Source organism: Phyllostomus hastatus, unplaced genomic scaffold, assembly GCF_019186645.2.
Source record: "Phyllostomus hastatus isolate PE091 unplaced genomic scaffold, TTU_PhHast_1.1 phas_contig_196, whole genome shotgun sequence".
Classification (NCBI taxonomy): Eukaryota; Metazoa; Chordata; class Mammalia; order Chiroptera; family Phyllostomidae; genus Phyllostomus; species Phyllostomus hastatus.
In genome coordinates, this window is record NW_025333709.1 from 38,786,411 (window position 1) to 38,858,499 (window position 72,089).

Sequence of the window (72,089 nt, forward strand, 5' to 3'; positions counted from 1 at the left end):
GGGTTTTTCTGGTCTTTTGCCTCAATATTTCCCTACCCACTCCACACCTTCCCCCCACCCCAACAGCTGTCAGCCTGCTCTCTATGGATCTATCTCTATATTGTCTGTTAGTTTATTCTGTTCCTTAGATTCCATGTATGAGTCAAATCACATAGTACTGGTCTTTCTCTGACCAGTGACCCATTTGCTGTGTCACAAAGGTCTAGAGAATGATGTGACAGTGTCAGCATTCTGTCATGCTCTGTTAAAGATGAAAAAAAAAAGCCCTAATCAAAATGTTCTTAGACAATTCTGCAAGTAGACCATCCAGTTACCTGGGGCTATATGTCCATGATGTCAAAGCAAAGGAACAAAAAATTAATTACTTAACATTGTAAAATATTGTATTTATTGTTCTTAGTTATTTTCATATGAGAACTTCTATAAATAAATATTGATTTAAAAGACTTTAATGTATTTAATCAAGTAACATCTAAATTCTTTTTCTGACACTGTAGCTTTTTTGCCTTTAGCAGATCAAATTGACTTTTCATTTGTGAACTAGCAACTTACTGGTACATTTAATTGCTTACATCCTTAGATAAATTTTAAACCTTGGTCCATCCATAATTATTTTATAAATTTTTAAATAATGATGGTACTCATTTATTCTAACCAATGTTGAATTATCATGTTCATATATAAAGTGATGTGTCATAACTGACATTTAAAATATTGCCACTAAAGATGTGAGTGTTTGATGAAGTCTCCAGTTTATGTTGTAGACATGTGCACAACTGAGGACCAAGTTTAGGAAATCCCTGTCTTATCAAAGATCTGCTAACAGATTTGTCCAGTCTGTGTCCCTCAGGAGAACATTATCTTTATTGTCCTTGTTAGCAAATCAACCTGTACCTTGGACTTGTAATGAGACATTTTCTTTATTTTCTAAGGCTGTTTGCTATATAAATATCTTTGAATTAGAAAAGCTAATTCCAGACAAAACTTTCAAAAATGTTTAGAAATGCCATTGAGAACCTTTCTATCCCAACATGCCAAAATTTAAAAATAGAGAGCTGGTTTTAAGGTCAATAAGCAATTTGTTTTCTTTTATGCTACTCTACAATTAAATAAGGAATTATTTAATTGTGATGTGACAGACAGACATTGTGTCACAGTAACATTTAAAATACATATGAAAGTACTATGATTTAATTGACTAATTTAAATTTTTAATCAATTTAAAACATTTCTGTACTCATTAAGAGATGATTAATATCTGCAAGCTAAATTAAATTTTCCTCCCAAAATCCTTTTTACAATTGGAAATTTTATAAGTTCAGTATTAATTAATGTGACCATAAACTTCTTTTGGTCTTTTTATTAATCTTAACTGTATTCAAAGATATAAAATACACACACATGCACACACCAACAAAAAGAGGAAATTTTATTATACTAAAATATATGTTAAAACTGCTTTTGTACTTGTTATTCAAGTGAGAAAATTGTTTTTTTCTAAATGATTCACATACACAGAAAATCAACCAACTTCATCTCTTTATTGAGACATTTAATACCTCTAGGGGTCACTCTTTTCCAACAATATTCTCTTCCTCAAGCTATGCTCGTCAATCAAGCACTAGGCACTTTCTCCAAAGGTCTCCATTAATCAATAAATAACTTAGGTGAAATAATGATGGAAAATATGTTCTAATAGACTTGTAAAAGGAAATTAGCTTAATTTTCACATAAAGTAATTAAGTAACAGCCTAGAATAATAGTTGACTCTTCAGAGTAAGAAACAAATTTTTATGTTAAGCCTTTATTTAGTTTTTATAAAAAAAATTATAGTTTTTAATGATTTTCATTAGTGTAATACACTGAGAAGTATAAAACAACAGTTTTGTTCCAATAAATAAAAAAATTAAAAGTAAATATAAAAATTATTCTCAGGAGTCATCAACATTTTTACTTCAGTTTGAGGAAAGAAAACAGATTATAATTTTTGTTCTCTTTGTGTATATAACCTTTTTTCATTTGTGTTCAAAATTTATCAAATCAAATAATTCTCCAACTAGATCATGTTCTCCCTTCCAATCAGCTTTTGATTTATAGTAATAAATAATAACATTTAGAAATGCACAATAGTTAGTCTTAAAATGCTACCAATAGTTAACGTGACACAGGTATTTCTTATCTGATTTTAGTTCATTAATATTAAGACAAAACAAAAGACAAAGCAGGCAAAAGAGAAGTTGAGGAAGAAAAGATAGAAGAAAAGATAGACAAAGACTAGAAGAGGGCAAAAAGGAGAAAGTGAAAACTGAAAAGAAGGGGTAAGTAAAGGAAGAGGAGCAGATGGTATAAAAAGGAAGAGGGAAAAAAGAGTCAGGGAAGAGAAACAGGAGAATGAAGAGAAGGGACTGGAGGAAGAGAGATGAAGGAGGAGGAAGAGGAGCAGTGAAACAAATAAAGGACAGAGAAAAAGAAGGGTGGGAGGAGAAAAAGAGGAAGGGAAGGATTGTTAAAAGAAGTTTCACAAAATGAAATAAAGATATTTCATAATATATGTTATGAAATAATATATATTCCCATAAGAATGAGAAAGCTAAAAATGCTCATAATATTCTTTATTAAATAGAATGGAATCAAAACTTTAAAATATTGCTTGGAGATATTTGATCTTTGTCCTATTACTAACCTTTTTCTCTTTCTTTTTAATTCTTTTAATGTTAATTAATTAACAAATTAATCAAAATAAATTGTTACATAACAGTGTTGTATGTTTTTTAATTTATCCTTTTAATCATGCATGTTTTTGTCTACATATAATGTACTTTGATTTTTTTCATTGTCTGTGCCAAAATGTGTTTTTCCCTTTACAAAGAACCAGGTTTGTTTTAGTTAACTATTCTGTTTTTTTTTCTAAAAAACTGAAAGAAAAAAACTTTCAAAATAACTTTAAACTTAAAGGAGTTGCAAAGATACTACAGAGAGTTTCTGTGCATGCCTCACTCAGCTTTCCCTAAAGTTAACATTTTACATAAGCATCGTGTAATTACCAAATGTAAGACAATATAGTTACAATACAATTAAATAAAGATTTGATTCACTGTTGAATCAAATATCCACAACTGTATTTTTTGTTCTCTAAAATCCAATTCAGGATATCTTATTGCCAGGATATCATATTGTATTCAACTATTATGTCTTCTTCATCTCCTCCTAGCTCTGAAAATTTTCTACTTTCCTTTTCTGTATTCATTATTTGACACTTTTAAAAAATACTGGTCAGATAAGTACCCATAAGACAAATCCATGTGAGGGTAGATGATGCTGTGATTATGTCATGTGTGAAGAAGACCACAGAGGAAGAGATGTAGCACAAACTAAACAGGAGTAGAGAGAATAATGAGAATTAAGTATATTGACAGTTTATTCCATTAAACAACAACAACAACATGTAATTTAAGGTGTTCAGATTACAAAAATCAAGAGAGCTGGTGGTGAAAAATCAGTTTGAAATAAAGAGAAGCCAGATCATTAAGCGCCTTTAGTTCTATAACGAAGAATTGAGAATTTTAGCTGGAAGATACTGGGTGGCAGATGAATAGTATACTTATCTGTTTGCTTGTTTATTTCAGGATGAAGACATCTTTGGTATCATGTAAAACATAATTTAGAGTTAGATAAACTAGAAAACAGGGAGAATAGCCAAGTTTCTGGGCAGTTCAATAAAAAAAAAAGATGGAAGCTGCTAAATTACAAAGTTAGATATTATACCTAAGTTGGAAAAACTAGTATGAAGCAGACAGAGGAGAGGTGTTGGCTAAAAGCATTTATTTTAAGTGATAGGGCAGTGTTACCAAACAAAAAAAAGGAAGGGAGGTTTGACTGCGTGTTGCCACACATCCAAGCTAGTGAGGTAGATGCTGCTGTACAAGGAAGAAGTTTCTTCAGATGCTGGGAGAATGGCAGACACTTGATTCAAAGCTCATCTCCTTAGCAAGACTAAGATCCTGCTCCATTTTAAAGTACAGCCTTTTGGAGCTGCTAGGCAGTCATTAGTCCCCATCCAGGTAGCTTAGCTTGTCCCTGGATGCTGTTCATTTCAGACTCCCTTCCAGAGGCTGCACGTGGAGCTGTGCGGCCATGGGCCATTCAGCTGCCAGGGTCATAAGGTTACGAAATCCTGAGAGAGAGAGAGCATTCACAGGCACTGGACAGCTCATCACTAGACAGGCAAGAGAGAGAGAGAAACTCTCTTCTGCAGGTCATGGGCCACATGGGCCACATGCTAGGCTACATGGCCCATGAAGAGAACAGGCAAACAGAGCATGCCAATGCAGGTCCCAAGCAAGCAAACTATGAGCCAGAGAGAGAGAGAGTCTTCTGTGTCCCCCTGGGTTTATATTAGCTTGGGTGTGGGATGGACCAGGTTCTTTTTCAAAAATGACCTATCAACTTCCAAAACTTTCATGTACTTTAAGTGGGTCTACCTCCTCTTCAATCACTTTATTCCCCAGGCTAAACTGACAGGCCTCTTGAGTCCAGCACCACCTTCGGCCACCATTTTGACTTCCATGGTGCATGTACCTACTTTCCTCTTGTCCCACCCCTAATCTGGTATTGGAGGGGTGGGAGAAGGGCTTTTTGGTGGCTCAGTGCAAGAAACGCCCTGTGCCTTTATCCCAGCAAACGGGGGAGACTCCTCATTGCCCCAACTGACTACCCCATCATAATCATAGGTATATGCTTAATCAGTACTGTGTTTAAAAAAAAAAACAGCTTTGTTTTTTTCTTTATTTTTTCTCTATGCAGCCTTCTACAGAGTGTCCTGTGCATCTCAGAGTCTTTATTTATGTACAGAGTTTTGGGCTCTCCACCATTCTGGGTTCAGGCAGACATATAAAACCACGATGAGTATTTCAATAAGAAAGTAGTTAAATCCTGAGAATTAGAGATGTGCTCAACCTTTTGAAGGACTATTACAGTCAAATTCAGCTAGATCTTTTACTGTTCTTTTAAAAAATCTGAAGAGCAGAAATTGTAGCTGCTTTCCACTCCAAAATGGGTAAGATACTAGAGCTCTTCCAGAAGCCATCACAAAACTCTTGTCTTCACTATATCCACAGGTCTGCCTGCCAACAGATAGTGTAATGCCTTATTTTCTTATATCTCTCATTAATTGTGCAAGTGCTGCCTATTGGTGGTCAGTCTAACCTAGTTTCCTCATAGCAAGAAACCTTGGATAACTAGGAACTAAGTTCCTAGAATTCTTACCCATTTCCAGGGTAGTATGTGTGTTAATGCTGCCCTGATAACCAACCATCTAGCATAGCCCTATAACTCTTTCTAATTTTCTATTCCGGTGACATTTGGTGAACCACTGGAAACCATTTATGCTAATAATAGAAGCAGGCCTATCTATATAATTTGTCCATATTTAATTTTATTCCTTTCTAAAAGATAAAGACATCTAAGGCAAGCCACATATATAAGAATACATCAGATAAAATAAGGTAAATCTAAGGTACTCAAAATGAGCAGTTAAAATTTTATCATCATTTTTGGATGCCTGATTTATAGTATTTATGGCTATATATTATTCAATAATGTAGTAAATAAATATCAGTCTTAAAAATAAGAATTATCGGCCCTGGCTGACATAGCTCAGTGGATTGAGGGCGGGCTGTGAACCAGGCATCGCAGGTTTGATTCCCAGTCAGGGCACATGCCTGTGTTGCAGGCCACAGCCTCCAGCAACCACACATTGATATTTCTCTCTCCCTCTCTTCCCTCTCTAAAAATAAATAAGTAAAATCTTAAAAAAAATACTATGTATTATAAAAAAATAAGAATTATCGATTGACATTTAGAGCTGTATTGCATTTTATTCAATAATCTCAGCATTACAAATTTAAACCTTCTCTGTCACAGGCACTGTGTCTGGCAAAAATAGCTTTTTTAATCTAATGTGCCTCCTGGTAATAGCTTGTGAAAGTAAAACCAAGGATTTTGGAAAGGAAACAAAGACATCTTTATTTCAAAACAACAGGGATACCACAGCCTATATCTTTAAACTTACAGATATTAAAATTCCTGTTCTGGAATTATAATAATGGTACACATGCTGAATTTAAAAATAAATGGGATAAACTGGTACCCCAGAAGAAGTCTTCAGTACTTTTAAAATTCATTCTTAATTGTAATTTTATGAAATGATACTGGCAAACTTGTGTATACAATATCACATGGAAATTTAGTTTTAAGAGTTGTCAGCAAAGTCATAAAGCAAATATTGTATTTTTTAGTTGAAATCTCAATGCAAGATGCCCTAGTAGGCAGTTTCCTGTCATGTGAAAAGAAAACTTAAGTCACTCATTTACCATTTAGAAATTTGGCTGGTTTTACCCAGACTGAGCAACTGGACAGAAAAATATGCCATAGGCAGCAATGGGAGCCTATAATTCTGTACATTTATTTTCCCCAGAGAACTTGATCATGAGTAAGCAGGCCAGACATTTCCCTTTATCTTGCATTCTGTTCTCACACACTATGCCAGCCCATCTTCTGAACACATCATCTCACTGTGCAGCCAAGTTATAATACCATCTGGTGCCCTTAGCATTTCCAGAAAACTGAGATTCTGGGAAGCTGTGGTCTCTAAGTGCCTGAACAAAACACTCTCACCTAAGCTAATAATTTGACAATTTTATGTTCATTTAAATATGGACCATTATATTTAAAATTTTACTTCAATGTCTGTGTATACATGTATGAACATGTCTGTGTGCCTGTGTGTCTATCTGTGTATTTGAGAGCTGAGACTCTCATACACCAACTTTGTGGAAATTGTTACAAGATTTGAATCTTAACTATCTAGCGCACAAACATATACAATATTATTATAAATTTCAGGAAGGTCATTTTATCTTAGGACACTTCAAAATAGGTGATGTGGCTGGGCCCAATCCTCACAAAACACTTTGTAGTGGTCAGCTACTGCTGCATTGCAAAGAACAAAAAAATCTTAGTGACAAACGACAATGGAGTCACTTGATAACGTCACCATCTGGGGGATGGAGTGAAGATGACACCGGCCAGGAGTATCCATCTCGGCTGCGGATGCTCATTGAAACATGCTAAAAACATACACAAAGACAACCAGGTCCTCTGGGGGAATAGGAACAGCAGGACCACTCCTCACGTGGGGAGCGCCTTGGCCACCCTCTCTCTGGTGGAGAGAGCACCTTGTTCCCCCTCCAGAGAGGCTTTTTATTGGTCTCGTGTGCATAAGAATTCAGGTAAAAGCTCATTACTCATTGCTAGGAAGTAAGGATCAAACAATAGACATAACAAGGAAGTCTGAGGGCCTATTTTGAGTCAGGGTCAAACAGCTGTAAAACTTTAAAGAACAAACTTACTTCTTCCTTGGACCCTTATCATTCAACTGAGAGCATTCTAAACAAAACAGGTTTCACGGGATTTTACATATTCTTTCTTAGGCCTGTTCACCCAGGGAACTCGCCCTTTTCAGCACAGACCTGCACCACCCTGTCATTGTTTCAAGCTTAGGTGGAGCAAGGGAACTAAGGCAACCAAAAGATACGGAGATTTTCTCCCAGACGATGAGGACTCAGGCTCTGTCAAAGCCGAGGAGAGAGGGTCCATCACCCCCTTTTGCTGTAGCCCCCAAAGTCCTTTTTTGGGGTCCTCCCATGTGATTGTGCCTGTCTTAGGTCGTTCCCCCCTTGGGGAATCTTACCCGTCATGGCTAACCGACCAAGCATTGGGATTCAGTTATGGGTGAAGCAGCAGAAGCAATGTTCCTGCCTGGGAGATAAGCTTTTGTCTCCTTGCTGGCTTATGGTCCAAGGCCACTCCCTCAGCCTTAGCCTTGGCGGGGGTTACAGCTTCTGATACCAGGCAGGGCAGTTCCCAACAATATAGAAGTGTGCTCTTCTCATAGAGGGCAGAATTTGTGACAGGTGCCTAAAATGCCAATGATACAGGGATTATTAATTACTGAACAACAATTATACTTACATATAATGGTGGTATTTTTAGGGTCTTTCTCTTGCTTTGGTCACATTCTCCAGTAAATGTTCCTCTAGTCTTCTTGTTAAAGGGTAAAGTCCTGGCTGTTAGAATTTGAGAGATAAATGCATAAATTTGCTCCAGTTTAATATATCACTTTTGCTTATTTACCATGTTGAAGTATGATCCTTGTGTTGTTGATTATGCCTGGTGTTCCTGGATTCAAAGGTCCTCTCAGCCACTCTGGAGAATAAAACCCCAGACTACTGTCCAGCTGGGTGAAGTGACTTAGATCTGTGCGTCTGATTGTTTATTACATAACTTTCACACAATCTTCGTGTTTGTACCTTTTGCTTCATCACAACTTCCAGTTAAACCTAATTGAATCACTTAACTTGTAGTGACTTAAAATGGCAAGCATTTATTTGCTCATGATTCTGAGCTTAATCATTTAGGCATAGCTTCATTGGGACGACTCACTTCTGATTCGTGTGCTACCAGCAGACCTTCCTTGTGTTTGTGCCTCAGCTGGAACATCTTCCATGTGGTCTTTCATTCTCGAGCATAGGCTTGGTTCACTTGTGGGAGCATTTCAAGAGGGCATGAGCAGAAGGTACATAGTTCCTGTGCCCAGGATCAGGTTTTAAACAAGGCCACTCTTGCCACACTTTGGGTAAAAGCAACTCGCAAGGCTCACCCTCATTCAAGGAGTGGGAAAAGCAACCAAGAGCTAAATGTGTGTGTGGCCATTGGCCATCTACTCTACCAGTGCATCCCATCCTGAACTTTAGGAGGCTTGTGTGAAAAAAACCAGGTGTTCATCAGATTGCCTCACCAAAATATTCAGTTTCTTAAATCTACTAACACAGCTCCCACTTATCCACTAGAGTTTTCCCACTCTTTTCAGTTTGTTTCTGCTGTCTTTTCTGCTATTGTGCCAGTCTTTCTGGGTTTGTACCACCTCCTGTGCCTCAAATTAGCAAAGAAAAAAAAGAGCCTTTGAGTATCTCATTTACTTTAACAGACTATTAAAGGGAGGAAACACTATTAAAATTTTGGTTAAATTCAACATCCTTAATTTGAAACACTACCTCTTCTCCATCTGGAAAATTCCTGTTTGGTCTTCAAAATACTATCTTAAGTCCCTCACCTCAGTGAAATCTCCTTTAAAAATCTCACAGATAGATGAGATCACTTCTCTTTTGTAAATTTATGTGTGCCTTTATGAGACTATCACTTTATTTACAGACTCCATTAGAACTGCATTTTAAAAAAGCATGGTGTTTAAAAGGGCAGGCTTTAGAGCTAGACTCTCTGTGTTTAAATCTCAACTCCACACTTACTACCTGTGTGATTGCAGCACATTTCCTAAGCTCTTAGTACCCACTTCCATTTCTTATGCAGTCATTTTCAAAGTCAAAGGAATTCATCCATAAATTACTTAGAAAAGCCTGGCACATACTGAGGGATCAGTGAGTGCTACTTATTATTACTATATTTGTGTTTGACACTAGAAGATTAGCTAATTAAGGATTGGAATCACACATTACTCACCTTTGCCAGCCTAGTGGGATGCAGTGTCATCACTCAGTATTTGCTGCACAGGTGAGGGAGACAGCATACTACCCCATGCATCTCACGAAGCCTCCTGTGTGACCCCAGCCCAGCCTGTTCTTTCACCTTCTAACTGCCCTGCGTTCCTTTACCAGGGAGAGCAAACGTGGCGTCCAGTTTCTCCTCGATTTCCATATCATATTATCCTATCAATATCCTAAATGATACATTTCCAAACGTATTTGCATACTTGATTTCTGGTAGGTCCTGAGCTGCAAAGTCGATGTAGATGTTAATGAGACCAACCCCTCTCCTATATTTACAAGTAATTGTATGTATAATAATTAAAATTTATGCTGTCTCTGTACCAAGCCCTGAGGATGAAAAATATGTTTTTCTTTGTCCCTTCCTATCACCTAATTATTAGCAACTCAAACTCAAAGATGAGGAGATACCTTCTGGTTTCCCCTATTAAACATTTTATTCAAGAGGCAACAGACATAATTCACTCTCAAACTGACAATTTGCTCATGTCATTTAGCTGATAAATAGCATTGAAATAGAGTTCCATGACATTGTCCATCATCGCAGATTCACATTTTTATAATTTTTGAATATTGCTCAGGCATATAATATTTTATTTAATCCAGACTACTATCTTGTGAGGTGTATTTATCCCTCTCATTCTACAGAGGAGGGGATGGAGGCTCAAAGAGTAAGAGACCTACCAAAACTGACAAGAATTAAAGTGCTGATTTTAATTCTTAGCTCTCTTTGAGCACTTGGGAAGTATTTTACTTGGAGCACTGAGGGAATTGCAGATCCTTTAGGAGAGGGAAACTGTATACCCATGGAATGTGACATTAAAGTGTTGACTTATGTGGGCTGGGTGGGTATCTTGTTATCTGTCCTTAGAATAGTGTTTATACAGCAAATGGCTTGTTAAGTATTGAGTAAATAGATAATGTACAGAATATTTTTGTTTCTTTTAAATTATATTTTATTGACTATGCTATTAGTGTTGTCCCAATTTTTTTCCAGTTTGTCCACCTCAACCCAGCAACCCCCAGTCCCTCATGCAATTCCCACACCATTGTTCATGTCCATGGGTCATGCGTAAGTTCTTTGGATACTCCATTTCCTATACTGTACTTTATATCCCCTTAGCTGTTCTGTAACTATCTATTTGTACTTCTTAATACCCTCACCTCTTCACCCATTCCCCCATACCCATCTTCCATCTGGTAACCATCAAAATGCTCTCTGTATCCATGATTCTGTCTCTGTTCTTGTTTACTTAATTTTTTTTAGATCCAGTTGTTGATAGATATATATTTATTGCCATTTTATTGTTCATAGATTTGATCTTCTTCTTGTTCTTAAATAAGTCATTTTAACATTTCATATAATAATGCTTTGTTGATGATGATCTCCTTTAGTTTTTTCTTATCTGGGAAGCTCTTTATCTGTCCTTTGATTCAAAAATTATATCTTTGCTGGGTAGAGCAATGTTGACTGTAGGTCCCTGTTTTTCATGACTCTGACAATTTCTTACCAATCCTTCTAGCTTGCAAAGTTTCTTTTGAGAAATCAGCTGACAGTTAGTTGTATGGGAGTTCCTATGTAGGTAACTAAGTGCTTTTCTCTTCATGCTTTTAAGGTTCTCTCTTTATCTTTAACTTTTAGCATTTTAATTATGATGTGTCTTGGAGTGGGCCTCTTTACAATCCACCTTGTCTGGGACTCCCTGTGCTTCCTGGACTTACATATTTCCTGCACCAAATTTGAGAAGTTTTCTTTCATTATTTTTTCAAATAATGAGTTCCAATTTCTTGCTCTTTTTCTTCTCTTTCTGGCACCCCTAACAGGTGAATGTTGGACCACTTAAAGTTGTCCTGGAGGCTATTTACACTACCTTTTTTTTAGATTCTTTTTTCTACTTGTTATGATTGTTCTTGTTTTTGTTTTGTTTTGTTGCTTTCTTATGTTCCAAATCATTTATTTGATTCTTGATTTCATCTACTCTACTGTTGATTCCCTGTAAACAGTTCTTTATTTTAATTAGTGTATTCTTTGTTTCTGACTGGTTCTTTTTTATGCTGTTGAGGTTCTCATTAAGTTCCTTGACCAACCTTATAAGCAGTGTTTTGAACTCTGCATCTGACAAATTGCTTATCTCCATGGAGTTTAGTTATTTTTCTGGAGTTTTGATCTGTTCTTTCATTTGGGCCATGTTTCTTTGTGTCTTCATTTTGACAGCCTCCTTGTTTTTGTTTCTATGTATTAGGTGGAACTGTGATGACTCCCTGTCTTGGTAGCGTGCCCTAATATAGTAGGTGTCCTGTAGGGCCCAGTGGCACAGCTTCCCCTATTACCCAAGATGGGTACTTGAGTGTGTTCTTTGTGTGGGCTGAGCATACCATCCTGGTTTATTTAAGACTTGATTGCTATTGTCAGGTCAATGGGGGGGATTTGCCCAGGCCAATCAGCTTCAAGGACTGGCTGTAACTACTGACCACTAACCTCCATCTTTTGTGGAGGTTCAGCTATGCAGAGGCATGGTGGTAGTGCTCTGACATATTCTGTAGCTGTCCATTGGGTGTGTAGGCTTTGGGGTTTCCCAGGTTGTGTAGGCCAAGGTCAGCTCCACCTATGTTTTGCCTGGGGCCACCCTGCCTGAGGGATAAAGCAATATGTAGATGACTGCTACTTGTGCAGGGCTTGGATGGAGATTCGAGGTGAAACCAAGCTGTGAATATAAACTGCTTGCTGCTGATAGGAAGCCTGTGGACACTTAACAAGAAGTAGGGGCTGGGGGCTCACTGAGACCAGTTATTGTTTTTTTTTTTTTAGAGGATTTAAGAGTTGTGAAACAAAAGCCATTCATATGCAAAAGCCATTGGGATGGGCATATGAAAGGGATAGAATCTATGGGGATTTCCATGGTAGGGTAAACAATGTTAACCTTGTTGATGGAGTCTCAGATACAGTATCAGGCTCTTTGGCTCTTTGGGAGGAGGGTTCAGAAAAGGGACAATAAGACTGTTTAAGATAACCACTAACTCTATTCCTCTCATTGTTTATATCAAAATCCTTAGTTAAAGTATTCATTGTCTCAAGGACCCTGTTGTGTGAGCTTTCTCCCGAATACTTCTGTTAGCGTTTACCCACAATACCTCAGAATAAAAGCTTATCTGGAGAGAAGGTCATTGAAGAAGTAATCAAGTTAAAATGACCTCAAAAAGGTAAGTTTTATTCCAATTGTTATCCTAAAGAAAAGGAAAAAAATTGGGGACAGACACATGAACATAATGTGAAGACAATGTGAGTAGACTTAAGGAAAGAATGCCCAAATGCAAGCCAAGGTAAGAGGCCTAAAGCTGATCTTTCCCAGAGAGCCCTCTGAAGGAACCAACCCTGCTAACACTTCAATTTTAAACTTTTAGCCTCCACCTCTATTAAAGATACATTTATTTTGTTTAAACCACCCATTCTTGGTACTTTATTATGGTAGCCCTGGTAAATTAATACAGACCCTAATTCCCATTGTTACTACCTTTAAATACATCAATTATCTATTTCTTACCACTCTGCCTCTTTTACTCTTATATAAGCCACAATCAGCTCTTGTCAATATCAGTCAACAGTCTCCTAACTGTCTTTACCCTTCTGTCCTTACCCTTCCAATTTTACCTTTCGTAGAACAGCCATACTCTTCATTTGAATGTAAGTCAGGTTCACATTATTCCTCAAAACTTTTAGAAGTTCCCTGTCTTTACCATGAGAAAAAAAAAATCAAAGTCCTTATTATGGCTGATAAAATCACACACAGTTGAGTCCTCTGTGTTTTCTCTGACCTTATCACCTATTCTTCTCCATTTCTTCACCCATCTCTAAGATCTGCCCATCCATATTGGTCTCCTTGGCCTTCTTTGACTATGCAAATCATGTGCTTGCCTATGGCTTTTGTACTTATTGTTCCTTCTCCTGGATGCTCACCCCTGGGACAGCTGAAAGGCCCTTCAAGTTTATTCTATTCAAATATCATTTTGTCAGTCAAATCTCTACTGACAATACTTTCTAAAATAGCATCTTGGTTCTCATAATTCTTCATTTCTCTCACTTATATTTATTTTTTCTCCATAGCATTTATCATTCTCTCATATAGTATATAAAGATTTAAACAATTTATAAAGAAATAAAGCAATAATTGAAAGTAATTTATGGTATTTTTTCACATGTTAAATACACAGTTGGATTTCAATTAGAAAATTAATGTATGCTGTCTCCTGTAATAAGCAGTGGTAACCCCTAGTTTCTAGGATGATGGAACAAAACTCAGCTACTGCCATCGGATTGCTTACAGTCCAGTCAGAAAAGTTGTAAAGGTCTGATGGCAACTTTATATCTTACAGAACAATTGGAGGATTTCATAGAGTAAGTGATCTGAATAAGACTTGAAGAAAGTGTAAAAGGTCAGGAAGGAAAAAAGAGAAAAGATATTCTAATCAGGGAACCAGCATGAACAAAAAACACAGAATTGTGTAAAGGTGATTATAAGCCAAATAGTTGATTGGCTAGGACACAAAAAAGCCAGGATGCTTCCCACTGATTTCATTTTATGCATATCTTTTGATTTAAACTGAAAAAAAAGTTTGAAAATACATTTTATCTTTCCAAATAATTACTGTAGCACAGTATAACTACTTAAAAACATCTGCCACCATACAATCTGTTTTAAATAGGTTATATTTTATAACACTAATTGGAGTGTGTTTGTAGAATTTCTTCACACCTCCTCATCTGCATTTGAGTAGAGCAGCCATGTTTCAGGTCTCTTATTATCCAAAGAATGTCAGTTTTTAAAGAATATAAAGCATTAAAAAGAAATAAAAATCATATTATTATGTGGACTTTACTTTATTTATGTTTTACTGCTTTATTTTTGCCAAGTGCATGGAATAAGCCAGTCCAAAGAAACTTCTTTTATTTTTTTCTAAAACTCTGTGTTTTTATTCTGTGTTTGAATCATGTGGCCTCTCCCTCTTTTTTTTTTTTTTTACTTCTATTACCTGTTATGTTAAAATAATTGCATTTTGAGTATGTGATTTCAGTATATACATACTTATTTCCTGCAATGCTAGATAAATAATTAAAAATACAATGGATTTATGCTGAATTAAGTAACCTAAAAAATACAAACATTTTCTGAGGAAATTGCTTGTCAAGAATATTTTTAAAATACAATACATTAGAAATTATTTAATTGCAATGACTTTTTCAATGTAATACTGCCTAATGAAAATTAAGTTAGCTTGTTTTCATTCTCCATTTTATCTAAAAACAAAAGGCTGAAGTTATCTGAAACAGATCTGTTCACTAAAGCATAACAAACAAGTGTAAATTAAATTTTGTTTTTGTTTAGTTTAAAGGATTGGCACCCATTTACAATTTGTAGTATTTGCATCTCAACATGTATCTAATTTTACCTAACTACTGAGGGTTTTATGCGTTTGACTCTGACAAAACTCTCTAGAATTGTAATTGACCTGATCTTATGAAGAAAGTAAATTTATAAAACTTCATTTTTTAGTTATAAAGATTTGAAACACCTGCATATATTAAAAGAACATGCTATTCTGTCCATTGTGTGATGCACTGTAAGAAACTGTGCTTCTATTACCTTATTTCATTACACGGATCTTTAAAATGAATTAGTATAATCCACAATGATGTCATACAACAATGCTATTTTGTGCTGATTTGGTCTCCTGGTTGTTTTAAGGGATATACCAAGTCCAAGTGCAAAAACAATGCTAGGTGTATAGTTGGTTAGCTTTCAATGCTCTAGGAAATAAATGAAAACATCCCCCACACAGTACTTCCAAAAGTCAAAGGATATTCAACCTCTTTACAGGATACTTAGCCAAACACTGCTCTGGTAATATCTTTTAAAAATTCTTACTTTTACATTATGCCATTTAAGCTATGTTGCCATTTTATGGTTCTGTTTTACACTGAAGATAAAACTTTTTGCATGCATTTGAAATAAAATAAAATAAATTATTTTTAAAATGTCTACCAGTATCATAGGAAATAAAATCAGTCACTCTTCCAATAAAAAGACATTATTCAAGATGGACATTATACAACTCTAAATATGAGATTGTTGTAATTTTCTAGGCAATTTGGTTTCAATTTAAGAAATCAAATTTCCTGACTGCTGTTGAAAAGAGTTTCTAGGCCCAAGCTAGAGCCCCTCCTGCTGGGGTTACATGTCGGCAAACCAAACTAAAATAACATCCATATCCCTGTAAATACTCCACTTGACCAGAATGACAGTATATCCAGTGAGCTAATTCTCAAATGCCAAGCTAACTCTGGGCCTTCTCATCCCAAATAAGGTTGGCTTCCATTAGGTGTTTTTGGCCTGACATGAGAAGAACTGGTGCAATGATACAATTTTTATTAGAGATTAATGTTTTTACATCCTCACCAATCATTGCAATGGCCTCAGGTTGCCACAATTCAAATGAGGGATGTATGGGTGGGTCAGATAGGGAAAGCATCAAACAAAGAAAAGTTATCCAGCCTCAAGTGCTATGTCCAGAAGAGATCTGGCAATATGGTTATTTGACTATGGAAATGATAGAAAACAGATAGATTAGAAACTTACTATTTTATTGAGGAAATTCTATTATCAAAGAAAGCAAAAATCTATTGTATAATATCCTTTGTGCCGTCCCTGAATTCAGCAACACTTTTTCTCAATTGGGAATCAGCAGAAAGCAGCCTGAGGAAGTCATTTGGCAAACAAGGAAGCAAGCAAACAACTTTAGATACAGCTGTTGAGGATATCAAACAATGAGGAATCTCCCACAGATCAAACCCAGGAGCCTCAGAAACAAGATATAAAGGAGTACCAGCAGAGAATCAGAGACAGTTAATGAGATAAACAAGAAACTGTCTTTACATTTAATATTTCTATTATCTAAGTTTAAATTGAATGTGTTTTTATAATAATGGGAAAATGTGCGTATTTATTAGTACTTTGACTATAAAATACTGAAAACATCGAGAGAGGACAATTTTATTTTATTAGGCCTCAAATTGTTCCTTAACATTATATAAATTCACTTTTCTTGAAATTCCCAAGTAGAAAATGCAAGAATGGTTCCATAATGGTGGCATTCTTATACAAATTTTAATATTTGTGGAATAAAAATTCATTTAGAATGTCCAGAGTAGGGTTTCTTAACCTTCATACTATTGTCATTTTGCACTGACTCATTCTTTGCTGTGGTAGGCTGTACTGTTCATTGCAGGCAATTTAGAAGTACCCCTTGCTTCTACACACTAGATAAAGTAATAAGATGCAGCCAAGGAGGGGCCCAAATGGAGATTTGTAATGGGGTCCAGAACTCAGGATGTCCAGGAAATATTAGAAAAAATATATATATAGGATGTCCTTATCCCCACAAGTCTGAGCAGGATGGGGGATGGGGTACAAGGAGCAGGGCCATTGAGAGTTGTTTTGAATAGCAACAGTTTTACAGATAACCTCTAGAATGGTCATTTAACATATCTATAACATTTAACAGGTTTCATAGATAAGTTAAATAGCTGTGTCCATGCTTTGAGTCAGGGGGATGGGAGTGACATCAACCCATGATGTAATTGGGAGGCAACTTCCTCTGGGTAAGTACCTGCATAAAGGCTTGCAGATGATTGGCTCCACACCATCAGGCCATGCTTTCCCAGACTTTGGAAGCCCAGGAAAGCTAGAAGAATACAGGAATGCTGGCAGGTGTCACTGATTGTGGGAGGAGTGGGAAATGGGGCTGCAGAGGAAGATTGGCGCTGGGATTTAAACCCAGGCATGGCAGCCATGCAGGCTTTTTGGGGCTACATGGCTTTTGGTGAAAGTTGGGACTGTGCAGCTTTAGGGTGCTCCCTTTTTACCATGTGGCTTAGGAAGCAGGAGAGATTTTGCCTGAAAGAAAAGAGGTGAAAGGACTCTTGCTGGTGGGCTATGACAAGGTGCCACATGGTTTTGGATTAAATGGAGATCGCAGCAGCAACACAGCTGATGGTGCTGGAACCAAGGGGCTGCCTGAACCATGGACTTCTACTTCTTTTCCTGAGATATGGTACCCCAGACTGGGCAATGGGGAGAAGGAAGGACTGTGCGTTTTGGGGTATTCTGAGGGACTTTAGTATTTTTAATGAAGACATTAAGTCATTACTCCAAGTCTGCATAACTTTTTAAATAAATAATCCCTTTCCTTTTCACCAGTCTCTGGCATTGAGAGACATCTTTCTGTGACATCAGGCAAAGTGAATGTAGTACATCGGGGGGACCCTGGAGCACAAGGGTGTGTCCATTCAGTAATAGTATGTCATTCGCACCACCCCCCAACCCGGGTCTGTTCTGTAACAATAACAGTAAGAACTTTTTGGCAAGCAAGCCTGCTCCTAGGCATTATCAAATGTCTTGCTGAGGTTAAGTTCTCTCCTCCTGAAAGCCCCTGCTCTAGAACTCTTTAAACCCTTTCCAAAGAATTCTTCCAGAAAGGTTCTCTTCTTGCTGAGAGTCTTAAGAATCTTGTACATATCTCATATTCTTGTTTCCACTACAGGGCTTTCTAACTGTATTCTATGAACTCTTCACTTTTTTACCTGCCTGGTGAGAAAAATGAAAGATCTTAAAATTTTATGACATTTTTCTTCACCATGTTTGAAATAGGCACCTCTGAAATACAGGCATCAATGACCAAACATTTCCCTGTACCGCCATCAGTTCTTGCTTCAGTGTCTGTTCAAAGTCATGAGAAAGAATGGGATAAAAAGAAGAAAATGAAAGAAAAAAAGAAAAAAGTGTAAAACTTCTATATGTGAGTTCTGCTATTTGTAGTTATCAATTATATAACAACATTCTAGATGCCTATATCTAAATATCTGGACATTTATATCAAGATGTCTATATCTAAAGTTGATATGTCTATATCATCTTTGTTTTTTTCCCTAAGTAATGTAAAAACAGAAAATTGCCCTTGAAAAACAAAGTAATCTGTACCTAATGACTCACCTTCACTGATACTAGAGTACTGAAGAACTTTCACATTTCAGAATTCATATGTTAATAGAAAATAAATAAATTGGATTTTTGCCTTCAAACTCTCATTAAATAAAATATGTAAAATCATAATTTTAATGTGGCAGGTTTGTAAATTCCTTCATGTGGAGATAGAGTCTTAGAGAGTGAGGCTCAAGTGTATTTTCTTATTCTGGATTTAAAAATGAATCTTGATATCAATGGTTGTGCCTGAAATGTTGTCTATGAGAAAACAAAGAGACTGTAGTTTTTATGTTGTTGTTTTTATATATGCATAGAGAACACAAAGTGTCAGATTAGTTATTTTTATAATATTAGTGAAGAAGAAATTATCAAGGCCAAAAGAAGAGAGAATTAGTTAGAACAACTGTTTTTAATGAACTATAATTAACAATATCCAAATAACCTGTGAGCTTTAGGGAGCCAACTTGAACTTACTCTGATTCTTTGAACTGATGTAGAATGGTCTCCAGAAATCAGTCAATGACACTTTTGACTTTTAACTCTGTTCTTGGATGGTGCCTTACTCAGATTTTTATTCCATCTGTAAAGTGCAAAACGCTATAAAACAAGTAGTAGCTCCCCTCGTTTGATAACTTTTATTCTCTCTAGTTCTTAATGGCAGTTAATCTTCCAGGTTTAACAATAAAAATGAAATCTATGTAAGGATTTTTTATCAACAGTAAGGTAGTCACTAGAAAATGGTATTCTCCCTGGTTTTAAAAATTTATCAGTGACATATGCTACCCACCAACCTATTCAGGTGATAGTATTTTTAAATGTATTTTTGGAGAAGTTGTGTAAGGAACTGATTTGAAAGAGTCATAGAAGTTTAGAAAAGCATGTCCTGTTTCTTTAATTTATTAAACATATTAATTTAGCACCTAGTGTGTGCCAGATATTGTTCCACGCTGATAAGATTCACAGGGTGGTCAGAGAATTCAAAACAAATGAGATTGCATTTAGACTGAAACCTAGTTTACAAGCAGTTTACAGGCACAGAATATTTGCCAATAAGCAAGACAATCAAAAATAAATGAAAAAAATGTAAGAGTGGATTAAGCTTTGACCTTCAGAAATACAAACAGGTCCATGCTTCTGGCATGCAGTGGGTAATAAGAGAAACAATAAAAAAAGGACAACACTTAAAAATGACAATTTTCCAAATGATGGAGAGAAAAAATCATAAATATTACTATTAAAAAGTATTAATGAAAGATATACCTATGTTTTGCTAAGATAATATTTTTTAAGCAAGGTAATTTATGTTTAATGCAATTCTTAGAAATATCCAAAGAGGTTTGTTCTAAAATATGAAAAGTTACTTCCAGAAGTGTTTCAAATTATTAATAATTAGAAAATTTTAAAACTAAGTAACTATGAATTTATACTGTGCAATGAAATATTTAAATTTCACTTAAAATGTTTTGGTTTTTTATTTATTCAATGCATTTGTTATCCTCAATTTTTTGTCATTTCTGAACCCTCACTGTCATAAACTGGTCATCAGTTTGAGAGGGCCATATGAAGTTGAGGCACAATCTGAGAAAAACAATTTCTGTCCTCAAGAAAATAGTGAAATCAAAAAGTCTGTGGGAACACTGGTCAGACCATGAATCAGAGTTAGCAAGATAGAGTTCTGAGCAAAGGCAGTATCAGAAAAAGAGGAACTATGTGGCAGATAAGAGGGAACCTCTTGGAAATTAAGAAGTTCATGATGTAAATTATTCTATCTCTCCTACAGAACTTTAATAAAATGTACATTGGTGATTAAAATTTCTGCTATTTGATGGAATAAATATGTTGAAATTCTTTTGCAACTATACATGAAGATTCAGGTTTAATAAGTCTTTAATAAATAAATTCATGACTAAACTTATAAGATTGGAAAGAAAATTGTCAGAGACCAAGAAAGGAGCAAGTGAGAACATTTAGGGAGAAATGCTAGTGCTATCCTATTTAAAGCTTTTAACCAAATGGCTACAGAGGGAGCTACAAACAGTTTATGCAAATGGTGAATTGGTTGAAATGACCATACCCGAAATGAAATTCATGAATTAAGCAGCATGGTAAGGGAGATGGAACAAACAACACTGAAGATATTACTCATTACAGTAGGCAGTAAAGAAATTTGGTTGGATTGAATTAAATCTGCATAAAATGGAGAAAAACACCTCTCCTGTGAGGTGGCTGGCCTTCAGGTAAATTTGAAGCCTGAGTTCACACTCTTTACATAGTAGTTTACAAAGCAACAAACAACATGTTTAAATTATCCCTTCATTTTAACTGTCTGAGGTATATAGCAAAGGCAAAAGCAAACCTTTCCTGGAAGAAAATGCCCTAAATTAGATGTTAAATAGTGACAAATTCTATTGAACAGACAATCAAGTACCAGACATCACAAAACATAAGATCATAAAATTTGTGTTTTATGAGAGTAGACAAAACATTCATACCATACATGGTATCAGACTTGGAAAGACTTCACATACTTATATCATGTATCATAAATTGTTATAGTTGATATTTAAAAAAAATTAAGGATCATTAAAAATGACCAGGCATGTGTGAAAATAACAAACAAAACCTAAACTGAGATAATTTGTCAAGAATGATAATATTTAAAATCAAAATGAACAGATTTAAGTAGCAGAGTTGCCACAGCTGAAAAAGAAATATTCTTCAGGTGTCAAACTCATTTTCATCGGGGGCCACATCCGCCTTGCGGTTGTCTTCAAAGGGCTGAATGTAATTTTAGGACAGTATAAATGTAACTACTCCTTAACTAGGGGCAAGGAGCTCAGTGCTGCCGCCGGGTAGGAACAAGATGCTGAGCAAATAGAACAAGGTGGAGGGCCAAATTCAGCCCTCGGGCCTGTGTTTGCTGTCTGGGCTCCAGTACAAATCTTTGACGAACTCCATTTATAGGATGGGCAAAAGTAGGTTTACAATTGTTTATATAGAAAATGATACAATAATTAGCAAATAATAATAGAAGAATAAACTCCATGTTTCATGTACTCACATTTGTAAGACTACTTTTACCCACCCTTGTATTTCTTCTAAAGTTGGATCAAATTAGACTAGGTGAGACTAATTGCTACTTACTCTAATTACGGTTTACTGCACCTGCATATGTACTTTTCTCATTACAAGGTCATTACCATTAGATAGATGTCCTGTTGTTAGGGCCAGCAACTGATGCATGCACATTTTTGAAACATTAGCCTCACTTGATTAAATTCAGCAGTGTTCATGTTTTTGCTCTTTGTGTGTGTGTGTGTGTGTGTGTGTGTGTGTGTGTTTGGTTCCAAGAATGTGAACATTCCAGAATTGCCATCTTCTTTTCCCCTGATTTGCCTCCCTGTCCTTTTTTCTACTCTGTCTCTTTCCCCTCTCCATCTGTCTATCCCTCCCCCCTCTCCTGTTCTTACTTTCAATATCTCCCCTACACTTTGCAAATACTTTTTTCTCATAAATGTAAATACTTAACACCTTATATTTTTACAAACAAAACTTGATACTCCTTTCTTCCTTGTAAAAGGAAGGAAACTGTTAGCAAATACAATTAGGATACCATCTAAGATTCCGCAATGGAAGAGAGTAATGCTGAGTTTTTGTCTTATGTTTGCATCTCTAGATTCTAACAATTTCTAGATTTTTATATACAGTTCCTACTCATAAACTATACTAACTATGCTTTAGGATATAGAAAATGAAATTTAATTTTAAAGAAGTAATAAAATATTTTAGATGTAGAGCAATAGAACTAGAAACACTTTATAAAGAGTATTAAAATATTTATATAAGTATCAATCTATCCTAAAATAATATGCACATTTCATTTTACCTCTTCAGTATTTTATGATAAGTCTGATCTTGCAAAGTACTTTGCACAGCTGCTCTTTTTAATATGGTGATGTTGAATTAGCCAGTTAGCTCTTACAGTTTTCAAAAGACAAATACCATATGATCTCACCCATAAGTGGGACCTAATTAACAAAACAAACAAACAAGCAAAATATAACCAAGGATTTTGAAATAAAAGACAAACCATCAGTGGCCAGAGAGGAGGGGGGTAAGGGGAAAGAAGGGGAACAGTCATCACGGAACATGTATAAAAGACCCATAAACAAAACCAAAGGGGGGCTAGGATTGAGGGTGGGGGTGGGTTGGGTGGGGTGGGGGAAAATGGTGTTGGGAAAATGGAAACAACTGTACTTGAACAAAAATTTTAAAAAAGTGAAAAAAAAGTTATTAAAAAAGTTTGGATGTTAAACCTATCTTTATCTCCTTAACGGCATTGAAGTTATCTGGCTAGTAAATCAGATATAATCCCACACTTTACTAGAGGAGTTGATGTACAGATCTGTGCTGGTATCTTTTGAAGGATAATCAAAGGGATGTTGGAACTAAAATGGGAAATAATTGTAAAAATAACAGCAATTTAAAAGAAAACATATTTGTGTTCACAAAAATCTTTCTCGCCATGGCTGGTGTGGATTGAGCACTGGTCTCAGAACCAAAGGGTCGCTGGTTCGATTCCCAGTCAGGGCACATACCTGGGTGGCAGTCCAGGTCCCCAGTGGGAAGCATGTGAGAGGCAACCACACACTGAGGTTTCTCTCCCTCTCTTTCTCCCTTCCCCTCTATCTAAAAATAAATAAGTTTAAAAATAAAAACTTTCTCTAAATATTAGGAACTTCAATATGTTCTGCTGAGGGGAGAAAAAAAATATTGGTTTCTTCTAAGTTCTTGTGACTGAGATGTCAACAAGTGATACTTGTCTTCAGTGAGGTTGCAAATTCAAATGTCTATGTTAGCATCGTCATTAGTGCATAGCAAAGATGGTCTGCTGGTATCTCTGGTGAAAATGAGCAGAAAAGTACATATTCCTTCAATTTATTCTCCTCAGCAAATCTTAAGAATATTATGTGTTCATATAAATCTACAAAAGATTAAGTATTAGACAATGACTTATTTATTTAAAAATACTAAAAATAGTATTTTAGTACTGGCAGAGTGCTTCAGTGGATTGAGCGATGGCCTATGAAACAAAGGGTGGCCAGTTCAATTCCCAGTCAGGGCACATGCCTGAGCTGTGGGCCAGGTCCCCAGTAGGAGGTACACAAGAAGCAACTGTGCAATGATGTTTCTCTCCCTCTCTTTCTCCTTCCTAAAAATAAATAAATAAAATCTTAATGACGTTTCTCTCCCTCTCTTTCTCCTCTCTCTAAAAATAAATAAATAAAATCTTAAAAATGATAAAAGTATATGAAAATTAAAAATATACTCACTGTACTCATTTATTTACTTAACATATATATATTAAATCCTTACTGTAAACCATGCATCATATTATTCACTTTATTTAACATCCCTAGTAACCATACCTTCTGTGAAATAACAAATAAAATATGATCACACTTGATTAAAATGACAATGTTTTTCAAAAATGTTATATAAGTCAGTGTTTCCTAAAGCGTGATACTCATATGCAAAAGAGGTATATATGAGATACTGTACTTTTAGGAAGTACACTGAAGGAGGCAATAGCCAGGGGTATATATGACCCCATCTTGGCGTGGCATATAAAGGAAAAAGAATCTAAAGAAGACTAAGAAGCTAAGAAGACTGTCGAGATAAGAAGAGGATGATAAGCAAATACTAGGCTATATTTTGCAGGTTCTGTGATATTGCTATGATTGTAGAGTGCACATTACATAGCCTGCACAGGATATATCCTGCACAGGATATCCTTTATATCCTGCACAGGATATAAAATTATTAATCACTGTTATACTAGCAAGGATGAGGATCCCAAGGGTAAAGCATGTGGATTCTGAGAATCCATAAGCCCAGCTTGACTCATTGAGGAAGTGTAGTTCATGAAGTTAAGGACCAGGTGTGAGAAGGTTAAGATATACTTTAGATTTTGACTGAGAATCAGTTTCTTCTCATGGATTAGAATGTTTACAACTGCATGTACAGGGTACCCTTTCAACGAATGTTTTTGATGCATGTAAGATTCCACCAATGAGACATAAACAGATGATATTAAGTAGGTGGCAGTGTAACACAGGCTTAATATTTTTTCAGTAACTGCTAACATAACATTTAGTAGAGACCTGAGTGTCTATTGCTGCTGGACTCTGTATTCCAGTGGTCAGTCACTGGCTATTTGGTTGGGAGAGCCAGTTTTTAAGGCAGAGTCCAAGCTTTCCAACATCTGGTTTGCAGCTACAGTAGGGTGATGTCTTCCTGGCTTCTACTCCTTTAGTCCTTCTAACAATTTTGTAAGTACCAATACCACGGGTTAAATAGTTTATCCGTGGTATATTCAGAATGACTATTTTCTTCCTTGAACACTAATACAGATGAGGACTGAGCAACAGCTCAGGGTACAGACATGATTAAGATTTATGGGTTATATGACAGCTGCTTTTTAGTTATTTATTTTTAGGGAGAACATAAGGGAAGGAGAAAGAGGGGGAGAGACACATCAATGTGCGGTTGCCTCTCATTCACCCCATACTGGGGACTTGGCCCTCAACCCAGCCATGTGCCATGATGGGACTCAAACTGGTGACCCTTTGGTTCAAAGGGTCAAGCTCATCCACTGAGCCAGGGCATGACCGCTATTTCTAATAGGAGCTTCTTATCTGACACCCTATGGATAAAAGTTACACTGCAGGTTTTCACCCTGAAAATACCTATTTCTTCTGTTCAACTCTAGATAACCTTCATGTGCCAACTCTTGTTCTAGAAACACTGAGTCTAGGATCTGGTTTGGGTACATGTCTGATTGCTGACTTTGCTATTTTCCTATGTTTCCTCCAGTTCTGTTTATGTGGGTTTTTCTTTTTTTTTTAATTCTTGGAGACTGTCAACATGTCCCCCGCCCCCCATTAACTCTTCCTCCCCAAATCTGCTTAACCTATTTAATTTCTTGGAAAAATCAGATTGTTTTCATCTATTTTTCATAATCAATCCATTGTTAAAAACATAAACTTAATGCTCTGAAAACACCAAACAGAAAATTCAGAATTCTTCTTTATGAATTTTTGGTTTCTAATGTGTATGAATGATTCCTGACTGGGGTTTAAGGACAATTGGATAAGCATCACACACCTCTTGATTCACTTAAGATTATATGAATAAATTGGCAAGAGAATAGCATTTTGCTACAGAAATATTCTAAATCTTTTATAAGGTGCTAAAAATGTTCCTGATGGCAAAAACAACATTATTTAGACTCAAACATTTTATCAGGATGACTGTAATATTCACATTAGCTGTCATATTTATATTGTAAGTTACATTAAAAAAAAAACTTTGACAAGCTTGACAGTTGCAAAATTATCATTAGCATTACTAGTTTAGATTCATTTAGTTTCAGTACTTGGATTACTCATTATTCCTACAGCAGGATTTTGCAGAATTTTGTTCAAACCTAAATAATTTCATCTTTCTAATTTCTTATAAGAATGAAATTCTATATATTATGTTCAATTTAATCAAGCACTGATTTGGGGGATACTTTATTTTAGTTTGAGACATTTTTAGCTTTATTTGGCAGGCAGGCACATCCATTGAATAGACCCATCTGTTGTCCCAGCAATTAGTTGGCTTCCAGATAGATGAACCAGGCGTGGATCCAATGTGAGAAGAGTCCTCTGTGGGAGGTCTTGATTATGAAAATAAGATGTGGCTTCCAAGAGGAATGCCAAGTGAATCTAGACCATAAGCCTGTGCATTCATTCATGTCATTTGGGGTTTTTTCTAAAACACAACGTTTATTGAAAATATTAATTGAAAAAAAGTTTATTTGTCAGGATGAAATTGGCTTAAACTTCGATGTGGGTAATTTCATGATGTTTTAAAACACTCAGATCATAATTGATAAAGTGGGCATTATTTATTGTTATATTTACTTAAGAGTTCTACCAAAACTTAACATATTGATATGTGTATATTTTTCAAGTATTTTAGCAGAATATTTTTATATGATTCAGCTTTAAAAAAATTTCTTGTTTGAAACATAAGGTAAGAATTGAAAACCAGTGTATTGCAAGTGGTGAGCTCTGTCCACTGCAGGGATTTTCCACCTTTTCATCTTGTGACACACATAACTAACTGCTAAAGTTCTGTGGCACACAAGAAGAATATATTAAATTTTTTTCTAATCTAATAAAAATAAATATAATTCTGACTCATTCACACCAGATAACTATTGTTATGTTATCATTATTTTTATCTGACCATATAAAGGAAAAGAGGTCAATGCCCCTGACTAAATAGGTATTAAATGTTTTAAAAATTCTGGCAGCACACTGGTTGAAAATTACTGATGTACTATCATATGAAAAACAGCAGAAGAAAATCAATTTTTTACAAGCATCTTCCCCCTTAATTAATTATGGTATTGCCACTGTTCCTTCCTGGAAAATACCTGAAATTATATGGATTTGATATGTCTCAATAAATTCACACATTCATTCATATAAAAAATACTCAGAGAACTAGTTTTGTGCTAATATCTTAGACCCAGATAACAAAGCAGTAAAGGAAACATTAAAAATTTAATGAATAAAGAAACATTGCCCTTACTCAATTTAGATTCTAGTGTAGAAAAATAATAAGTAATGGAAGTAATTAATTAAAATAACTGATTATAAATAAGTGCTCTGAAGACAAAAATAAGAATGTTAGAGTTGTGTCCCAATTTTAGACAGAGTGGACAGAGTTGTAACTGTGAAAATGATATCTGAGTCAATACTAGAATGACATGAAAAAATGAACCCTGTCAGTTTATGGGGTAGAGCGCACCAGGCAGAGAGATTAGCCAATGCACATGTCCTGGTGAGGTAGGAGATTAGCCAGAAGTCAGTTTGGTTGGAGTGGTGCTTTGGCATAGAGCAACTGAAGATCAGGAAGGAAGGTAATAGCCATGTGTAATTACTGTAGTCTTTAAATAGAGTGGCATAAGGATCATTGGGAGGTTTTGAACATAAAAATATATAATCTGGATTTAAAAAATATAACTATGTTTGATTTGGAGAGAATTAAGGACAGAGGCATGTTGGTGGAAGAGGGAAGCCTAATTAGTAAGCAATAGCAATTTATTTGACAGATGATGGTGATTTTGCCCAGAGTGGTAACAGTGGAAATAGTAATAAATGTTCAGAGTCCAGATTTTTTTGTAGGTAGTGCACCCCAAATTTTCTAAAAATTGGATGGGTGTCAAAGAGAGGACTTAATAATGATTTTGAGGTTTTTCACTTCAGTTACTAAAAGGCTACAGATTGACATATCTGAAAGGAATATTGTGAAATATTAATTTCCATGTGTGCTCCTTAATTATTTTGATAGCAGAAGTATAGGCCATTTGCATCTTTCTTCCTATCCCAACACAAAACCCTCAACTGCCTGTATTGCACCTTTTGCAATTTCACGGATACATCCTAAATGAAAGACATGCTACTTTCTGTCTTGTTAACAAGAATCTCACTATTCAAACTGTACTTCTCTTCCCCCGGCTTTTATTCAAATACTTCATTGCACAAATTTTTCAACCTCATTAATATTCCAACCTGTAGACCTGTGCAGCTATTTTCACTTCTGTTGTTTTGCTCAACAGAAGTTCCATGACATCATTTTTAACCACTTCTTTACAGCCTTAATATCAATATATTTCTTTTCATCTCACCTTACTTATCTAATAAAATCATAATGTTTCAACTCAAATATTAATTTTCTTAATTCTTAATGCAATCAATTGCAGGTTTCTTAAAAAAATGTACACCACCAAGTGGATTGGACTTATTTAAAAGTCATATTGAATAGAGTTATTATTACTTCTAAGCTCATAGTGGTTCTATCACATGGTTGTTTTCCTCCTATCTAGAAAGAATTATTATTAGCAACACTTACACATCTATATCATACTCTCTGCAACAACTTAGTAGATATACCTTATTTCTCTAGATGAGCTTTCTGTTTAAATTATTCATTTATCCCCATAGTTTAAATACTATCTATATTGTAGTCATTTCCAAACCTTATCTATGCTCTAGACTTCTCTCTTAGCTCCTAATGAATATATCCGGTTACCTAAATGACTCCACATAATCACAAAATATGATGTAGTGTTTCCAGCTCAACATGAAATCTAAATTCCTTTCCCCACGGAAGCAGTGTTTTTCAAATAATCAGGATAGATATTGGGGATATCTATCCAGCTCAACATGAAATCTAAATTCCTTTCCCCACAGAAGCAGTGTTTTTCAAATAATCAGGATAGATATTGGGGATTCTATACTGATTTCGGGTTCATATAGCTTAATCGGCTTAAACATTTGCATAGGATTTATAGCTTCAGAAAGTGAGACTATAAAAACATGTATTGTATATAGTGAATACATTAAAATGACATGTGCCCATCAAATGTCTTTTTAATCTCTTCTTTAGTAGTTCCTTATGTGTTTCACTATTGTTCCATTATTAAGATATCCAGATGTTTCTTTATCATTTATAAAATTTTATCATCATTAACATAATATCTTCATGCTTTAAGTTCCTTTATGTCATTATATAGTAAGTACCCAAGCTTGAAAATAGCACTATTTGAATTACTATATTTAGAACCATAATTATGAAATATGAATGTTATTACTACAGTTGTTTAAATAAAATAAATGTAACATATAATCTAACACAGTGCACCAAAATTTTTCATACAACTGTCTAAGATGCTTTAACCTTCAGGACTTCAGTCAAATTATTTTTTATCTTAACAGGTTAAGTTTTGAAGAATATATAAATTTCTACAAAATGCAAAAGAGCTTTTCAGGGAAATGTCTAACGTGTCTTTCCATAATTAAATACATTTCAATAAAAGTTAGCACTAATATTCTACAATTGAAGTAATGAACTTGTAAAAAGAATGAAATAATCAATTTATATTGTACTAATTGTAGTTTTGTTTATTTCAGAAATAAATCATTCTACGAAGTAGTCTAACAGTCCATCAAAAACTAACACTTGCTCACATAATTTGTATACAATTAGTTTTTATTATCTGTGATGGTTAGTTTTAAGTGTCAACTTGGTTAGGCTATGTTACCCAGTTACTCAATTTAACACTAATCTAGGTTTCTGTGAGAGTGTGGTTAACATATACAATCAGATGACTTTAAGAAAACATCTTTGATAATCTGAGCGGGCCACATACAATCAGTTGAAAGGTCATAAGAGCAAAAGTGAGGCTTCCTTGTGGAAGAAGAAATTCAGCCTCAAGACTACATCATAAACCCTTACTAGAGTCTCCAGCCTGCTGCCCTGTACTACAGTTTTAGATTTTCCAGTCCTGACAATCAGGTAAGCATATAAACCAATGCCTTGAGATAAGTCTGTGTGTGTGAATATAATATTTTTATTACAACATTTTGGTTATTTAATTTTGTGTACAAATTGACCTAAAGAAATTACAGTTTTGGCCCTGGCTGGCGTAGCTCAGTGGATTAAGTGCAGGCTGCGAACCAAAGTGCCGGAGGTTCGATTCCCAGTCAGGGTACATGCCTGGGTTTCAGGCCATGACCCCCAGCAACCGCACATTGATGTTTCTCTCTCTCTCTCTATCTCCTTCCCTTCCCTCTGTAAAAAATAAATAAATAAAATCTTTAAAAAAAAGAAATTACAGTTTTGAAATAATCTTTAATCTAATTTTTAACTTTGAATATGTCTGTGTGTATTGAGATATGTTTAGCTCTGGATTGAAAAACATAAAAGTGAAAACAAGGAATACTTCATATAATATTTTATATTAAATATCAGTGTCATTTTTTAAAAATTATATTTTTGTTTATAGCACAATACTGAATAAACATTATAGGATGTTATCTATGCCTTATTAGTTTGCTATATGGGCCATATTTATTTCTGTTAAAGCAAGTCATGCAATGTCATTTAGCCACTTCGCCTCTTGAGTGATGAGTTTAGTGAATCCAAATTAGATATGCCTAGGTCACAAAATATGTAACATAACAGTTGCCTGATCTGTAGATTGGTAATATCATAGATAAGAAATAAAATAATTTAGCTCTGACTGGCATGACTCAGTGAAGTGAGCCCTGGGCTGTGAAGTAAAGGGTTGCTTGTTCGATTCCCGGTCAGGTCACACACCTGGGTTGTGGGCCAGGCCCCAGTTGGAGGCATGTGACAGGCAACCACTCATTGATGTTTCTCTCTCTCTCTTTCTCCCTCCCTCTCTCTATAAAAAATAAATAAATAATATCTTAAAAAAAGAATCTTTAAAAAAAGAAATAAAGTGATTTAAATAATAAAATATAACAAAAGAGAAGAGGAGTCTTACACTAACAAATGAGAATAGTGTGCTATGAACTGAAGAATTCAACTAACCTAATTCTGTGTGACTAAACACAATGACTTACAAACAAGAAAAGCATTATATGTTTGGAGTAATATCGTGACCCAAATTACTGTGAAATCAGAGATCCTTATGAAACAAAAATTTATCTATTATTTTATAAAATACATATGGCTAGGTTTCCCTTTTAAAAAGTTAAAATAACATTTTTATCATTTTATAAATATTCAAATGGCAACCCTGGCTGGTGTGGCTCAGTGGCTTGAGCACCAGTCTGCACACAGAAGCACTGAAGGGTCACCAGTTCTATTCCCAGTCAGTGCACATGCCTGAGGTGCAGGCTGGGTCTCTGGGTGGGGGTGAGCAAGAGGTAACCAAATGATGTTTCTCACCCTCTCTTTCTCCCTCCCTTCCCCTCTTTCTAAAAATAAATAAAATATTTTAAAATATTCAAATGACAACCAGATTTATTAAAATTAAGAAGCTATGAATCATATTAAAGAAAAAAATTACAAATGCCAGCTACAAAAGTTTTACTAGATTACAGAAAAATCCAAAGTATTCATGCAATGTCCAGAATGTAGTAAGTTAAATGGAAAAAGGTTTTCCTCTTTTAATATAAAGAAAAACAAATACTAGAAGTTATGTATATTCACACAATCAACATTTGAAATTTGTGTGTATAACAAGGGCATTGAACTAAAATATCCGTGTTTGAAATTAAAAATTACCCCTATTATTGGATATAAATACATTCAGTGATTAAAATTAAATTATCAAAACAAAACTATGATACATTTACACAATGGAATATGACACAACAGAAAGAAAGAAGGAGCTCCTACCCTTTGCAACAGCATGGATGGAACTGGAAAGCATTATGCTAAGTGAAATAAGCCAGGCAGTGAAAGACAAATACCATGTGATCTCACCTATAAGTGGAGCCTAATCAACAAAGCAAACAAGCAGGCAAAATATAACCAGAAACATTGAAATAAAGAACAAGCTGACAATAACCAAGGGGAGGACGGAGGGAAATAAAGGGGGAAAAGAGGGAAAGGGTCATCAAAGGAACATGTATAAAGAACCCATGGACAAAGCCAAAAGGGGTGGGAGGCGGGGAGGGTGGAGGTGGGGGCAGTGGTAGGGGAAAATGGAGACAATTGTACTTGAAAAACAATAAAAAATTTTAAAAAATACTGAGATACTACAACAAATGAAAAATGTTCATTGGATCTTCCCAAAACAAACACATACAAAACTAAAAAAAAATAAAATAAAAATAAATGATCAAAACAATCCCTACTAAATACAATTGCTTAAAACTTTCCCTCAGACTATATGGTTCTAGAACAAGTTATATTCCTGACATCATCAAAAAGCAACAGAGTAAAAAATGAGTACCAACACCGCAATAATCTATTCTTGACTTAAATTCTATCACTTAAATACTACTATTAAGCTAAGTGATTTTCCTCTATGTACCCAGTTCTTGCTGCTGGTAGCAAGAAAAATCTTTTGATATAATAAGCATTCAAATGGACATTTTATAAAACCCTTTCTTATTGTAATGCAACATTTTCACACTCAGTATTCCAAATTAAATTCAGTATACATAATATTATAATAAAAACTCTATGTATGTTAGAATTCCATTTCTGAGCTTTCTATCTTTTTCCTCCTCAATATATCACACTTTCATTAAAAAAATAAACCCAACCTTATTAAACACAAACACAACACAAAAACACATATGCACAAATACTCCTTGAGTGAAACGCCTTAACATGTTTACATATTACCATAGTAGATATGCTTAAACTGTGGAATAATAAATACTTTTCTTTATTCTTCCTTTATTATTTGTGTGTATTTGCTACTATGATCATGTACAGTTCATGGCAAAGAGAATGCATTTAAATGACTGATATTTCATTTTTTTTTCAAGTCCTTCAGGGGGAAAAGAAAAAGTATTGACTTGATTTTAACTAAGTCTTTAATAAACAAAGCAGTGATTGACAAAGGTTTTGCCTCACAGAACATTAGGTTAAATATGGCTGTTTGAAGCCCACAGCGGTCAGCCTAGTTGCCTGACATCCTAATTACTGAGTTCATCATTACCTTGGCACATTAGTAACTCATACTGTATACCCATTTGCCACACTTTGGTGGAGAGCTCTGGGTTAGTTTAAGACATACTATTATATAAACATTTCAATTACTCCTCAAAGTACGGCAACTGAATTTTTGATAGTACAATTTCCATTATTGATGTTCTTATTTGTTTGATGATTAGGTTTTCAGAGTCAGCTAATGAAATGTGAAATAATGGTAAAAAATTTGTTTATTAATGTGATTTATCAAGGGTAAATATACCCTTTCTTAGCTTTTTTTTTTTTTTACTTTTTGTGTGTAAGTATATTTTCAACAAAATAAATTAGTGTTCAATTCTTGGGATGATTATAAAAGAAATCCTTGGCTGGCGTAGCTCAGTGGATTGAGTGCGGCCTGCGAACCAAAGTGTCGCAGGTTCGATTCCCAGTCAGGGCACATGCCTGGGTTGCAGGTCACGGCCCCCAGCAACCACACACTGATGTCTTTCTCTCTCTCTCTCTTTCTCCCTCCCTTCCCTCTCTAAAAATAAATAAATAAAATCTTAAAAAAAAAGAAATCTTATGTTCTTGGCATCTGGTAAAGTGAAATTTTAAACCTTATTCTATTTTAATTGATTACCTTTCTGATTAATATATTTATTTTGCAGTGCGCTTGTGTACAAACATTTGCCTCAAATTCAGGACTATTCTATACATATATTACTCTAAGCCATTGTTATATATTTGGTATGGCTAAACATAAGTATTTAACATTTTGATCATCACCAACATTAAATTATTCTAACTGAGCAAGCAATAAATATATGAGTTGTTAAGTGGTGCATAATTCAAACAATTAAATTAGTCTATTTAATAAAATAAGCAAATCACTGCTGTTTGAACTATGCACTATTTATATCAAAGAATATGTATAAAGGACCCATGGACAAAACCAAAGGAGTGTAGATTGAGGGTGGGAGGTGGGGGTGAGTGGGATGGGGGAAAGTGGTGGTAGGAAAATGGAGACAACTGTATTTGAACAATAAAAATGATTAAACCAATAAAACAAAATAAGTAAATATCATTGGACTGAATTGGTGTATTAATTTTATATATCATAATAGTATTATTTTATGGTTATATTTTAAATTATTCTTTCTTCATTATCCCCCCTTTAAAGAAAGTATACTGCTTATAGTTCCCCATTGTGACAAATATCTTTGAACAAAGTTTTTCAATCTTCATGACTTCAAATTTGTTCCTTAATCTTTTTAAGATGATTTCTCCTTGCCACTGAAGAAACTTCTAAACTTCTCTGTCCAGTGTATCAGTGACTATCTACTATGCAAAACTGTAGCAATTTTTTCATTTCTCTATTTTTTTATTTCAAACCCATATAAGCAAGCTGCCTTCCCACTAATTCTTATAAGTCTATTTTCTTGGCTTCCATCAAAATACTCACTTTGGGTTTTCTTTTCTTTTCTTTTTTAACTGGTTTATCTTTCTATATGGAGCCCTGATGTATAAGTGCATGGTGACTCAAAACTATGCCTACAAACTCTAGCCTGATATTTTGCAATTCTTCAATATTCAATTTATTTCAAGTATGGCAGGTCCAAAACTGAATTATCTTTCATTAGTACCCCAAACCCAGTTAGCCAATCCAAAAACCTTTAAGATATCTCTGGCTACCTTCTCTCAATTATCTGTCATTCTAGTAAGTTACTAAACTCTCCCAATGTTACTTCCAAATAATTATTACATTAATTCTTTATTTTGTATTCTCCTCAACCCCACCACCATTTTGCTGGACAAGACACTTATTTGTTTTCAAGAATATTATGAGTCATTTGAATTCTCTGCCTAGAGGCTCACAAAGCTGCAATATTGTCATCCACATCGATACTACAGTTATTTTTCAGATGTAATTTTCACAAGATCAATTATTCTGCTTAAGATACAGTTATGGATTTTTATTGCCTACAAGCAAAAGTTGAAGGTTTCTGTATGGTGTAAATCTTTCTAATTGTCACAAGCAATCTCAGAATGGCCTCTGGCTCCTGGAAGTAGGTAGAATGGCTGATTCATGCCCAGTGGTGGCAAGAAACAAGTTGAGAGCTGCAAGAGCTGTTGCTCAAACTCAGTTTTTTTTATTAAATGCACATTCACACGAGATAGAACATCATTACATTAATATCCTATTCTCTGTAACATAACACAGTGTCACTACACAACAATCAATTGAGGATTAATGAATCGAGTCCCATAATCTCAGTCCCAGGTGTGGGAGGCAGTTTCAGTGAGCAGGTGTTTTGGTCTGACTGGAGCAGTGCCTCAGGTGCCTTGAAAGTTCTGGAGCTCCGTGGGGTGAAGCTCAGCGGGGCACAGACTCTGGAGACACGTGGCCCAGAGTACCGATGGAGCAGTGTCTCATGGTGGGAAAGTTGCTGTTTTCCGTGGTGGCTCTAAAGTCCACATCAACTATACCCACATTTCTGGCAACTGAGTGAGCTGGGCTCAGGGCCAAGGGCTCCCAGTGTTCTAATAGCAGGTGTGCCTTCTCTGCATACACATCTGTGTGTTGATATCTTGTGTGTGCCACCCTAGCAGGCATTTGGCGGGATTCCTGCCATGACCTAGGTAGCTTCCTTCTTGAACCAAAGTGTCATGGCTGACTGGCAGCCTCTTGGTGTTCATGAGTGATACCATTTTGTTTTATATACTTTATGCTATCTTGACCGGACCAACATTATTTTATCAACACTGCTCTCCACACTAACCAATACTATATCAGTCTATTATTTAAAAAACAACTTACTCTTTCTCCTCATAGCAGATGTTTTGTTTGTGTTGGTCACCCTTATCACTCTGAGAACCTAATGGGGCTCAGAAATTTCTTTCTTCCAGTTTTAGATTTTTGCATCTCACAATTTTTTAAGCAAGTGCTACTACCCAGAGTCTGAATATTAAAGAAATTATGAAAAGTGGAGCAATGGTGGCAGTGATGGCAGAATGAAGTGCCCAGGTATAGAGGTGCCCCTGGCAGGATCAGACTAGTCAATTTCCTGGGGTACATACTGCCATTTTTCTAGCTTTCTCTGTGAAACTGATTCTCCAACCTTTCCTTGACTCTGTGAGATAGCAAATATCATCCTAGTTAATTTATTTCTTTTTAAGTTAACCAAAACCTGTTTCTAATATTTTCAACTACAAGTCGAAGAGCTGCAATATATTAAAAACCCTATCACATGTAATCACAAAGTACATAAAGGTACATTGTGAAATATCACACCAAACTCTTACCCTGTTCTTATTTCTAAGAATTATTTCCCTGATCCTATTTTATCTACTCTTTATCCAAGAAATTCTTGTCTCTTTTATTTTTTATGCTGTAATAATCTGCATAACACCAAAGCTGAGTTAATCACTTACTTATTGTCATCCCTTTCCTATGTTTTATATTTCTATGGAACTGTACACTTCATCATGATAATTTGTGACTTTCATTTTCCCACCCTTTTAAATGTACACTTTTGTTGGCAAGAACTATGTGTCATTGGTGTGCACACGTGTGTTTCTGAAGATAAACCAGGGCACCCATCTGGATTTAGGGGTTTGGTGAATTACATATTGAATCATTGTATATGTGTATGTTGCCCAATAAATAACATTATAAGACTAAACACATTTTTTAAGAAATTTCAAAATTTAGATATTTTGGAAAATTCTTATAACAAAAACATTATCATATATTCCCTCTCGTTACATAAGCTTAAAAATAGTGAAAATGTAATAAATGAAGTGAGTTTTATAATTTCAAATGACCTAAATGTTAATAAAAACACAGATATGATTAAATTTAAGCAAATTGCTTTATGGAATTTGAAAGTTAAATTTTTAATCATAGACATTGAATGTACAGTCAGCATAAAATAATGTGGAAATATTCATAATTATCATATTATAATACCCTGGATTCCTATTCCACATCTAGTCTGTTGGACAAATTATGATAAATCTCTTTCTTAATAATATGTAAAAGTTGGTCTTTTTCTTAAGAAAACATTAAAAAATTTTACTAAACTTTTAATTTTTAAAAAAGTGAAACTATGTTTACATTGATACATAGACATACCAATGTATATTTGGAATTAATGTATGCAACTAATATTAACCAGTAGACTCTCATGGTTGTCTCAGAAAACAAATGAATACTCATCTATGTTAGCACATTTTTATCTTTTCCAATTTTCCAGAGTCCAAACCGACCGACCTTCTGCACAGTCTTCCTAACTGTATATTTTACAAATTTGCTTCTAAAAACAAAAAATAAAAAATAAACTCTTTGCAGATGAAACAATGGTTAGGTGGTCAGTAAATTACACTGCTCATGTCTGAACTGATCCAACACAAATTAATGTTTTTAAGACAGCCAATTGTATTTATTACTTACAATACATCAATTAATGAATATTCATAAGGAAAGAGAAACATCATTTTGAAATTCTGTACCCAATTGATATTATTCTTTGAATGTTAAGAATAAGATATTAATATAAGAAAATAGAAAAGATTTGATTTGACTATACTTATAATAACAAAGTATTTGTAACTTATCAATAAATAAAATCTTAATTTTAAATCTAAATAAAATTAATAAATAGAATCTTAATTTTACAGTTTTGTATTTCCAATAATGATAAAAGACCATCTATGTTATACTTATGTAATTAAATGTTATACAACCATACAATTATTAAATACATATTGTGAAAGATAATATAGCAACATATAAAGTGCATAAAATCAATTAACTATGGAAAAAATAAGGACTCAGAATTATAACAACAGATATTTAAATATGTAAATATGCTCAGGAAAACAAGTGAAAAGAGTAATATAACATATTATCATAGACTGCTTAATGTGTTGTAGTAATGGAAGAACTTTTATTTTTTAATTTCTCTTTATTTTCTTTCATTTCCTTTGTTTTTATTACTTTTCATCCTCTAGAGAAGAATCTCCTCTTTAATTACTTTGTTTCTATTGCTCTTTTATTATTTAGCATTTGAAGCTAAAACATCAAAATATAAGCCTCAAAATCCTTGTGTTTCTTTATAACATGAAATTCTAGACTCATGTGAGTTTTATTATGCCATTATGTCTGAAAGAACACTGGTGTGTTCAACATGCAGCAGGTAGCACAGGGTAGAATGCACAAAGTCATCTACTATGCCTGGACCCTCTTTCTGTGAAGCTGGTTGATTAGCCTTGGGAGATAAGAGGTTTTGATAAATAACTACCTTTGACCTCCACTGCATTGTGGGAACTGCACACATCTTATCAGAAGAAAATGCTGACTCTCTTTCTGAGAAGAACACACTTTAGAAATGGATTATTTATTTCTTGGGGCAGGTATCTTCCCACTGACATTATTAAGAACTGACTCCTTCACCTGCAGAGAGATGGGCTTTGCTGCAGAAAATCAATGTGTCTGGGTACTGCCCTTTAATGAGTGTGGGGGCTTCCTCTGGAGTTTCCCCTTGAAACTCAACCCATTCAAACAGAGACTGTTTGGACTACACATTTTTTAAAACAAAAGCTAACCAATGCCACAGTACTCCAGATCACCTGTGATATTGTCAATAATTTATTATAAGACATCAAATAGTGTACTGTTTTAAAATATAACTCAGATCAAGTTACCTCTTAGTTCAAAATCCTTGACAGGCTCCTCTTTTCAGAGTAAATGAGTCCCTAAGTGACCTGACATTGTGTTTATATCTCTTATCTCATAATTCACATAATCTTTTGACCACTTTGTTCTAGTTAATATTTCTTGAAATATTAATTTTCTTAACTTTAATATTTCTCCAAAATATAACTCACTCCCACTCAGGGCTTCCTCACTAGCTGTTTTCTTTAATTGGGTGAGTTCTTTCCCAGGCATTCATATAGCTAGCTTCCTTCTCCTTGCATTAGTGGTAGTCTCTTTCTTAATGAAGCATACTCTGAACATCAGTTATGATGTTCCCACTCAACTTTACACATGTTGATCCCTAAACCTCAAAATCTTGGTATTGTGTTTTCTTCATTTGAAAAGAATTGTAATTATTATTTACTAAACACCTATGTAATTTTACCAGTATTTTAATGAGTATAATGCACACTTTTTTGCCTAAATTCTTGAGGGAAAAATAAGCTTGCACATTATACATGGGTAGTATAATTTGTTACTGGTATATAAATTTTCTTGTACTTTCTATCTGTTCTTGTGTTTTGTAGCTATTTGTTACATAACATTTCTTGTACCACAATATGTTAAAAATAAATGCTAAAAGTCCTTTATAATCCAAAAAAAAAGAAATATCTAAATATAAATAATTAACTAAATAAATGATTGGATTAAAAATTAAAATGAGAGATTTTTTTCCCTGAGTTTGGGCCAAAAACACGGATGTGCACTATACATGGAAAAATATGGTACTTATTTATTGTGTTTATTATCTGTCTCATGCAACAGTAATAGAGTGCAATGCTTGGCTTCTTTGACTCTATCTTGTTCCAGCCTGATTTGTTCCATGGCCTTTAGGTTAATAGCTTCAGCTTACTCTTGCATGTAGCATTAGAGGAATTCTGCCTGTAGCTTAGTTTTACTAAAACAGCCTTTTACCAGAAACTGCCTCTCCCAAAGAGATAAGGGAAGTGTGTATTCTTCAACTTCCTGCCCAGAATTCCATCAACTACAGTCAAAAGACTATGAATAAAGAAGTTTTATGATCTTTTTCAGACCCCTGCTAACCCTTAGATGTCTGTGGTTCTCCATCACCTCTTGCCCCTCCATTAACCCCTTCCCTTGATATAAAAGAAGCACGAATTCTGTATTTTCTACAGATGGCTCTTCCGGATGCTTCTTGGCTTATTGGCTTTTCAAAGAAAGTCACTTTCTTCACCCAAGCACCTTTTCATTTGACTTACTGGTGTCATGTGGCATGTAGTAAGAGCTTGAACTTGGTTACATAACTTAACATTAAAATTTAAGTTCTAGAGGATTAGAAAATTTTAATATGAAATGTATTAATTTACTAATGAATTTCAGTGAAAAAAACAATTTATGGAACATAACAGGTGATCAGGGAGTATATATGGAATAAATTGAATCCTTATCTTTTTTCATGTTTTCCCAAAACTAATCACCTAAGTTGATTATCTTTATTGCTGCCTTTACATTACCCTTCTGTTCTATGACTCTGTGAGTGACAGAGCCAATGCTGTGTCCCTGAAAATTGATAGGTAGAATGGATTTAAAACAGTATTAGTTACAATGAAAGAGATTTCTACTGACATATGTAGTTTTTGTCAATTCAACAAATAATTTCTTTTAATCTGGTAATAGAACCTCCTACTTTTCTATGGAGAAATATCACTTTCAGTTGTTCCAGTCTTATATACTTGAGATGGGGTAAAATTACATCCACAATTAAGTAGCAGTGGCCATGTGTTCAGGACCTGAATTATCAGAGTTAGAATTAAATAAATAAATAACTCTCTTACACCAGTTGAAGCAACTCCAGAATATTTAATTCAAAATGTTCATGCATCACAATATATTCATATGTCTCCAGATCTCTGTTCTTCCTGCTGCCTGTGTTTATTACTTCACAAGTATTTGCATTTTTGTGAATTTTTAATTTATTCCAGAAGAGCACCCAGGTTTCTGTCAATACTCTCAGCATTGCCAATTGTTGCCTTATTATTCTAGCATTGACATTGATAAAGCACCTAGAAGGTGGATCAATTCAATTGTTTACATTCACTGAAACTATGATATAATGAATCCATCAGCACAGACTGGATATTTCACCCTGATTCTAAATGTGTCTTCCAAACTGTCTCCAGTTCTTTCATTTTCATAGTCAACATGCTTTCCTACAACAAAATAGAAGTTTTCAATATGTTCTCCTCTGTTTGAATTACCTCCCAATTAAAACTCCAATCATTGTCAGCAGACTCCTTCATACTTTGCTTCAGGGAGAAAATATGGACCTCTTAATTTCTTACACACCATCAACAGATATCAACATCTGTCTTTCCTTTTTATTTCCTGCCATAGTGGGGCAGATTTCTTTTTACATAAAGTCAAGTTGCCAGTGTGAGGTCTGGATCCCATTAACAACTTCTTCAACAAAAACATCATTTCATTAAGTATCTCCTCTTTGTTTCCAATTTTCTCTACAGCATTCTAAAAAAAAATATTGAATTTCTACCTTAGGGCAGGCAATGTTCCAGGGATTAGAAGAGCAAGACTAAACAGAGTCAGTCTTGGCTTCAGAAACTTAGTCCTTGGTTAGATGAATTATATAATATTCAAATAACCACACTAAACATGAAAATTTCAAAATGTATATTTCTATGAGAGAGATTAATTTAGGAGATTATTAGACAAATAATTTAATGAAATAGGACCTCAAAGACGCTTCCCTATAGAAATGATTATCTCTGATAACAAAGGGGAAAAGAAATTTTTAAAATGCTGCTGAAAAGTATTGGGAAGTAAAAAATAACCCTGCAGCTAGATAGAGCATGACACTTTAATACAACAGTATAATAACAAAAGTCCAGATGACTGAAATGCAAAAAATAATGATTTCTGTGGATGCTGGAGCTGGGAAAGTATATGCTAATCAGTTAGATGCTGTTATTTGTATAATTAAGTTTCTGTGCTTAGAAGAGAAATCATTCTAGATATTCTAAACATAGAGTTAACACAGGAAATTAGGACCTTTAAGTACTCTTGGACTCAAGGGAGAAATATTATTAGACACACTGCTACATGAGTATGAAGACCATCTTCACAAAACCTCTAAAGATCAGAAGGTTATTGCTGTCTTGCATGTTAGTACCACTGCTTCAATTAAACATGTGTCGAGACATGGAATGCCACCCTGGTCATCATAAACACTAAAGTCTCCCAAAATTTGTCAACATTACCGTATCTAGCTGTAATAAATAATTTCCACTTAAAATTCTGTTCCTCTCTTATGGAAGCACATCTCAGTAAGACAATATAATTCCTATCTTAAGCCCACACTGCTAATTAATGTAAGGAATGAAATATATAGATTCACTTACTGCAATTCAGGAAGGAGAATGCTTGGAACTGAGAGAGAATGAATACTGAGTGAAATATACCATAAACTGTACGCTATGTAAAATATGTTGGCTTTTAAACCTCAATCCATATAATCCATTAAGTAGTTTTAATATATTGTCAGGTTTGCATTTTCAAACTACGAGGGTTTTCAGTACTTAGAATGGCTTAAAGAGATGCAAACTGGATTTTAGAAAGAAGTTTGGAAACTATTGCAGTGCTAGTCAAAGCTGAGAAATGATAGGATTTATGTTATCACCATATAAATAAAAATGAAGATTTTTAAAACACTAAGGTATAAACTGGTAAGACTTGTGCATTTATTAGTGTAGTTTTCTCTAAAGTAGAACTTAAACAAGGATTTAAGTGCAATAACTCTTTTGAATGTGATTTAAGGAAGCACTATTCAAGAAAGTAGGATGTAAGATGAGAAAGGAATGGAAGCTGGTTTGACAGTGTTATTAAAAAATATGGCAAAGTGGACACCTGCAGTCCATTCCCACCGAGTTCTTCAGGAGGCAGTGTGAATTCCTCAACATTTTCATACGCCAGGGTAATGGATGCTTGGGATTTAATCTTCCAAAACCCATCTGTCATTTTCTGAAGATTGTTTCTAAATTATTCCATCACTTTCTCATACTTTCAGCTTTCCCCACATGTTATCTGAATGTGCTGGAGAAAGACCTTGGGTGAAGTGTCACAGGCACTTGCGACAGGGAGCCAGGAGCATAAACGAGAGTAAGAGCTATGATGATATGGACAAGAAAGTAGCAGCATCTGCTACAAAAATGGATGAATATAGATGTTATAGGAGATGGAGATATTAAAGATGGCTTCAAGTTTTATATTTTGAACTAAATAAATATAGATGTCTTGTTCCAACAAGAAGGGCAATAGAAACCACGTATCAAGAAAGATTAAAAGCACAATATTGGGAATAGTGGGCTTGAGGTGCCAACGATGTATCTGTAGAGGTGTCAAGTAGCCTTAAATACATGAATGATAATCCCAGAGAAGCTATGTGAGCTAAACATTTACACTGAATTTGTAGACACTACAGCTGTAAGTGTGCACAGGGGCCATTATGGCTGATTCCACTATTCTGCTCAGATTCACTTAACCAGGCCTGTGCACCCATTTCCCAGCTGTTAATAATTTTGGAAGTTAAAAGATCACAGCTGTGCTCCCTCTATGGGGTTTTCCTAAGTTGGTGCCCATCTCTTCACCAGGGAATTTTAATTCAGTACAAAGATGGCTTATAGCATATCCATGACCACCAAGTTCAATTTTTCTAGCCATAGCTAAACTATTTGAAATAATTTTCTTATGAATTATATTTTTCTTCTCCACGTGTCTCTACTACTCTGCAATCTCTTACATTATTTCCTTACAAATTACCTCTCAGCAAAGCATGTGCATCTGAATCCCTGTCTCACATAAGTGAAACACACAAGAAATTGGCACAGAACCCGGCATCACCTGCAGTTACTGCATTGGTACCTCAAACTCAGCTTACACCTCTGGTCTCAGGGAGGGTTTATTCTGAATTGCTGACAGAAGAGGGCATGTCCCAGGTTTAGTTTATTCAAGTGTTGCCTGGGGATGTAGGCAGAGAGATGAACGTGACCTGTTGATGAAATACAGCTTTGCTCAGGGTCTGCCACAGAAGGCAGTTGTAAAAGGAAATCTTCTGTTACAAGAGCCTTAAACATTCTCCTGGTCCTCTATGTTCTGTGGAGAGGGAAATGACCTGAATTAAAGGTATGTGAAGGGTCATGGGTAGTGGCAAATGGCTAAGCTGGTCTGAGGTCTGAAAGGGCGAAGATTGGAAGGTTGAGGACAAGGAAGCCAAGGGAAGAGATAAATGGTCATTCTACTGAAGGTGAGAAAAAGTGTAAAACAATCTTTTATGACAACTTATCGTTAACCAGTGAGTGGGGTCCACAGAAGAAACACTAAATACCAAAATCGATGCAATGACTCACCCAGGTGGTTTCAGTTAACCTGTGTTCTCCACTATCTCTGTGCTCTCAAAAAAGCACATAGTCATAGCAGCTGAGGTGAGTACTACAGATGGAAAACTGGAGAAAATAGGTCTTACACATTCTGGATGCTGACCTTGCTCCACTAGAAATTACCACTGAAGACACTGATGACATGCTCATTATAAAATCCAATAATAATTCTATTTTTGTTTTTATGAACTTTCAGTAAATTTGAGAATGTTGAGTACTCTACATGTTAAATTCATCTCTTCTGACACTGAATGAACTATAGAAGTTTTCTTTTTTCTCTAGAACTATTTAGTCTTTCTGAAGATGGATATTTTCAGCGTCCTAGTTACTAGGCTTTCTCTACCACTGTCTCCTTTGGAAGCTTTATTACTAATCAAGATTTTAATAATATTTAATAGCATTTAATAAGGTTTTAGGAAACTCTATTATTCAATATTGAGATGATAACATGGTATATCTAAAACAGGTGTGTAATTTCCACAAGAGATAGAAGATAATGATATTATTTGTGATTTCTGGAGTGCCCGGGGATGGGAGGGTGGGGGGGTAAGGGTAAGGAAAAGTGTTCTTCCTTTACATGGTCATTATGTTGCATTACTATTGAAATTTATAAACTGTAAAAAGTTTGAAATTTTGAAATATATAAAATAAAAAAGCTTATGTAGGCAAGTTCATTTGCTTATAAATCACTGGTTTTCCTTATGTAACTTAAATTTTTAAAACATTTTTATTGTAAAATACAATACATGTACAAAAAATGCTGCAAAGTGAAAGTACCACATTCAATAAATGACAAATTCACTCATGCAACCCTCATTTGTATCAGGAACAACCTCTGTTAGTATCCACATGGTTAGTGCCTCTCAGTTGCTTATTTATCACTGTCTTCTCTCTCCTTCCAAAAATATATAATGTTGGGAACCGCCCTGACTGGTATTAGAAGCTGAAACCCCCGCCTAGCTAAGGCTAAGGGAACGCCCTTGGAACTGTAAGCCAGCAAGGAGACAAAAGCTTATCTTCCTGGCAGGAATGCTGCTTCTGCTGCTGAACCCCAAAAAGCTTGGTCGGTTAGCCAAAGACGGGTAAGATTCCCCACGGGGGGAACGACCCAAGCCAGGCACGATCACTTTGGGAGGCCCCCCCAAAAGAAGGACTTGGGGGGCTGCAGCAAAAGGGGGTGATGGACCCTCACTCCTCGGCTTTGACAAAGTCTGAGTTCTCAGCGTCCGGAAGAAAATCTCCTTATCTCTCGGTGGCCTTAGTTCCCGTGCTCCACCTAAGCCTGAAACAATGACAGGGTAATACAGCTCGGTACTGGGAAGTGCGGATTTCCCGGGGTGATCAGGCCTAAGAAAGAACATGTAAATTACTGTGAAACCTTCTTTGTTCAAGAATGCTCTCAGTTGAATGAGAAGGGTCTTAGGAGGAAGCTAGTTTGTTCCTCAGCCTTACAGCTCTTTGACCCCCAACTCAATAGACGGGCAGAGTTCTTTGTTTTCTATAGTTCCTTACTTCCCCTAATGAGTATTGTACTTTAACTGAGTTATTATGTAGCATGAGCCCAATAAAAGCAGGTACGGACGGTAAATCGGCGCGCTCCCCACTGGGGGGGTGGCCATTCTGTCCCTACTTCCCCACAGAAACTAGTTTGTCTCTGTGCATGTTGTTATTTCTCGCGTGTTTATTGTCGAGCCATCCACAGCATTCCGTGGTCACTGCTGGCCGGTGACCCACGCGCAACAATATAATATCTAGATTTTATGATAATCCATCTCTTTCTCTCCTTTACACATGAAGACCTAAGACATGTATACCTAGGTACTGATTTTTAATGATATATTAATGTTATATTGAAATCACAATAAATATGTTTATTTCTAGTTGGACTTTAAAAACCTGATGCCACAGAACTGCTTTTCTTCCCTAGTATGCATGAAATTTAAACTTTCTAGCTGAAGCATGTCTCTACTTAAGCAGACAGTTGAATACATTATTTTTGTTGACTGTGTAGCCTGCAGTGACATTTCTCAGGAGTTTTAAAGGATTTGTGGCACTTAATTCCACTTTCCTGTTTATTGCTGGATTTACTTGTCTGTTCTGGGAGACTGTTTACTAAATTACTAAAAGCATCTCTCATAATCCCTGAGGGTTTACAATATTTGCTTCATATATAGAGTCAGAATAGTAAATAATTTCTCCAAACACTTCCCAATTTAACTTTTAATGACTCTAAAAACACTAATAAAAGTTACTCCCACATGAATATTCCACATTTATATTCTTATTTTCAGTGGCAAAAATTTAGTAAATAAAGTAAATTTTGATGGTAGATAAAGAATAAGAAATTCAACACTGCTTTTCAATTAACACAAAATCTATCATGAATTTTGTTTTGTCATGGAAATGGAAGGGTTAGGATACTGCATTTGCTTAGAGTGTATTGATTGTTAAAATAATTTGAATTTGACATATATTGAATGGTCTTTGACTATAATAATTATTTAAAAAACTCAAGGTCACAAGATTGAACATTGAATAAACTCAGCAAAATAACATTCTATAAAACAAGAAAAAAAACACTTCCCATAATTATAGAAATATGCTGCCATATTTTTTGTGAAAATGCAGGATTAAGAATTCCAAAGTTCAATAAAACATGCAGATGAATCTCTTAGGAGGACATACAGAGGACCCAGAGATGTATGAAAAGATGCTCAGCATCACTAGCCATCAGAGAGATGCAAATTAAAACCACAATGAGATACCACTGCACACTGGTGAGAATGACCATCATAAACAAATCAACAAACAAGTATTGGAGAGGATGTGGAGAAAAGTAAACCCTGTGTACTCCTGTAGGATTGCAGACTGGTACAGCCACTATGAAAAACAGGATGGAATTTCCTCAGAAAACTAAAAATGAAACTGCCTTTTGACCTTGTAATTCTACTGCTGGGATTATATCCTAAGAACCCTGAAACACCAATGCAATGGAACCTATGCACCCCAAAGTTTATAGCAGCATACTTTACAATAGCCAAGTGCTAGAAGCAACCTAAGTGCCCATCAGTAAATGAATGGATCAAAAAACTATGGTACATTTACACAATGGAATACTATGCATCAGAAAGAAATAAGGAGCTCCTACCCTTTGCAACAGCATGGATAGAACTGGAGAGCATTATGCTAAGTGAAATAAGCCAGGCGGTGGGGGACAAATACCATATGATCTCACCTTTAAGTGGAACCTAATCAACAAAACAAACAAGCAAGCAAAATATAACCAGAGACATTGAAATTAAGAACAATCTGACAGTAGCCAGAGGGGAGGTGGGAGGGGAGAATGGGGAGAAGGGAAAAGGGTTTTCAAGAACTACTATAAAGGACACATGGACAAAACCAAGGGCTGGTGGAAGAAGGGGAGGGAGGTGGTGATGGCTGGGGTGGGGGGGAGTGGTGAGGGATAAGTGCCAACTGTACTTGAACAACAATAAAATAGTTTTGCAAAATACAGCATTCATTCATAGTATTTGGGAAATTTACTGTATATAAAAAAGGAAATGGACTTAATATCTTTTAGGACTTTAGGTGATTTTGTGCTACCTCGAGGGGTTCCCAAGTTATAAACATATTTAGAGAATACTTTAACATAGTACACTGTTAACTAATAGGACTGACTTGAAATATTAAGTCAATATCCTATTTAATTTTATTTCATTTCAGACAGAAGAGTCATAGAACATGCACATAAGAAGTGCGAATTACTTGGCCTCTTTAAAATTTGTTATGTCTTTGTCTATGCAGTGCTGCTTAATTGATTTAGACATGTAATTTTGACTTGATTTGAATTTCTAACACTCAGAATGTTAGTACATTTGTCTTAGTATATGTTTCTACTGGTGCATCCTGCTTTATAATAGAAAGATACATAGAACTGAGGTTTAATTATTACACCTGACACACAGTGTGCACTGAAGACACTGGGTTTGAGAATGGCAGCAGTTGTTTATGCAAGTGTTTACATTACTAGTTTTCACTTAAAAACTGTAATTTTGCTTAATTGTGTCAGCAAGGAAATAAATGAGAGCAGAGGATTTACTCTATAATACATATTTATTTATTCATTTGCTTATATTTTATTAAATAAATATTTACTGTTAAACTATACTATAAACACACTTATAAATATATTCATACTTATTAATAATTTATGGTAAATCTTACAATTAAATACTAATTCCTATAAATAAAAATTGGCTTTATACTAGTGTCATTGAGTCAATATAATTTTTCTTAAGAGTTTATACAAATAAAAAAGAAAATACATAAATTTAGTTTATCAAGAGCTTATTGGACATATATTATGTTCAAAGCAATATTATATATGTCTATACATTAGAGTTTACATTTACATACTTGTGTAACTATACACAAACATATCCATTCTCTTTTTTTTCTAAACAGTCTTCAGGGGATGAGTTCCATATTATAACAAGCAGGGTAAAATGTCAAAATTTTCATAGGAGAGCTCAACATGAGAATTATTATTAATAATAACTCAATTGTATTTGAGAGAACATATCTAGTCAGGGTAATAAAATAAAGATATGGTGATGCAGAAGAATATTAATGGGCCCTTAAAAAAGGGAGAGTTTGAATAAATAGAAATATGGCAAAAGTCAAAAGTCATCTCAGGCTTAGCAAAACAAACTTGTTGAACCTAGTGTGCATAAAGGAAGGTCTTATGATATAAAATTAGAATGAATAAAATGGCCAATTAAAGAATTTTTTCTTTGGTATTTAGCCAAATACCAAAACTAACATGTCAGAAAACTAACATGATTGGAGTTCTGATTTCAGTTTGCTTAGATGACTAAAGTGTATGGTATCACCAATAACATCAATGTACAGGGTATGATTTTTAGATTCCAAAACATTGTTATATAAGATATTTCTATAAAAAATCACACAGACTAGTTTCCATTCTAACTGTTGGTGGAGACAAACGATATAGTCCATTGTAAGTAAACACTGCATGAAGGTTTTACCTTTCCTGGTGGAGGGGTTTATTTTGTTGATTTCTCTCACCCCCTCAAATTAGTCAGTTTGGGCTTTACCTAAGTTTGGGATTCCCATCCTTTTCCTCTCAAAGAGAAATGGATTATAGTCAGTATTAGGGTTTGGTGGATGTCTGATAACTTCATCTGCATCTGCACATGCAACAAGGCCAAAGCCTAGAGGGCTTGAGGAGCTTAACTAAAATTCAGTTAAGAAGAGAGCCTTATCAGAAGCTGTGGCTAGAAATAAACTGTTGTTGCGTTAAGCCATCAGCGTTTGGGAGTTGGTTGTTAGAGTTAACACACACTGCCCTGTTCTGACTAAAACACTAATGTAATATTTATTCATTTTTGTTTTATTTTTGTCTAACTCTAAGAATATCTGTTTTATAAAGTCATAATTGCACTTTATATTTACAGTATTAACAAACCTGACATAATTTAATATTTGTTGAATGAATGGAAAAATGAAGATAAGGCCAGGAATTTCTTTCATTGCAACAAGATGGCAATAATGCCAGGGAAGTTATACATTTGAAACACAGAACATTAAATTGCTTCTGTTTTCTAAATGAAATGAACAAAAAGATCTTTATTAAATAAGGAGTGCAGTAAATGCTTTTGCAAATGGCATAAATAAATTAATGCACTTATTTATATTCTTGATACTAAAAGATGCCTATGATTTAGTCATGAGCAGATGAGGTTCTAAAACTACTTAATGATAAAGATATATATTGAAAAGAAATATACATATATAATTTGTATACATATAATATACATATACATATACATATAATTTGTACTTAAATTACCCACCTTTATTTTATGTGATTAAAACAGTGGCAATCAAAATTTGTGTTTCCTAAAGATTCCCTCAAAATATTAAAATATATTTGAAACTTTTTTCCAAATAATGACTTAGTGACATAAATGTATTCACCAATTGTTAAGGCTTATAAACATCATTCATTCTCTTTGAAAGGACAGAGTAGTGTTCATTAATTGAGTAACATCTGCTCTTTCAGAAGAAAATGAATTCCCTGAAGGAAAATTAGTAAAAAAATATTGCCAGTAAATATCAGTGGTAAATTGTTTTTTGTTGTTGTTGATGTTGTTTTTATTTAAATCACTTTTTTATTTTTTAATTACAATTGATATACAATATTATATTAGTTTTAGGTGCACACCCCAGTGATTAACCACTATATAACTTACTAAGTGATCATCCCAATAAATCTTGTATCCATCTGACATCATGTATAGTTATGAGAATATCATTGACTATACTCCCTATTCCCTATGCTGTCTTTTACATCCCTGTGACTGTTCCTTAACAACCAACCTGTGCTTCTTAATCCCTTCACTTTTTTCACCCATCCCCCCAACTCCTCCCATCGGGCAATCATTAATATGCTCTCTGTGTCTATGAGTCTGTTTCAGTTCTGCTTATGTATCTTGTTTTATAGATTAATTGTTGATAGATATGTATTTATTGCCATTTTATTGTTCATATTTTTTATCTTTTTTTTCTTCTTGTTCTTAAAGAAGACCCCATAATATTTCATGTAATAGTAATCTGATGGTACTGAACTCATTCAGCTTTTTGTTGACTGGGAAGCTCTTTATCTGTCCTTCCATTCTAAATGATAGCTATGCTCAGTAGAGTAATCTTGATTGTAGGTCCTTGTTTTTCATCACTTTGAATATATCTTGCCAATCCACCTGGCCTGCAAAGTTTCTGTTGAGAAGTCAGCTGACAGTCTCATGGAAGCTCCTTTGTAGACAACTGCTTTTTGCTTGCTGCTTTTAAGATTCTCTCTTTGAGTTTAACATTTTGCATTTTAATTATGATGTGTCTTAGTGTGGACATCTTTGGGATCATCTTGTTTGGCACTCTGTGCAATTTCTGGACTTATATGTCTATTTCCTTCACCAGCTTAGGAAAGTTTTGTGTGATTATTTTTCAAATAGGTTTTCAATTTCTTGCCCCCTCTTACCTTCTGGCACCTCCATGATGCAAATGTTGGCACCTTTAAAGATTTCCCTGAGACTCCTAACACTATCCTTTTTTTGTGGGATTTTTTTTTTTTTTTGCTGTTCTGATTAGGTGTTTTTCTTGTTTGTTCATTTCCTTATATTTTGCATCACTAATTTGATTCTTGGCTTCATCTACTATACGGTTGAGTCCCCACAAATTATTCTTCATTTCAGTTAGTATATCCTTCATTTCTGACCAATCCTTACGTTTTCCATGTACTGTTTTATGCTGTTGAAATTTTCACTAAGTTCACTGTGCATCCTTATAACCAGTGTTTTGAACTCTGTATCTAGTAGATTGCCTGTCTCCATTTTGTTTAGTTCTTTTTCTGGAGTATTGTCTTGTTCTTAAATTTTAGGACATATTTTTGTCTCCTCATTTTGAAAGCTTCCTTTTGTTTATTTCTATAAATTAGGTAGAGCTGCTATATCTTCTAGGGATGGTAGAGTAGCCTCTTCTAGTAGGTGTTCTGTGGGGTCCAATGACACAGCTTTCCCAATCACCCAAGGTGGGCATTCCAGGTATGTGTCCTTTCACCCTGCCCTGTGTGGGCTGTGTACACCTTCCTTTTGTAGTTGAGCCTTTGATTATTGTTGGCATGTCAATGGAAGGGATTTACCCTCAGGCTAAAGTGCTTCAAGGACTGGTGATAGTTTTGATAGTTTTGATAATTTTGGTCTGAATATACCAAAAACCACTGAATTGTATATTTCAAATGGATAAATGTATTACAAATTATGTCTTCATAAAAATAAAAGTAGAACAAGAATTGTATGAAAGAAAGAAAGAATTGTCATACAGATTTAAATCCATGCCTTCTGCCTTAGTAATAACCAAAGGCCTGATTCAGGGAGAGAAACACCCTTACAAATGGAGATTTCCATTAAAAATATAAATGTGACCTTACAAAGGGTAACTTCTATTTGGTGTTCAGATCTTCCCCTAAGTCTCCTGGTTCTTAAAATTAATGAGCCTAAAATAACCTATATTCCCTAAAGAGACATAGTTTGGAGTGGCAAATTCTGCTCCCCATCAGAATATTTTTTGTTCTATTTTTCAGAAAACTTCAGGAAATTTCTTATTGGAGTAAATTGTTTCTCATGTTCCCATGTTACCTTTTTGTAGTAGTCTAACTCTTGTATTTAATTGTAAGAGTTACAACTCATGACAGCTTTTAAAAAATAAGAATCATGATTTATTCATCTGCCTTTGAATGTATTTATCAATATCAGAATATAATGGCTGATAAATACATACATGTGTTGAATTAAACAATAATAGAAATTTGGAAAAACATAGAACCATATTTATCCTTTTGTCCCATTACCTAATGTTTTGATATGTTAACAGATGCCCAGAGATGTTAATTTTTTTTTGTTGTATGTATCTGTTTGTTGAGACACTAATATATAGGAAAATGTTGATGCGGCTTCTCTGTGTTCTCAATCCAGACAAATGATTTACTTGATTCCTTTACTTTTTTTCATCTTCCATGTTCAAGTAAGAATCTTGTGTCCATTTACCAAGTATATGCATTCTTTAATTTGCAATGGCCATGCTCTAATACTATGCATTGGCACCTCCCACTCAGATTACTGGTGGAATCCTGATGGGCATTCATGTGCCAGCCTTTCCTTGTTCCTTTTTGCACCCAAGTGGGCACTGTGTGCTTGATATCCTCTTATAGCTGCCCAATGTCTTTAGAACAAAGTGCATACTTTCTTGTATGACTTATAATGAGCCAATTTATTTATCTATCTATATATTTCCCATTCCTCATCTGACATTGTATGTTCCATTTTTAATCTGATTTTTTTTTCATATAATATATACCTCCCTTCTACTTTATGTCTTCAACTTGGACATAAGATTTTGAAGAAAGTTTTCCCTGATTCATTATTACCAGGCCAGCTGCCACTGCTCAGTATTTCATGTTTCATAATACTTGACACATGTAACTGATTCAAATTTATTTCTTGTCAATCTCCTCATACTATAAGCTCAAAGTAAAGTGCCTATATCTGTCCCATTTCCTATTTTATCCAGTTCTCTAGTACCTGCTCAATTCTCTTTGACTTGCCCATGAATAACATTTACTGATAGCAGTAAACAATCACTTGTCATTCGTTACATACTAGCTAACTGCTTTGCATTCACTTTCCTGGTAAGAAATTGTTTTAAAAGAGTGAGTAAATTTTCCAAGTCCCAGAGTTACTAAGTGGCAAAGGCTGAACATTAAAACAAAATTACTTGTCCAATGCTGATGCTCAGCAATTCTGGAAAAATATACTTTTTGTGTGTTATTTTTAAATTAATTACCTGATGGAAAACGTATGTGCTTACAAACAGAAAATATAACACACTGTTTGAAATAATGGGTACTCCTGTTGAAACTCAGTTTATCTCTGGACAGAAATTTAACATTAATCTTCAATGGTAGCAATTATATATTCTGCATTATTTCAGAATATAATATGTCATATCACTCCATTCACTATATTTTCTTTTTAATTGAGTTCACAATATTGGCATTCATCTTTTTTTGTTTTATTTTTTCATTTTTGGAGAGAGGGAAAGAGAAGAAGAAAGAGAGGGAGAGAAACATTAATGTGTGGTTGCCTCTCATGTGCCCCCTACTGGAGTCCTGGCCCGCAACACAGACATGTGCCCTGACTGGGAATTGAACTGGTGAAACTTTGGTTTGGAGCCCATGGTCAATCCACTGAGCTACACCAGTCAGGGCAATATTGGCATTCCTCTTAACCTATATTTCTTGCTGCTGTTTACAATAACTTTCTAACCTAATCTGTTAGAATCTTCAACTGGTACTTTGCATCCTTTCTGTGCTCCAACTCTTCTCTCCCATATCTCATGGACTTATAAAGTAAATATTTCATGTTCTAGACACCCCCACTACTATGAAGTAGATGTTCCTTAAGTTCTCCAAATAAAAAGTTCTTGTGTTAATTTTAGAAGATAGAAATGGGCATAGCAGCACTAAGTAACAATGTTTGTGAACACGGTTTTTTTGAAGCAAGCTGACCTCACATTCCACTCTCCATTTATCAGCTTCAGGAGCAAGCAGAAACTATGCAGATGCAATCAGGCATAAGGTGGCAGCAGCTTTGTTCTTATTTCTGGATCACAAACCAAGGGATGTTATTTGGAAATAAAAAATCCAGTGTCTTCTCCTGAACCTGATTTCTGCTCATCCAAATCTTTTGATAATTTGGTATTTATTTTACTATATTAAATCCTTTCTTTTGAACACCTAGATTTCCTTTCTACTTCCTGCTGAGCTCTGACTGATATATTAAGAATCTATCATCATTAATAACAAATAATGGAATTTTAGAGCATATACCTTGGAGAACTAGCACATTCTCTAATTCTTAATGTATCCATATGTATCATTAAGTGATTTCGATCTTAAAAATTATTATAAATGATTTTACTATGTCCTCCAGCAGACACATAATAAAAGATGATGAAAAGTGGTTTCCAGAAAATTTTGGGTGATAAGTTAAAATACTTATAAATTAGAATGAGAGCTCCTTTAGGGAAAAATAAACAAAGTATTGGAAAGGCAAGCTGAAAAGGCCCAAGACTTAACTGTAATGTATAAAAAAGCCATAGAGCATCTAGACTAGGAAATGTCAGTATTTATTACAAAAGGACTTAAAGGGAAGGAAGATGGTGAAGGGAAACAAAACCTTAAGTTGCTTTTTGAAATATTGATTTTAAGCTCATTATTAAGAAAAAGAAGTCAGAAATTACCTTTGATCTTCCCGCTTTCCTGGTAACTAGATCACCCTGTGTGATCACTGGAGCAAGGATTTGCCTCCCATGTATGTCCAGGTCATCCACAATACTGATTAATCGTGCATATTCACTTTTGAAAATCAGGCCACATGCTTCCTTTTTTCTTTTGTTCAAAATATGATATATGCCCAATATTACCCCACTGTCTTTGGAACTTTCACATTTATGTGAATGCCATATGTACATGTACTAAAACTTGATATTGTCCTTTTAATCTGGTTCTGTTAATTTGATTATTATCCCAGCTAGAAGAATTTTGAAAGTAGGAAAAATATTTATATATATTTATATACAGACATGCAAATGTATATGTAAATATATGTATATATGTATATTTATTTCACATATTTATTTAATGAGTTTATTTATGAATATATTTAAACATATATTTATATTTTTTTTTCTACAATGACAATTTTCACATATTTGAGCTAGAAATATTCAATCTTCACACACTTGGGCTATGATCAAAATGTCTTCAGATCAAGCAGGCTTGGAAAAAATAGTCTTTAAGTTGTCAGAAAAACCTAAAAATATGTTACTGAACCTAAATGTGCCTAATGAAGATTATCATAAATGCAGCATACAAGACATCTGTTATATTTGCTATCAGCTTCCATTGCTCCTCCTTTTGTTAATTGCATCCAAGTTTTGACTCTGGAAACCATACTTTCCCAGCCTCAGACCATGTGACCAGGAAAGGGCTGAACTCATACACCTGACCTGAATTTTTTAGAGAAATTGTTGAAATCTCTTGACCATATACAAGTAAATGGGGATTTTCCCATGACATTAAGCAATCAAATCACAGGTGTCTTTTTATTATTTTGCTAACTTTACATGTAGTATGAGTTTGGGATTTCAAGTGTTAAACATGTGGAGAAATCCAGACTGGAATAAACAATGATTCAAGGTGAAATAAATCAAGTGTTTGGCTGTGGTACTGTGGTATATAGCTTTTTAAATTACCATGTATCCTTTGATGTACAGATTTTTTCTTAAGTCCATCTGAGTACACTATTTCTTATAACCAAAAACTCCTGAGTAATTCATTCAGTTTTAAATGATCATCAGCCACAGGGGAAACAATAGAGTCTGATTATAATTGAACACAGGAATGGATGTTGCAAACAAATTGAAACAAGGGAAAAGAAAGGGAAACAATTTCTGAACAACAAATTCATTTCAGGCACTAAATTCAGAAAACACAGTTTTCACAACGCTCTCACAAGAAAGATAGCATTAGTCATTTTTCTTCTCAATGTAATCATTAAGGCTCAAAAAGTACATGTGGAAATAGAATTCAAATGGGTCTTTCCAATTTCAAATGTCTCATGGTTTCAACATTGATATTTACTGTTATTAAATCTAAGTAATTCTATACAAAGCCTGAGAAAATTTGGTCTCAAAGTTGGTTGTCATAAATTTTCTTTTTGCTTGATAACATCTATTGAGAACAAATATCACCCTTCTTTAGCATTCAACATCACTTTTTATCAATAATCACGGATTCCCAATAACAAATCAAATGGAAATTTATTATCCTTCCACAAGATATTTTAAATACCAGCCATACTAACTATAACTTGCATCATGAGAAAAAAATTACAGTGTAAGCTCTCAAATATTATTTAATATAAATTAAACCTAAGGAAGATTGTCATTATATTAAAAATTCACATGAAAAGAAACAGAAGCTCTGCTGCTACTATCATTTTTCTATCCAGTGATTTTGTTTTCTTTTTCTCTTCTCTTGAAATGGGTGGAAAGTGATTCAGCTACTGAAAAAAAAATAAATTAAGCTACTAAATACAGTTTGAATAAGCCAAGAGTAAGACATAATATCTATGGTATTTTAGGAAGGGTTCTTTCTGGAATATTATTCATAATAAATATAAAATACATTAGAAAGTGTGTTTTGGAAAAATGAAAATTTATTATCACAATAAAAGCAACATCTATAAAATGAAATACAAATCCCTAAAGAAATGCATGTAGGCAATGCCTGTAAGATGTTTTGGAGAAAAAGAAATAGTTTGTACTGTAAATGGAAGTCAAAAAGAAGATCAGAGTAAATCTTATTTCTGAAAATCTAACTGAAGCTACAGATTAAGTGATTATAAAATAGAAATGCCAAATTCCGGTAAAAATAGGTTGACAGTTGGATTTATATTTTACACCTCATATTCTCCTTTGTCAGTAGCAAATAAATAATTTCTGCTTTACTAAAGATAACTGTAGAATGCAATTCAAAATGCTAAGCTAAATAATAATTCTCATTTATTTAGGGTCAAAGTCCTCCACTGCTCTCTCTAAGATACAGGATGATTATTACCAAAACAACTTTAAAAAGTACAAAGTTCAAGGATGTACACCATCTGACTTCAGTTATTATAAAACTGTTCAAGAATAGACCAAAAAGAATAGGTAAAGACACTTAAAAGTGTTCAACATTAGTCATTAAGGGGATGCAAATTAAAATGATTAAATATATATATATATATACACACACACACACACATATATATACACATATACATAAACACACATATATAATATGTTACAATGGCATTGATTTTAAAAGCCATCAACAATAAAGTATTGGTGACAATATTAATCTATTGACATTCTCATACATTGCTGGTAGGAGAGCACATGGTAGTTTGTCCATGAACTGCAACAAGAAAATTGAAAACTAGTAGCCACATACTCCCCAATACCTAAAGATCTAATTTATGAGAAGACTGTATTTTGAAAATACCATAAATATTGGGAAATTTTATTTAAGTAATTAATTATTTTACGTTAACTTAAAGTGCTTTTTAAACTTGTTTGTATTTTTAATTTTTTATTTAGTTTTTTATTGTTCAAGTACAGTTGTCTCCATTTGCCTGCCACCACTTTCCCCCACCTCACCCACACCCATCTCCTGCCTTCAATCTTACCCCCTTTGGCTTTGTCCATGTGTCCTTTATACATGTTCCTTGACCCTTCCCCTTCTTTCCCCTCTGGTTACTGTCAATTTGTTCTTTATTTCAATGTCTCTGGTTATATTTTGCTTGCTTATTTGTTTTGTTGATTAGGTTCAAATTACAGGTGAGAATTTAATTTGTTTTAATCATTGAGGTTTTCCTTATATTGTGTTAATATTTTTCAGTGGTTGAATTAGAATGCTAGAAACTGTGCATTAAAATTCAGAATTGAATATTATTTCATCTTTAGAAAATTTAGGTATTTTGTAGACAACGCTTATGGAAAATAAAAATAAAATTACTTTTATAATGTAGTTTTGAATATCCTTAGGTACCTTGGCACATATTTAAGTGCCTTAAGCTTTGGGGAATTGTTTGGTGTATGAATATTTAAGTTTGAATATTTGTGAATATTGTCATTTTAAATACTAGTTAAGATTCGTATGTTTAACAAGCTTTTCAAATTTATTTCCACAATTTCATTTTATTTCTATCTTTCCCTGTGTTATTATTATAACAAAAAACACAAATAGATAGGAAATGACAATAATATTCATTCTAGGAATCTAGGTTTCTTATGATAGGTGCTTATTGTATATTGCTCCTGTCTTTTAGAAGAAACCTCTTGCTGTCCATATTTTCCAAAATATCTGTATGAAAAGTTTACAACAAAGAAATCATAAATGGAGATGAGTTTTGTTAAATAATTACAAAGAAAGCAAGTTACGTGGAAAAATATCACATAGATAAGGATAGCCAACATAGCTATTATGTGTTGACTGCTTATTTCTATGCTTTATGTTTAATTTTTTATGTACTAACTCCTTTATTAATAACAAAATAAACACTTTATTATGAGTGGGAAATCTGGATTAAATTAAACATAATTCTATGAAGTTTATTATCATTAGTATTATTGTTTTTAATTAACATAACACTAAAAATTTACCAATTTTCCACAGGTATTATTTTTATTCAGGTGTACTTTAACTTACTAAGAAGGAGCGCCAGTACTACTTTATTTTGTGCATTAGACATTGTAAGTTTGAGAATTTAAGTGACAGGCAATATTCACCTAATATTTTTTCTCTCAAGTACTTAAAATTCTTTGTCCTCTCTATATGTTCAAAGACCACAGATCAATACATAGTTTTTATTTATTTCTTAAAAAGGAATGTGGTTCATTTCATAAAGATGGATTATCTTCTCTTTGTCCTAATGCAGGGATTATTTATTAAAATTTGCTGCCCAAAGTTAACATATGTGGATACTCATTTGCTTTCTGCCACAGACTAGAAATACCTAATCAAATGCATTTTATCCTAGATAGGTGTAAGAAAGCTGATAATAGATAATACATTATAGGCAAAAGCAAGGGAAAAAATGTCAGGTGCAGAGCATAAAGAAGACGTTTAGAAAAGTTAAAAATTAAAAAGAAAATGACAAGATTTAGGAAGGTATTGTGATTGGAGGCATTTAGTGTTTCTCTATGCAGTTTTTAACCAGTAAAACACATATGAAACCCAGGAGTGGAAATTACCTCTTCGGTGGTCTGCTCAATCCCTGGTACTTAAGTGTATTTGAGAAAAATCTATTGGCTTTTAATATTTGATCAAATATTATATGATAGGTACTATTCCATGCACTTCAAATGTATTACATAATGGGTAAAGAAAGGGAGGTGGGTACGACTTTAGTCACCAAAAGCCAGCTCTAAATAAGTATGGAAAATTCAGCCAAGACAGGGACTCAATGTTAATACTAGCCAATGTGGTCTATATGGTTGATATTTAATCCATTTGTTTAACTGTGCATCTACTTTAGCCCATCTTCCTTCACTGAGAACACAATCTTGATATAAATTATAAATGCAAGTAGAGAAATCCCCAGCAGTACCATTATTTTTTTTTTTTTGACTCATGTACAAGCATAACACCACACTGATTTCTTTGCTCTGTTCAATGTATCAGATACAAAAGTAGCATTGACTACTGGTGCCCTGTTTGAAAACACTTATTACTGTATAACAGATAATAACTGACCTAGGCCTACAGGATAAAACACGGAGCCTGGCATCACCCTGGAAAAGTCTGTTGATTATTGAGAAACATCCTGAATAATCTAGTAACTCTACTGGCCAAAATGTTGTTCCAACTCACTGTACTCCTTCAACATTTACACCCACTTTTATAATTTTTATGGTTTTCAGTCAAATGAATTTCTGTGGCTCTTATCCTTATTTTTACTTTAATAGTTGCAGGTTTTAAAATCAAATCCTGCATACTGCTTATCATCTGTTATATGGAATAAATGGCATATATAGAAACTAAACAGAAAACAATTTGTTCTTTATTCTGATATAGTAATGTCTCTCCTTTGTTGAAACCTAGGGAAGGTCTCATGTCTTTCCTAGTAATTTTCCAGTAAAGGAAATTTTACCCAATTTAGTTCCTAGAATTGTTTCACTTCAGTAATTGAAATATCTGGTCCATTTCAATAATTATAGTTCTGGGCTGCAGTTAAAATTTCCTCCTCTCCTGACTTGGGGTTGCTTCAAGCCAGAAATCCTGTAATTGGAGAGAAGGGTAGAAAGAAGGAAGTGGATAGTCAACTTTTCTTTTATCCCCTTCATTCTCCTGCTTCTCCTCCAAATTCTGGCTTGTTATATATACCAAGTTAAGTTTGCAATGGGTGAGGACCAGTAGGGAGAAAAAGGGTCAAAAAACCCCTTACTTTATTGACACTGGAGATTTCTGTTGAAGTTTCTCTTCTACAACACAACTATGACAAATATTTGAAGTTAGTATTTGTTTATTGATGTCTTCCCACCCACAATTTCATAATATAAACTCTAACGGCCATGCTATAATGGACAGCTATATTCACTGTTTTACCATCTCAGCACAGGCTTCACTGACATGTCAAGCACTTGATAAATACCAGTTAAATTCATAGGTGTGATTTTAACTTATATGTTAAGCTATGTTAAAGTAGAATTATAAAGAGTTATACATTGATCCATAATCCTGTTAATCTACATATACAATTTATTTATTTATTTTTTGTATCTTAAAGGTCAGTATCAGAATAACACCAAGTTATGCAGTTTGGGATTTCTATAGATACAGGACAGCTGCTTTGAAAGGACTTGCTATGGTTTTGATTACCTGTTTGTGGCAAAATCAAAAACCAAGTGTTTTTTAATTATAACTGTGAACACATACATCTGGTAGAAAAATAATACAATATTGACTTGATAATTTAAAATGCTTGTGTTCATTAAATAATGAAGCTATTACAAAATGCTTGTATTCATCAAATAATGAAGCTAATGAAGCTATTTAGTAGAAAGCTAAAGTTTCTACTAATATTTATTTAATAAGAATGTTTATGTCTTTCTATACAAGAATTTCATTGTTTGTCAGTGTTATATGTGCACATAAGTTTAACAGTAAAATTAAATTGGTTTGTTTCACAGACTTTTAAAAATAGCCTCCAATTAGAGGATGTCTTAGGAGTAGACAGTACAAACTAGCTCATATTAGTCTGAATATTCAGAGTTGGAAACAGTGTAAATTGTGTAATTTTACTAAAAATTAATTGTCAATTTGTAGTTTATTTCCCTGAGTGCTTATTTTAGTGCTATGTTAGCAAAGGCTATGAATATCCCAAACCTTTTCAAAAACATGAAAAGAAGCAGAAGCAGCAGACACTGTATTCAGTAGTTTCCTATAGTACTAACAGGGTCACCTCAAGATATTTTCTTTAGTGATCACAGAATATTATACTTTTGCAGATGAATAATACATAATAGAAACTTCATCCAAAAGTGATTCAGCATTTCATAGGAGGAAACATAAATTGTTTTCACATCTCCTATTATTCTGATCCAGTGCTAACTCTTAAGTAAAGCAGAGTTGTTCATTGATTTATTCATTGAATGGTTATCAAGTAATTGCTGGGTTAAAAGGTGAATAAAACATATATGATACTAATGTTCTGCAAAGACAAATAAAACATCTAACTTCATAGTGCAATTTTAAGGCCCCAGTAAAATGTTTGAAAGACATAGCATGTCACACAAAAAGTTATATTGGTAGTGTATCTTTTAACTGTTTGTAGTTCAACAAAGTTGGCATTATGTGATAGTTATCATGGCTATACTACCTAACACAGACTTAATGAAATTTGTTTTAAATCATGGTTATGTTACTAATATATACCTAATACTGAACTATACCTATCACTACATGAGCTTGCAACAGGTTCCAATCCTCATTTATGTAATAAAAGTAAGTCATTTAATAAAATGACTTAAAATAATGATTCAATAATCATAAAATGAAATCATGTAATAATGATTAATATTCTTTTTTTAAACCATAGGAGGATTTACATATGGAAAACACAGCCCTGGGTGGTATAACTCAGCGGATTGAGTGTGGGCCTGTGAACCAAAAGGTTGACGGTTCAACTCCCAGTTGGGGCACATGCCTGGTTATGGGCCAGGTCCCCAGTAGGGGATGTGTGAGAGGCAACCACACATTGATGCTTCTCTCCCCCTCTTTCTCCTTCTTTTCCTCTCTCTCTAAAAATAATTAAATAAAAATCTAAAACAGCAACAAAAAAATAAAACACATGGGTACCTAGTATATGATGAACAAAGTAAAGACTCAGGTCTAAACTCTAGCTATATGATCCTGAGATATTTTATTTTCTTCCATATGCTTTAGTTTATGCATTTGTAAATTTTTCTAAAATGCCTATTCTACAGGCTATTTCTTTTGGAAAAATTGAATGAAACTACTTGTAATAGAAATAATTAATTTGACTACACTGAAATATATAATTTCTGTTTGTCAAAGTTATGGTAGGAGAAAAATGGAATCCACAAATAGTTTAATCAAAAAGCAAAACAAAAATACATGTAGTATAACACAGTTTATACAAATTTCCATAAAAAGTATAAATTAAACTATTCTATTTAGAAATATATATATGATAAAGTTTAAAAAGGCATACAACAACAAAAAAATTCAAGACATTGTTTTTCTTTAAATAGAGGAGAGGAGGTCATAATTTACAAAAACATCCACAGTAGCTTCCAGCAAAGTTCTAGTTGTTTACCTACACATTGTTTTATTTGGTCTATTATACATTTTTTAAAGATTTTATTTATTTATTTTTAGAGAAGGAAGGGAGGGAGAAAGAGAGAGAGAGAGAGAAACATCAATGTGTGGTTGCTAAGGGCTATGGCCTGCAACCCAGGCATGTGCCCTGACTGGGAATTGAACCTGCGACACTTTGGTTTGCAGCCCGTGCTCAATCCACTGAGCTACGCCAGCCAAGGCAGTCTATTATACATTTTAAAACTATACATCTTTAGCATATATGCTGTATTTCAAAATAAGTAAAAATGCTTAAAATCTAATATATAAACTCCCCATTATTTTTTATACCTTAAATCCTTTCAATTCAAAAATAGTAATTAATATGCTCTTTCCTCTCAATGCAGCTATACTAAAACTTCTCAGCCTCCAGTTTGTTTCACATTCATCAGGAACTGACCATTGGTTTATTTTCTCTTTTGTTTCCCTGGCCTGAGGAGATACATCAGATAAAATATTGCTATCAGCAACATCCAAGATTTTACTGCCTATGTTTTCTTCTAAAATTTTATGGTTTAGAATATAACATGTAAATATTTAATCCATTTTGAACTTATTCTAGTGTATGGCATAACAAGATGGTGTAGTTTCATTTTTCTGCATGTATCTGTCTATTTCTCCCAATACCATTTACTGAATAAATATTTAACCTATTGCATGTGGTTTCTTCCTCTAATATTAATTGAACTATAAAGGTGTGGGTTTATTTCTGGGATCTTTATTCTGTTCCATGGATTTGTGTTTGTTTTTTTTTTTAGTACCATGCTGTTTTGATTACTATGGCCTTAGAGTATAGTATCTGACTTTGTTATTCTTTCTTAAGATTGCTGTTGCTATGTGGGGCCTTTTGTAGTTCCATACAAATGTTTGAAATGTTTGTTCTAAGAATTGCATTCAATCCATAGATGTCTTTGGGTAGTATGGCAATTTTAATGATACGATTTTGCATGGCAAAGGAAACCATCAGCAAAATAAAAAGACATCTCACTAAATGGAAGAACATATTTACCAATACCTCTGATAAGGAGTTATTATCCTAAATTTTTAAATAACTTACAAAACTCAACACCGAAAAACCAAACAATCCAATTTAAAAAATGGGTAACAACCTGAATACATAATTCCCCAAAGAAGACATACAGATGACCAATAGATCTATGAGAAAATGTTCAACATCAATAATCATCAGAGAAATGCAAATTAAAACCACAATGAGATATTGCCTCACACCATTGAGTAGTATGGCCATCATTAATAACTTAGCAAACAAGAAGTGCTGGTGAGGATATGGTGAAAGGGAAGATTTTTCTCACTGTTAGAGGGAATGCAGATTGGTACAGCCACTGTAGAAAGCTGTATTGGAATTACTTAAAAATTAAAAATGGAACTGGCTAATGACTCAGTGATTCCACTTCTAAGAATATATCCAAAGAAACCCAAAACACTGTTTCAAAAATGCATAAGTATCCCTATGCTCATTGTAGCATTATTTATAATCGCCAAGATATGGAGGCAACCCAAGTGTTCATCAGTAGATGAGTGAATAAAGCAACTATGGAACATTTACACAATGGAATACTACTCAGTCATAAAAAAGGGGGAAAAAACTTTTTGCAACAGCATGGATGGACCTGGAGAACATAATAAGTATAATAAGCCAGGCAGAAAAGACAAATACCTTATGATTTCACTCATATGTGGAATCTAATGAGCATACTGAACTAGCAAGCAAACTAGACATAGTGTCATAGATAATGAGCAGGCTGACAGCTCTGAGATGAGGGGATTAGGGGATGCAGGGATCGAAACAAAAGGAAAAAGGACTCAAGTATGTGGACAACAGTGTGGTGATTGCAGAGGTGGGGAATGGAGGGGGCTTTAAGGGGGATAAATGGTAATGAAAAAAATACAATAAAAATAAATTTCAAAAAAAGAAAGAAAACTTTCCAGACTTTCTCCTGAGGTTTTGAACAAGCGAAGGCCTTCTCTTGGAGCATCCTTGTGCTCTTCTTCACTGAATCTGATTTCTCCCTTAAGTCTAGCAGAACTCTTATGAAACTTGTGAAGCATAACATTTTTAAATATGATCATTTACTTTTTGTAGTATTAACAAAAGCATCGTGTCACTTACTTATTTATGTCATTCAGTCTATTCAGTTATGAAGACTGTTGCAAAAAACATATCTTAATTATTATCCCCTATGCCTACTTTGTAGCTGAATTCAAGGGCAATGGGTCAAGAAATCCCCATTTTAAAAACTGAAATTCCTTACCTAACAAAATTGGTATTCTTTATGAAGAAAACAATATATCTTGCAAAATGATTGATCAATATAACTGTACAATATTCTATATGATAGCTGCATGTCTGCCATACAGGACAGTGAAGCTCGGCTATAGGTCTCTGATTCACACCAGACTCGTTTACCCTCCACATGACCAAGCAAGGAATACCAATTCTGTGGTGCAGAGCCATTTAGACTACTGATATATCCCAGTCTAACAGAAAGGGCTTAAAGAATTAGGGAACTTTAGGTATTTAGGTATTTAGGAACTTATATTTAGATTATAGTTTAATAAAAATACAAATAATGTGAAATGCTTCGCTAATGTCACTCTGTGTTCTGAAACTGGAATTGCAAGGTAATTAGAGGAATGCAAATATTGCTCTGGCCAAAAAGTAGCAGGAGTCTTAAGTGTAGAAACCTCAAAAACACCAGCATGCAGCCATCTAAATTTTCTTAAATATTATTTAAATTAATAAATGTTTATATATACAAAATTAAAAAGGGAAAATACATTTCAATAAATATTTAGAATTTCAGTGAAGAGTTTTAAAGAAACATTTTAGCTTCTTGTCCTGGAAAAGAGTTTTCCTAACATTAGAAAGCTGAGATCAGAAGACTAAGAGTAAGGGGAATTATATGGAAGGAAAAAGGGTGCTTGTGAGTGCAAAGTGGCCTTGAAGGCTGAAGGTGAGAAACTTCCACACATTCAGGCACAGAGTACACATTTATGATCAGTGTATGAAACAGAGCTGCTAAAACCTACAGCTAAATTTCAACAATGACTGGCCTAGTCAAGCCACATATATTCAGACTTTTTAGGTAATATTTTAAAACAAATAAAAAATGAAGTAGAACAAAAGTAACCTTTTAGGTAGAGTTTACACATAATGGTTATTTTCTGAGGTTAAAAAAAAAGGAAAGTTTGAACTACAAAGTAATTATTAAATATCCAGTGTAAGATTGTGACTAGCTCTACTTGTGTATGATATTAAAATTTAATAAATATATTTAGTACTCATAATCATATATCTAATATATTTCTGAACATAAAAAACATGATTGGAAGCTAAACCAACATAATTTTAGACTAAAAGTATTCAAAAAAGGATTTAAAATCCCAAAATAATGTTTGATTCTAAACACATTCATGTAGGACTATCTGAGGTACATATTAAGGCATCCTTCAATGAAATTCATCTTGACAAACCCTACTATACTGTGTCACTTATTTATCTAATGATCTGTATCCCACTATCAAAAATACATAAGTAGAAAAATATCCACACATGAAAAAAAGGTTGCAACAAGTTTAGGAACATAGTAAGTGATTCCAAAAAGGCAAAAGCAGCATAGGAAGAGGAAGTCACAAGAAGACTTTGGGGAAGCTGGTGCCTCTCTGTATCCTGAAATTAGAGCACTAGAAAGCTGGAATTTCTGACAGAGATTGGGGTGAGCACCTGGTGAATGAGGCTCAAGTTAATGAATGAGAATGTCCAAGTCAGTCTCTCTCTTTCTCTCTCTTTCCTCACTTCTTTCTCACACACACAAACACACACAAGCATGGCAACTACTGATATCTGTTCACCATTACACAGGAAAGTAATTCAGAAAAAAAAGCAGAACATTAAAGTTTGAAACCCCAAAATGAATGAATTAGTCTAGAGTGGTTTCCTGAAGCCATTAAATACATAAAACCATATATAATCTATAACTTTATTATTAAAGTCAATTTTTAAAAATAAAGAAGAAATTAAACTCATATTAGGAGTATAATTTTGCATTTCCTGCTTTTATATCTAAAACATGAGATAAAAATAGAGTAAAGTAAACAGCTCCAAAATAATTTAAAGTATGAATATAAGAGAGAAAGTAGATAAGATATACAAGATTCACAGGGGAGATTTCATTTCTGCTTACTAAAAGCGGCAGAAAAAGAAGGCAAAAAAGGATAGCTATGTGAAAACTAAGCCTACAACATCATTGAAGGTAAAAATAACCAAGCTGAAGTCACCCTATTTTGGGCACATTATGAAAAAGCAATTCTCTTTGGAGAAGACAATAGTGATGGGAAAAATAAAAGTCAACAGGACAAGAAGAAGGCAAACATAAGATGGACTCATCTTGTGAAAGAAGACAGAGGTGTGAGTCTACAGAAGCTGAGCAGAGCTGCTGAGGACAAGACAATGTGGACATCACTCATTTACAGGGTCATCCGGAGTGGGAGCCAACTCAACGGCACATGACACATGAAAATTGAAAAGACACACCAAGCGTTAAACACAAAAAAATTTAAAAAACACACATCTATGTAGACACATCTTCATAACATTTGTGAAGACTAAGGCAAGAAAATAAGTCTTGAAATCTGCTACAGTGTATCAAGTCTCTTCCAATTTCTAAAATGTAGTTAATTTACAAGTGAATGAAGTTGGAACCTATCTCTTTTCTGAAGCATAGAACACCAGAAAGAAAAAAGAAATTGGCTACAAAGTTCTGAGAAAGATATAAAATTAATAAAGTATATTTTCACCAGAAAATTATTAATAAAATACATCAGGGAAGAATTATTGCATTTTCAGATAGTCATGTATTCAAAAATAAAACCTCCTCTCACTGTTTCTTAGAGTGATATATAAGCATTAACTCTAGCTTGATGAAATTATATATAATGGAATAGATGATATCCAGTGAATATTGGCACCAAAAGAGTTTTAGTGTATCATCTGCCCATTTTTTTAGACTACATTAGGCAAAAGAGTAATGTCCAGGAAAATGAAGAGAGACAAAAATAGATAAAGACAGATTATATAAAAAATTCTATTAAAGAAAATACTAAGCATTTAGAATAGCCAGTGTCTTTATTCAATATGCCTTACAAAATACAATAGACTGGATGGCTTGAAGAACAAAAAAATATTTCTAATACTTCCAGAAGCTGGGAAGTCCAAGATCAGGAGGCCTACATGATCTGGTTCCGCTGAGAGCTTTCTCCCTGGCTTGCTGACAGCCACCTTCTTGCTGTGTCCTCACATGTCAAAGACAGACAGAAACCAGGCTCTCTGGTGTGTGTTACAGAGGCACTGGTTCCAATCGCAAAGGCACTATATTCATGATACCTAATTACCTTCCAAAAATCCCATTTGCAAAGACATTTACATTGGAGGTTATGGATTTAGCACATGGATTTTGGAGGGATACAATTGAATTGTAGTACCAGGGAATTTTGAAACATATGCAATTGTCCAATTCCATGAAGTGCTCAGATCTGAAGCAAACTGATATATACAAACATTTGAAATAATAGATAGCTATAAGATACAATTTTATTTTTGCATGAAACAAACCAAACAGAGGAGGTAATGAAACATAGAGAAACATTTACATAGCCATTATAACAAAGTGTATTATTCATAACAGTATACATTATCATTTTATTACAATATAAATTATGACCTATTCATAAAATAAATCATTTTCAAATTTTAGCTGCCAAACTTATTAAAAAATCAGAAAAAATAATTAGTTTAAAATCAGAAAATTAATGTTAATAACATGGATATATGAAATAATGATCAACAGTAACTAGAAAGTGCAAACCGAAAGGGAAAATGTAGAAAAAAGTAAGTATATAACATTTTCATTGTACTAAAAGTAGGATGGAGTTCATGGCTAAAGTCTATAAATGTGACACAGAAATATAAGGTTATAATTAAAGTCTTATTAAAAACTACCCAATATTTTCTTTGAAATTTAACACTATAATAACCCTGGCTGGTGTAGCTCAGTGGGTTGAGAACGGGCTGCGAACCAAAGGGTCACCAGTTTGATTCCCAGTCAGGGCACATGTCTGGGTTGTGGGCCAGGTCCCCAGTAGAGGACATGTGAGAGGCAACCACACACTGATATTTCTCTGCTTCTCTTTCTCCCTCCCTTTCTCTCTCTCTAAAAATAAATTTTAAAAAATCTTTAAAAACCTAAGAAAAACGTGTTAAAAATTTTAACATTATAATAAACAGAAATGTTGCTAATAGGCAAGAAAATGTGAAGGGAACTAAACTTTGATCTCTGTTAGCAAGTAGGTGGTATATTATGTAAACTTACTTAGGTAACTGCAAGAAGAAAGTACAAACACGTACAGTTAAAAGAAGCTAGCTCTGAGAAACAGGAAACAAAAGGGCACCCAACAATTGATGTTATTTCTTTAATATGTGAATTGTTAGTGTGTGTGTGTGTGTGTGTGTGTGTGTGTATCCTTGATAAAATTAAGTATAATTAAATAAATGATTTAATGTATCAGACTTTACTTCAGAAAAATAAAACAAAGCAACAACCTACCAAACTGATATACCTAAATTCATTAGTATATTTTAAGTGATAAAACAGAGGGAAAATATAAAAACAAACACATTTTGCCCCCTGTTTCTCATTATGTAGCTTTATAAATATGCATTATTCAGGAAAAAAAACAATAAACATGAAGTAAATAAGGTGTACATTTTAGAAAGCTAAGTGACCTTTGAAAAAATGATACAGAAAATGTCATTATTTAGTATAGTCATTCCATAAGCAGGTAATTCTGATATGACTTACACTGCTGAAAAGCCTCGAGAAAGAATGAAACTTTCCAGTGGTTATGGATGCATCATTCAACTAAAATTAATTTACTACTTTAAATTAACATCAACACAATCATTATAAACAAAGAAGAAAAGAACATAAAAGAACATATAAGTGTAGATTGAAAGAATCATGTACTTTGACAAAGCTGGTTTTATTTCAGTAAGAAAAGATGATTACTATAATTCACTATTTTAATAGGTCAGTGGGGAAAATTCATATTAATTGTTGTTGAAGTTAAACAGAAACAGCAACATGTACTATAACTTAAAACTATACCTATGAAATCCAAACATATTATGAAAAATTTAACATATAGTACATTATAAAAATAGTAAGACAAGGGACTCCATATATGCAAGTAGAATATAGGGAGTATCCTAGCACAAAATATTTTCTATATAGAAATTCAAAAAACATTAATATCCGTAATGTTTGAAATGGTGCTATACATTAATAAGAAAAAATGACATGCTATAAAAATTGAAAATTAAAATATATAGTTCATAGAATAGAAAGTGCAATAGTTTCACAAATATATGAACATAATCTTTACAAGGAATCAAGGAACCAAGAAAGTGAAGCAAGAAGGACTAAACCAATTGGAAGATGCATTATAAAGCTGGCCTGTGGACAAGGTGATTTATTACTACATAGCTGGGGCTGTAGTCATGTGATACTGTCTATACTATATCTTAATAGAAATTAGGGAACTACTATTCCTAATCTAATACTACTCATTTTCCATTGGCCATGGGTTCACCATGTGGTACAATTCCATTATACTTCCAATTTACAAGATGGGCACATAGCAGATCCCAAGATGTACTATATCCTTCTGTTAACAGGGACATCCTGGGCCAGGAAACGATTCTGTTGTGATACATCTGTGAGAAACATGAGCAACTGAGATCACCTGTTACTTTGGAAACTTAGCCCCATAGCAATGGAAACTGTAGTAATATGATTTGCAAAGGAAATTAATTAATGGCAGGGCTGATCAGGTCAAGGCAAGAACAGAAACTAAAAGTGTGAACCATCAGGCCTTTTTAGAGAATCTAGACTAAAAGAAGAAAAAGAAACAAACAAAAAATATAATAAGAGCCCTGCTGCTTAGCTCAGTGGACTGAGCATGGGCCTGTGAACCAAAGGGTTGCCAGTTTGATTCTTAGTCAGGGCATGTGCATGGGTTGTAGGCCAGGTCCCCAGTAGGGGGTGCTTGAGAAGCAACCACGTGTTGATGTTTCACACCCTCTGTTTCTCACTCCTTTCCTTTGTCTCTAAAAATAAATAAATAAAATCTTTTTTAAAATAAAAAATGTAATAAGAATTGAAATTTTCCATCAATAATAAACATTTATGTCATAGTCATGCCATAGTCTAAGTGCCTTGCATTTCATATTCACAATGGTTCTATATAGGCAAAATTATTATACCCACTTTACAGGTAAGGCTACTAAGATGTAATTCAAGAAAGGTCAAATATCTAAAAAGAACTAGTACTTTATTTTTTAAAAGATTTTATGTATTTATTTTTAGACAGGGAAGGGGGGAAAAAGAAGAGAAACATCAGTGTGTGACTGCCTCTCATGTACCCACTACTGGGGACTTGGCCTGAAACCCAGGCATGTGTCCTAACTGGTAATCCAACCAGTGACCCTCTGGATCCAGTGTTCCTCCACCGAGCCACACCAGCCAAGGCAAGAACTTGTACTGTATTATTACTGCAGAGTCAGTCTGCTTCAGATTCTAGGCCACCCATTCACTTTGTTATTCTGTACTTCAA